The following is a 50,673-nucleotide window of genomic DNA, read 5'->3' as shown; positions in this document are numbered from 1 at the left end:
CCTACCCGTCCGAGTCTGAAACGGAAAAATCTAGAACCCATAAAAGAAAACCTAAACCTCATATTTTTGTGGAAAATAAAATTCATCCCCCGTACCTGACGTGCTTTTCAATTTTCATACCTCATATTCTTTTTTTGAATGAATATGAGTGAAGAAAGAAAAAAAAATAATAGAAACTGAATGTGAGATGTTCGAAAAAATGATTAATAAATTTTTATTATTTTTTAGTTAAAATGTAGGAATTGTGATGGGAGATGGAGTGTGAATGTTCAAAGACTATTTGTTATGGTTGCTTAGAGGGCTCCACTCCTCGGCCATATCAGGGCCTTTTGGGGGAGTTAAAAGGGGTTAAACATCGTTATGCAGGAGCGTTAAGACTGTCCGCTATGGACGCAGTGGATGGGGCGCGGAACATTGCAGAGGGGCACGGTTGAAGCGGGCACGGAAGGGAAGAGCGATGTTGTGACGACCGGCGGGGTGGAAGAGTTCTCCCTCTCATCACTCACATACACACATACTCACATACATACATACATACATATATATATATAGGCTAAGTATAAAATGAAAACCCACTTGAGTTGTGAAAACTCTATAAACTCATTCTCAACCACATGTTTTTAATTAATGTTTAAATCTTATGGTCCACAATTAAAATGAATAAAAAATATAAATATAATTTTTTCTCTCTCCTGAAAACATATATAAAAATTAGTAAAAAAATGTTAAAAAATAGCAAAACATTTTTTTTTTTATGTTTCGATGTTTTGTATTAAATGTTACAACATATATTACATGTAACAAAAAAAACGATGTTATATCGGGTTTTCACAACTCAAATGGGTTTTTATTTTAACCTTACTCTATATATATATATATATATTGGGTGCCCAAGGGGCATTAAACCATAGCGGGGCGGGCTTCGATGCCCCGTTTTCTAGGATGCGATGACGTGACACCGCTGAGGGGCTTCGAAGCCCCCCACCATAGAAAATAGCCTAAAGGCAATGGTGCCAGTCCTTTGGCGGACGTTAAAAAGGAGATATGTTAGCCTTTAAAAACAAGCCATATGGCTATGGTTGCGTCACCCATGCATGGACACGTAGTAAGGAAGATGGCACCCCTTCCTCTCTAAAGGGGTAACTATGCAGATTGTTGCTCGTTTGCCTTCTGTTTTGATGTAATTTAATTGATATATTAATTAAAAAAGGTAAGCCATTCTAAAATCAAGGCTTTTTAAAAAAATGGAATCATTACACATGAGAATTGATTTCTCATATTATAAATAAGATTTTTAAAAGGTACGATCTCAAAACCTAGAATTTGACTGGTTTTTTTGAAAATTGAAAAGAAAACCTTTTCAAGTTTATTGATTCTTTGCTCTTATTATAGCATTCTCAATAGCTTCTTTAAATTATATGAGAGGGTTTTCTATTTTTTAGAACATAGTTGTAACTTATTGTGATTGAATGAGAGAGAAAGTTTTCTTAACGTTGTTCATCTTTTATAATATTTTAATATTTGTTAAAAGTGATTTTAAGTAAATAATAAAAAAAATGTAATGATAAAGGTATACAAGATATTATTTAATTAAAATCATAGAAAAAATTATAGTGACTGTGTAATTGTAGAGATAGATACATAGGTCAGCAAGGAATGCTTTTATAAAACAAAGAAGATCAAAAGAAGTTGAACCCCAAATTACTTACTCACATTCCGTTTAAGAAAATGAAAAAATAATAATAATAATAATAATAATAATAATAATAATAAAAGATAAATAGCAATTTCAATAGATCAACAGTCAAACCCTTAAGATTATGGGCCTGTTAAAACCGAATGTGTTTTATACGAGTATAAAAGTGGGTTGGTTTAAGTTGCCGTTGTGTTTATTTTATTTTTGTATAAACGGAAGAAAATTAATTCAATACTTTTGATCTAAAAACTACAAAAATTTAAAAGGGAAAAGGAAAAATCTCATAAAAGAAAGGTTAAAATATATTAAATAAAAAGTATATGTAATGAAAGATTTGACAGGTGTTAAACTTTTTTGTTTGAAAATTATAGAAATAATTATTTTTGTTTTTTAGTGTCAAGTCATTCTAAAAGGGGACAAAAATAAGAACGATAAGAAGTATTTGCAATCACATAAAAAATCCTTTAAAAAATAATTAAAAAAATATAACTCAAAATTTAATAAAAAAAAGTAAAAAACACAAAAATGTTTCCACCGTCTTCTTTGTTCTTAAAAAAACAAAAAAAAAATGTTGAGAGAAAAGATCATTGTGTTTTTTTGTTTATCATTATTTTTGTGTTTATTTTCGTCATTTATTATGTTTTTTCCTTAAGATTGTATCTTTTTTTTATATTGTGCTATATTACTCTACATTGTGTTATATTTTGTTCAGCATTGTGTTATTTTGCGATATATTGTGTCTTTTATTTATTTTCCCCAGTGTGTCTTTTCACTGTTTTTTTTTAACAGGAATGATGGGGGGGACATTTTAGTTTTTTTAAATTTTTTTGGTTTCTATTTATATTTTGAGTAATGATTTTTTTGTATTTTTTGAATTTTTTTTGGAGTTTTTTGCTTGGTCAGAAATTTTTCTCACACTTCTCATTTTTGTATCCTTATGTATTTTAACTTTTCCCTTTTTTGAACGGTAACTAAAATTACATGATGTCAAAATAATTTTTTAATGACAAAAACTCTCACGTGTGAACCTATTCTTTCGGGGCTATGTTCAAGGTCGACTCCTCGACCGTCGTGAAACTATACCCTCTAATGTGCAGGAATCAGATGGAATCCGTAAGCCCTTTCCCGTTGTTAGTTTCAAACCCGGGATTAAAGCCCCGATTCGTTCATTCATCAAGATATCCTTCGAACTGACTCAAGTGAAGGTTGAATATACGTCTCCTCTAAAGATGGACAGACCTTCTACCACTGTATCAACTCCTTATGACGTCAAAATAACTAAAAGCTTAATCTTTCTTTGTATCATTATGGTACTTTTCTTAATAAATAGATAAAATAATAATTTAGATGATTTTTCTTTCACAACCACTAACCCACCAAAAAGTGAGCCAATTGAATGAATCCAACCTAATGCAAACAAAATTAATAATAATAATAATAATAATAATAATAATAATAATAATAATAATAATAATAATACAGTAATAATAAATTCTCAAAATACTCATTTTCATAAATGAGTTTCGAGTTTTACCCAACATTTTTACGCAACATTTGCAAACTATTTTCTAACTACTTATCACAAGTAACTCGGAACGATTAGATTCTTAGAGTCAACAAAACTGGCCGGGGCGACTATGTTAGGCTAAAAAAGGTGTCGTGACGATTATTTTGAAGCACTAAACTGGCCGGGATGACTATTTTAGGTAAAAAGTAATCATGACGAGTTTTTTATGAAATGTTTGGCACTTTTCTGTAATGTTTTCAGACCAGGACCGGACATCGACCCAGACCCTTTACCGGGTCACAGGTCGGACCAGCCTGGGAAGTCGGACCGGTCATTGCTCCAATGACTTCATAATAATTTATATATATATATATATATATATATATATATATAATATTTTTTATATATAAAAAAAGAATACTAATTTAAATTTACTTTTATGGGTTAATTTCCTTTCGTTGAACATAGAGTCCAAAAAGTAGTTTAGCCAAGAGCATTTTCAACCCATCCTATAAAAGTATGTAATGAAAGTTTGCATATTATATAGTGGGTTGTGAGTGTAAATTATAAGATGGAGATAGAAAAGGTAGCGATTTTTTATAAATTTAGGGAAACTTGTTTGCCCCTATTTATTTTTTAATATTTGTTGAATTGGTTGTGAGTAAATTAAAGAGAAAACTGTAATTATAAAGATATAAAAAAATATTATTTAATTGAACATTAGAGAGAAATGTCGTGTTATTTATTGTAATTATAGAGATGTGTATGAGGGACGGCTTGAGAATGCTTTTAAAGAGATGAAATAAGAGCATTCTCATCCCACCCCTATCTCCAAACAAAAAATTATACTAAAACTCACTTTATTTTCTCTCTCTATTTCAATTAAATGATACATTTTATATCTTTTATCATTAAATTTTCTTTTTCTTTCACTCACAACACTTTCAAAATATATTAAAAAATTATAGGGGATGAACAGTAACTTTTCAAATATACAGAAAAATCACTATTTTTTCTAAAATATAAAAACTCTTCACTCACAACACCTTGAATCACTCTCCAAATTATAAAAACACCCCTCACATAATATAAGAGATTGGATAAGAATGCTCTGAGCATTCTCATCTAACCCCTCATTTAATGTGAGGGGTGTTTTTATATTTTAGAGAGTGATTCAGGATATTGTGAGTGAAGAGTTTTTATATTTTAAAAAAAGTAGTGAGTTTTCTGTATATTTGAAAAGTTACTGTTCATTCCCTATAATTTTTTAATATATTTTAAAAGTGGTTGTGAGTGAAGGAAAGAGAAAATATAATGATAAAAGGTATAAAAAGTATTATTTACCTGAAATGAAGAGAAAAAATAAAATGAGTTTTAGTGTAATTTTTAATTTAAATATAGGGGGTGGGATGAGAATGCTCTAAGTATGCTGCTTCGCTACATCCATCCAACTGCCTTCAATCCAATTTTCACATTTAATGTAATTTTTCAATATATATGATTTATTTTTCAACCAATTACACATAAAAGAGTTCGATTGGTTGGCTTTTGAGAGTCCTTTAGACTCCTTTTATTTACAACCCAATCCAACTCAACTTTTTAATAAAAAATTAATTTCTCTCTTTTCCACCTACACAACCTAACCTAACCCAACCCAACCCAACTTTTCACTTTTATTCACAACCCAACTTAACCCAAATCAATTAGTTTAATACATATATGTTATTAGCTTTTAATTTATTCTATAAAATTTAGCAAAATTAATAAAAATATTTATTTTTTAAACAATATTAGTTGAAGTATAAAAATCATTAGAAAAGATAATATCGTAATTCTATTAAAAAAACCTTGAATTTTTACGACTATTGAAAAAACAAAATTTTATATATAATAATATTAAAAAATACATATTTTTAAAAGTCATCCATTTCTAATAAAATTGATATCGAAATATTTATAAAAATAAACTAAACACGACTATGCTTTTAGATTTTTGAAATAAGTCAAATAATATAAATTATTAAATAAAACTCAAATTATATAAACAACAAATTGTTTGAAAGAAAAAAAAAACAAAAGAATATTTAATTAAAAAGTGGGTTGTGACCTAGGTTTGGGTTGCAACCCGAGTTATAGTGTGAAAAGGATTTAATCTTTTTATTTATTTTTTAAATAGTGTCATGACCTCATAGGAGGTCACCAATAAAAGTAGTCTAAGAATTTCATCTCGGTTGATCACCTCGGTTCGGCTCCTGGTTCATCAATAGACCTGGCAGTTCCGGTTTGCCGGTTCAACCGCTGGTTCATCAGTTCCGGTCGAACCGCTAACCAATAGACCTGGCAGGGTTGTTAGAAAAGGGGTATATGGTGTGAACCGGCCCGGAATTTATAGCAGGTCCCTGTTGAACTGGTCCGACCGTCCGCTCCGGTCCGGGTTTCAAAACATTGCTTTTCTGAATATTATATTATTATATTTAATTTTACTCATAATTAGTTTTTTTCTTTTATAACTTTTAAAATATAAAGTTTTACCAAATTCCGAATACACCGTTGAGACATGTTTTTTTAATCAACGTGTCGACATAAATTTTATTCAAAATCGAGCAGGTCAAAAAACTTCGATATTAATTTGACCACCTACATAAATTCTAATGATACCAAGGTGCTAAAATGAAAATATAAATTAAAAAGAACACCGACTAAAAGGAAAATTAGTTGGGGCGAAAGAACGTTACCTGGCTTCGGTAATGTCATGATCAGGGAGGTTAGTTAGATTACAAGCTTGGATTAATTTGCTTTAGACACGTTGAAGAAAAGGTTATGTTTTATGCTTCTGCACGTCAGAATTTATTTAAATATGATAACTATTATGAAAGTTAAGCCATAACTCACTTGACGTGATGCTGGGTTTTGTATGTATATCAGGTTAGCTAGGTGAGAAATCAAGAAAGGAATAAGGCAAGACTAGAGCATTATGGGCTATCCAAGCACAAAGTGGGGTCCAGTATATCAAATTTGACATGTTTAATTATTCAGACTTTTATTCATGTTTTCTAAAGACAAAGTTGTAATGATTTTCTGTTGTGTTACGTTTAATTCAAAGTTAAGAGCTATAATGCATGACTAAACCCCACTTTCAACACTCCCTGGATTCATGGCCTTTCAAGGTCATTGAAGTCCATACGGGTTCATGTTTTTGAGAATTTAGAATCAATTGTATTTGGAATTATAGATATTTAGTGTTAAATTAGGAAATTGCTTACGTAGGAAATCTATGTGGACATTCTAGTTTAGGCCAGGTATCAACAACATGTTTTTCTTTATATAGTAGTTGGATTAGATAATAGACAAGTCTCCAAAATGCACTTTAATATGTATCAGTCTATCTATATAAATGTCTATCCAAAAATTCTATGTGTCACTCTTTGATTGCTCCTCACCCTTTTTCAAGCCATTAGATTACTGGATTTGTTATTTGAGACTTCTCATGCGCTTGGCCTAAATTCGCAGGTATGGGTCTCACCAAACCCGGATAGTCCTTAAATGAGTTATAAGATTTCATTCATTTGTGAAACTCTTTCATAATCAAAAAATAATTTCCGCAGGTCATAGGTCTTACCAACCTGGATAGCACTTAAACGGGTTACAACATCTCATTTATTTGTGAAATAACTCATTAATCATCAAACAATAATTTTTGCGGGTTATGGGTCTAACTAAACTCGAATAGCCCTTAAACGGGTTATAAGATCTCATTTATTTGTGAAACTCTTTCATCATCAAAGCTTAACTTAATTGATCTCCTTTACATATTCTTCATTGGTGGTCTATTCTATCCATCACCAATTAAATTCTGATTACCACCCACCATCATCAATCCCCTCTCTCATGCATCAACCACCATCGTCATATAAATCAACCGCCTTTTTTTTATAAGACAAATATATGTGTTCATGTTTGTTCGTTTAAAAAAAATTAACATGTTCGTGTTCATTTATGTCCGTTGAGAGTCCAAACGTTAAAAAAATAAAACGAGCGCAACAAACTAATATAAACGTATTATATCAAAATAAAAATACGTTAAAAAATATAAACAAAAAATAAAACATTAAAACAATTAAAAACAAAACCTAAAAAGCCCCCGTAATGCAAGGGGGCTCAAACTAGTGTGTCTCTCTATATATATATAAAGGATCTGATACATTAAACCTTTATCATACAATAGGTACGCGACACCCTTAACCCTTGATTCCAAAACACGATAACCCTAAAATCATAACTACGCGATCCGTTCATCGTCCACCGCCTCTGTTGTCCCGTCAAAGTCCATCGTCACGACCATCATCTACCGTCGTGAGCACCGTCCTCTTCCGTCACCATCGATCGTTGTTCACAGGTCAGTTAATCAATTTTCCAATTGAAATTGATGAAACTAATTGATCAATTGACCTTCAACTTGATCTAATTAATTATCAATTTGAAGCTTCAATCGATCAATTTTAAGTTTTAAGTGATGGGTTTTAACTTTAAATGTAACAGGATTTAAGCTTGAATATTTTAGGTTTTAAGCCTGAACGTTTTAGATTTTGTAATGTGGCTTGAACGTTTTTGTTCTTTTAACAATGAACGTATTTCGCGTACGTAATGTACGTTAAGAAATTATTGTATGTTAACTCAACCCTATATATATACACACACACACATATATATACTAGTAGGGGTGCCCGTGCGTTGTGGCGGGAACGCAACAGGAATTTAGTCGATAGTTGTTCGGTTCGTTATGGTACCCTTATTTGCTATAGTTACATTTAGATTCGACGCAGTTTACAATTTGTGACTGAGGTAGTTGACGCGGAAATGCATAGATACACACGATTATATATCATTAGAAAAAAATGAATTAAACACAATTATATATTTAAGCTTTTTTTTTAAATCAACGAACGTCACTGAGGTAGTTGACGCAAAAATGCATAGATACACAAGATTGTATTGATGAATCAAATACAAAGGTGTTCATGTTTCGGGTCAACCCAACTAAAATCAGTATAAAAAGTTTTCCCTTTTAACTCATGACTCAAATCTTAGCTCGGTTAGTCATCCCATTTCTTCAATCTTCTTGTTGTTTCTTGTTTTAATGACATCCTTGAGTAATTGAGAAATATTATGTTTCCTTAAATAAAGTTTTCATCTGCAGCATGCATTACATTAAGTCAACCAAAAGTCAATAATTGAAGACAATAAGCCAATCAAAAACATAAAAAAAAATCAGAAAACCTATTTGTAAATTTCACAAGTTATATCTCCTTTCTTAACTGCAACCAACAAATTCAAATTCACAATCAAAATACTAATTTGATTATAAATTATGATTTTCATTTAACAAGCAAAGGGCAATGGGGAAGATCAAGTGAGCCAAAATAACCCTTTTCTGAATAGATCTTATGAACCATTTTGACCAGAATTGTATGAACTGTAGCCCGAACTCGCCCGACCTGACTTCAACATTTTCAGTAACCACTAATTGAAAATGCACAAGAAAGTGTTGGCGCATACCATTGGTTTCACATCAGGATGTGGCTTAACACTTTTAAAAAATAAGATAATTTAGGAAAATATAATAAGCATTGTTAAATGGTCAAAAAAGAAGAAAAAAAAACTAACTACAACTGAACATGTGACAGTTTTGTGCTCCAAAGTTGCTCCAAACTCCAAAGTTAAGGCTTGTAATCGGAAAAGAAGCATCTTTGTTTCCCATCCACTACACCCATTATAACCATGCTAGTTACTGTGTCTATCCAAAGAAGTAAAAGTATAACATTACCTCTTCACCCTAAAACATTTTTTAGTATAATATTAAATTTTAGTTTTGGTTTTTCCCTAAATTTAGTTCATTAGCAACTGCAACACAGATACACAATAGCATTCAATGTTTGCTAAAGCAAATCATAAAGCTTTTTTTAAAAATCGTAAATGCTACCATTATCGGAAAATGATACAAACAAACCATGAAAGCAAAGTTTCGATAGAAAAAGAATACATGATACTCACTAACCCTAAAAAAAACAACAAAAAATAAAAAAAAAATAACTTGCATCTCTTTTAAAATAGACTCATAATTGTTTATTAAGACTTGTTGTCTTTAACACACCATAAAAAACTCAAAATTTTCAAATGTGTCCCCACCAAATTGAATGTACACAGAAAACTCACTAAACCGTCTCCTTATTTTAAGTTCATTTATATTTGTTCGTTCATGTTATTTAATGTTCATTTACAGGGAACACAATTTAATTCGTTCAAATTGGTCGAGATCATGTTTGGTTAAAGTTGAATGAAGAAACACGAATGCCAAACACGAACCATTTAGGTAAACGGTTTCGTTCGTGGCTAAATGCGAAACCGAACGAAACCCACTTATACAAAACTTAACCAGCTTCGTGTTGTATAATAAATTCACACATGAAGTTGTAATAAAGTTGTAAAACTAACCTTTCCAGCATCAAGAAAGTGTGTAGCATAAAAAGATCTTCCAAGTTGTTCTGGTATTTGACCATGAACAAAAATATTAAAATAAATAAATAAAAAGTTTAAAAAATGTAGCACAAATATAAATTAACAGACTTTATCAAAAAAATGTTAAAAAACCTGAAGAGAGGAGTCAATAATGTAAGATGTCCAGTATTGAATCGCTTCAATGCAAAAAAACAACCCTGAGTGTACAAGACAAACAGAAATAAAGAAATTACCCAAAGTTAGCGTAATATGAGTGATGCTGAATGGCCATGATCTAAAGTTGATGCGAGGGAGATCATTATCTCTGAAGTCGGCATACATGATCATTGGTTCCTGTACATCAAATACAATTATAATTTCTTCTTCACATTTATAACATTATGTCAAAACAAACATCATATAATAAAATAAAAAAAGGTAAAAAAAAATTATCTCAGTTGCATTTAAATTCAAACAACAATGAAAATAATTCAACATAATAATCCTTCTCATCACAATCCATGAACAATCAATCAAGGAACTTCTGGCTATTGAACCCTAACGATTTACATCACATTGAAATTCATCAATCAATCTATTAACAACTACATCAGGTCAAATAGAATAAGGTTAAAATGAAAGTAAAATAGACTTGATAATGAAGATTAGGTCGCTCTAATTCTCATCAAAGTATGAAGGAAACAATGAAAACCTAAGAAAATTAAAGATAATCCCCCACCAATTAGCCACAATTAAAGCCAGTTTAAAAGTGAATTTCTTAACATGTTTCAAAACAGAATCAAATCAGGAGAGTAATGAATATGAATAATATAAAGCTTGAATACCTAGATTATTAAAACTGCAACAATACCCAGATTATAATCAAATTTCCATTAACCTAATTTATGTGTTGGAGATATGTTGTCTTTAGCCCAACCCATTAATGGGATAGCCAGAATAAGAGAAAAGGCAGAAACGGGTCTGGCCAGCCCTAATAGCCCAAGCCCAGTTTGTTAGTTTTCCTATTTGGCAAGATTAGCAAAGGGTTAAACCCTAATTAGCTAGCCTATATATAATCTCTTGTACTTGTAACAGATTATCACTCAATAAAATATAAACCCTAGTTGCACCTGTGGACGTAGGTTACACACCGTAACCAAACCACGTAAATCTCGTGTCTTTTATTGCTTTCGTGTGTGCTCTAGAACCTAACAACTGGTATCAAGAGCTAGGTTCTTGATCAAGAACACACACTAGCCGCCAGTCTCCAGCCGCCTTCAGTAGCCTTGCCGGAACTGCAGAACCGCTACCGCCACTCAAAACAAAAGTTTCTGCACTGGTTTTTTGCTGCTGCGATTTTCAGGTTCCACGTTCTCTGGTCAGTTTCCATTATTCAGCAAGCAAAGATATCTGATGATGGAAAAGTTAGAATTGAGAAGTTTGACGGGAAGAATTTCGGATGGTGGAAGATGCAAATCAAGGATTTGCTTATACAAAAGGATATGGATGCAGCCTTAGAGCCTCCTCCTACACCCGCAACGGAAGAATAGACGGCAATCGATAAGAAGGCTATGTCAACTATCAGGCTCACTCTTTCTATGAATGTTGGTTACAATATTTCTGAACAAACCTCAGCACGAGGAATCATAGAGGCTTTGTCAAATATGTATAAGAAGCTATCTTCTGCCAACAAGGTGTTTCTGATACGGGAGTTAGTCAACACCCGCATGAAAGAGGGAGGTTCTGTTATTGAGCATATTAATTTGTTTAATTCTCACTTGTCTCGTTTGAATTCAGTAAACTTCAAGATAGATGATGAACTACAAGCATGCTTGCTTTTATCCTCATTACCTGACAGTTGGTCAGGAACTATTACTGCAGTTAGTGGGGCAGTTGAGACCCTCACTTTTATTAAAGTTCGTGACTTGATATTGAATGAGGACTCGAGAAGGAGGAATTCGGGAGAGTCAAGTTCATTGCTCAGTACTGAGGGGAGAGGGAGAAGTAATAATAGAGGTGGAAATAGATGAAGGTTAAAGTCAAAACGAAGAAGCAAATCAAGATCAGCAAAACCAAGAAAAGACATAGTTTGCTGGAATTGTGATGAAACCGGGCACTTCAGAAGTCAATGCACCAACCCACCTAAAGATAAGAAAGAGGTGAATGCTGCCACAACATCAGATGATTCAGATGATGCTCTTATTTGTTGTGTCAAAAATACAGTTGAAGATTGGATTATGGATTCGGGAGCATCGTTTCATGCTACCTCTAGCACGAAGAAGATGAAGAATCTACGAACAGGTAACTTTGGTAAAGTTCGTTTGGCTAATAATCACAGTCTTGATATTACAGAAATTGGAGATATAGACTTAAAAACACCATTGGGAACCATATGGACCTTGAAGAACGTTCGGGTCGTTCCTGGTTTGAAAAGGATGTTGATATCCATTGGGCAGCTTGATGATCAGGGATACGATGACCACTTTGGTGGAGGACAATGAAAAGTAGTGAAAGGCAGTATGGTGATTGCTAGAGGTAAGAAGAGGGGTACTTTATATATGGTTGAAGTACCAACTGAAGGCGTTAATGTAGTGACTAGTGGGCTGAGTCAATCAAATTTATGGCATCAACGACTCGGTCACATGAGTGAAAACGGGATGAAAATGCTTGTGGCCAGGGGAAAGCTTCCAGAATTGAAAAGGGTCGAGCCTGAGTTTTGTGAACCGTGTGTCTTCGGCAAGAAAAAGAAGGTTAGTTTTGCTAAGACAGGTAGAGTACCAAAAGCTCGGAAATTAGAGCTAGTTCACTCGGATGTATATGGACCGACATCGGTTGCTTCAATTGGAGGATCTCGCTACTATGTTACTTTCATCGATGATTCAACACGCAAGGTATGGGTTTACTTTCTTAAACACAAATATGAAGTTTTTGGTATTTTTAAGAAACGGAAATCTGCTGTTGAACTTGAAACTGATTTGAAGGTTAAGTGCTTGAAGTTTGACAACGGTGGAGAAAACATCAGCAAAGAATTTATTGATTATTGTGCTGAAAGAGGGATCAAGATGATAAATACAGTTCCAGGAACTCCGCAACAGAATGGCGTTGCAGAGAGGATGAACAAAACATTATGTGAGAGAGCCAAAAGTATGAGATTGAATGTGGGGCTCCCAAAAATGTTCCGAGCTGATGCGGTTAACACCGCGGCCTATCTTATCAATCGTGGGCCCTCGGTACCAATGGGATTCAAGATTCCTCAAAAAGAATGGAAGGGCAAAGCGGTAAAGTATGATCACCTAAGAATATTCGGGTGTAGTGCTTATGACATCTATCCAGAAGGTGACAAGTTAGATGCTAAAGCAAAGAAGTACACGCTTATTGGTTTCGGGTCAGAAAAGATGGGCTACAAGCTTTGGGATTTTGAAAGCAGAAAGGTAGTTAGAAGCAAGCACGCTGAATTCAATGAAGCAGAGCTGTACAAAGACAAGAATTTAGAAAAGTCAGAGGTTCAGAAAGAAGTTGTTGAGTTTGACGCCGGTAGTCAAAAGGATAAACCGGTTGGAGAACCTGAATCAAATTCTGAAGATGACGCAAGACCAGAATTTGATGAAGGTGGATATAGTGAGACAGGAGAAGTCTCTGACAGTGGGAGCTCAGATCATGAAGTTGAGCAGCCTCTACAACAACCTGAACCGTCTGAGAATTGGGTCAGGAGATCCACCAGAGTTAGTAAGCCTCCTAATAAATACAATCCTTCAGTTAATTATATTCTCTTGACAGGAAATGGTGAACCGGAAAGCTACTCTGAAGCGGTCAAGACGAAAGATTTTTTCCAGTGGGAGCATGCAATGAAGGATGAGATGAGCTCTTTAGATAAAAACAAGACTTGGGTCTTAGTCAAGCTTCTGTCAGATAAAAGAGCTCTACAGAACAAATGGGTCTTCAGGGTCAAAGAAGAACATGATGGGTCTAAACGGTATAAAGCCCGTTTAGTAGTCAAGGGGTTTCAGCAGAAGAAGGGAATTGATTATGATGAGATTTTCTCTCCAGTGGTGAAGATGACTACCATCAGGTTGGTTCTTAGTATTGTAGCTGCGGAAAAGTTGTATCTAGAGCAGCTAGATGTGAAAACATCTTGTCTGCATGGTGACTTAGATGAGGACATTTATACGGCACAACCTGAGGGATTCAAGGTTGTTGGAAAAGAAATTGGGTCTGCAAATTGAAGAAGAGCTTGTATGGTCTCAAATAGGCACCTAGACAGTGGTACATGAAGTTTGATAGCTTCATGGAGAGGTCGGGATTCAAGAGATGCCAGATGGATCATTGTTGTTATCTGAAAAATTCAGCAGCTCTTATATCATATTGTTACTTTATGTTGATGATATATTGATTGCAAGATTTGATGTGAAAAAGATATGCAAGTTGAAAAAGCAAATGTCTAAAGAATTCGAGATGAAGGATTTGGGTCTAGCCAAACAGATACTTGGGATGAGTATCACTAGAAACAAGGATGGTTCTCTAACACTATCCCAGAAGAAATACATAGGGAAAGTGTTGGAGAGATTCAAGATGAATGACGAAAAGAGCAAGCCTAGAAATACTCCATTAGGAAGTCATTTGAAGCTTACCAAAGATCAGTCTCCTAAATCTTAAGAAGAAAGATCAGAGATGTCCAAGGTTCCATATGCATCAGTGGTCGGTAGCCTCATGTATGCCATGGTCTACACTCGACCAGATATTGCTCATGCTGTTGGGGTGGTTAGTCGATTTATGTCAGATCCAGGAAGAGAACATTGGGCAGCCGTTAAATGGGTGCTCAGATACTTGAAGGGTACACTGTTGGTGCATAATGCCAGTAGTTCATAGTCTAGTGTCTGTAATCGAGTCTGTAATGTTTAATTATGTTTTGTATGTTTAAGCGAAGTTACTGACAAGTTCGCTTAACAGGCGAACTTGTTAGTCAAGCGAAGTTATGGACAACTTCTCCTGAACATGCTAGGCGAAGTTGTCGTGTATTTATATACCTAGCTTACGGCTTGGTGCTTAGTACCAGTTCGTTGTTTAAGTTCGTGTCAGTTGTTCAAGTTCATTGTAACGTGAGGACGAGAGTCTGTAACAGTGATATTACATCACGTGTTTGAGTTATAATATATAACGTGTGTTCGTTTCGTGTGTTCGTGTGATTCGTGTTCTATACTCGTAACGATCTAGGCAGGGATTCCGCACCTGAGTAGACCAAGATATCTCGTGAGATCCGTCCAGGGAACCTACAATTGGTATCAGAGCTTTTGCTCGATTGTGAGGTTCGGGATATTCACGCGGGTGTAGAAATCGTCCCGTTTCGACTATTCGCGGGACGTGTTTTCTGTGTTTTTGAGTCAATCTTACCTCCTACCATCGTATTCTTGCACCGTCAAAAATCTCGTAAAATCCAGATTTCAGATATGCAAAAACGTCCGTGTTCATCAGGCGAAGTTGCCGTCAGGATACGTAGGGTTTCGGCGAAGATATAAGGTTAAGCGAAGTTATCCACAATTTCGCCTACCTTCTCAAGTTCGCCTAACTCAGCGAAGTTCTCTACAACTCCGCCTACCTCCTAAGTTCGCTTACCTTAAGCGAAGTTAATCATCAGCGAAGTTCTTCAGCGAAGTTAATCAGAGGCGAAGTTAAGGCTTAAGCGAAGTTATCCGTAACTTCGCCTACAGTACTTTTCAGAAAATTTTTTGATTTTTTTTCGGGTTTCTTACTTTTCGGGAAAGATGTCGTCGATTAACATCTCTGAGTTAGTGAAGATGGAAGTTGAAGCAGGGTCAGCTACTAAGGCCCCAAGATTGCTGAAGGGAACCGATTTCGTTGCATGGAAGGATCGGTTCATACAATACGTCAAATACCAGGATGCGAAGATGTGGGTATGCATCCAGGATGGTTATATTCCACCAGTTATGGAGTATGAAGGTCGTGATCAAATCAAAAAGTATAGCAAAATGGAAGAAGAAGAAGAAGAAGAGAAAAAGATGTATGAGGCCGAGAGCAAGGCTCATGCTGCTATTACTATGGCTCTTCCACAAGAGATCCTTCATACGTTTAGAAAGTATACGTCAGTAAGAGAGCTTTGGGAAGCTCTTGAGAACAGATTTGAAGGGAATGTAGGAATCCGTGCTTCCAAGATAAAATTGCTCAAAACCCAGTTCTCAGTCTTCAAGTATTTGAAGAATGAATCCTTAGATGATATTATCACTCGATATTACCATCTGATGACTGAATTGAGCAACTATTCTATTTCCTACCGAGAAGAAGAAATAGTTGAGAAGCTTCTAGATGCTCTCCCACCAAAATGGGAGATGTACACTGTGCTGATGAGGGAAGACAAAGACTTTCCCACATATGATCTAGAAACGGCAGTCAACAAGCTCAGAACCTTTGAGCTTAACATGGTTAGAAAGGAGACACCTACGGATCAGGTACAAGATCCAGGTATGTATGGAGCTAAAGTCAACACTAGCTCAGGATCGAAGACTGAATCTGCTGCCTACTACTCGAAGGGAGAGTCGGGCGCAAACTCATCACATGAGGGTCATGTGTCAGTCAACACAAATGGTGATGTTTGCTATGTAGCAGGTGGATCGAGTGGTTCTCAACCCCAGGTAAGCAAGAGTAGTTGCTCTCCAAGTATTCCCAGCAACAACTACTCCAAGATGCCTATGAGTGTCAAGTCTGCTGAAGAGCAGTTTGGTCTCTATGCTTCTTTTATTGCTTCCTATGAGAACTACATTCAAGGGAAGGTTGTTGATCCAGCTATGTTGGATGAAGACTATGACCAGATTGATGCTGATGATCTGGAGGAAATGGATCTGCAATGGCAGATGGCCATGATTGTAAGAAGAGTGAAGCGGTTTATGAGAAAGACCGGAAGAAAGTTTGTCGGTGGAAAGCCAGGGTTCGACAAGACGAAGGTAAGATGCTACAATTGTCAGCAAAACGGTCACTTTGCAAAGGAATGCAGGAATGAGCGTGTAGAACGAAGTCAGGGCAGGTCTACACAGCAAAGTGGAGGTTCTAAAGATTATAGTGCCATGATGTCCAGAGAAGCTGGTGAATACAACTGGAACCTGCAGTCTAAAGAAACTTTTGAGCAGGCAAATTTGGCAAAGGTTGAAACTGAAGAAAGTGAGAAGGTTACCGGAGAAGAAAAAGCTTTCATGGCAGATGTTAAAGACCAGCTCTCCGAGGTATGTTCTAAACCTACATGTTCTAAATGTGAAAACTTTTCTGAGCAATTAGCAACTATAACTGATCAGTATGTTAGGTTGGATGCTGAATTTAAAACCCTAAAAGAAGATCATCATTTTACAAAAGCAAGAGAAAATAGCTATAAAGTCAAAATAAAAGCTTGTGAAAAAGATGTTAAAAGTCTAAAAACAAAACTTGCTGAAAAAATTGAAGTGATTGATTTAAGCTATGAAGTTTTGGAAGAAAAAACCAAACTAATTGCTGATAGAGAAAAACAGATTGCTGATCACCAGGTAAAAGTGGTGGAACTGAATAGAAAACTAGAGCAGTTCAGAAATTCCTCTGCTATTCTTGATCACCTTGTTAGTGATCAAGGTTCCTCTGTTAAGAGAGGAGGAATTGGTTATCATGAGGTTCCACCACCGTATAATCACAATTACACTTTTAACCCTAGTGTTCAGAAATCTGTTGACTTTGAGGTTGCTCAGACAGTACCAGTTAAAGTAACTTGTAAAGAACCAAATGTTAGTGGAGGCGAAACAAGTTCGCCTGTTTCAAGTGTTAAAATTTCTGATCCAAGTCCAGTCTCATCGGATTCGGATAAGTCATCCGAGTCTGGTAAGGCAAAAGAGGAGGTGGTATTACCCAATGATGGAGAGAAACATAAGACGAATAAAAAGAGTACTCCACTAAACCCGTACGTCCCACCATATGTGAGACGAACGGGCGGTAATAAAGCCTCGACATCTAAAACACCGGTTGATAAAAAAGTTGAGCATAGGTGTTGTTTTAGGTGTAATCAATTAGGACATCTTGTTGCAGATTGCCCTCTGAAGCAGCGATTCAGAGGTGTGAGGCCTACTAAAACTAAGAATAAACCTAATGGTAATCATAATACTGGTAAAAATGAAAACCATTCAAAATTTAGAAATGTGACTAATTCAGGTTTTCATAGAAACAAATCTCAGTTTTACACTGCTAATAACCAAACCACAAGCTATAATTCTTTCAATTCACAAAGGTTTGGAAGGCCTCACAATCAATCTTCAAGGAGATATCCTAATAGGACTTACAGGAATTATCCAGATACTAACTTTGGAAAGCCAAAGTTTGGGATGTATAGATCCAAGACCAATTGGTCTTGGGTCCCTAAATTCTAATCTTTTGCTTTATTGTGCAGGAACAGTTGAACAGGGCTGCCAACAATCTTTGGGTTGTAGATAGCGGCTGTTCCCGGCACATGACGGGTAACAAAAACTTGTTACACGATTTGAAACCTGTTCAAGGAGGGAGAGTGAGCTTTGACGGTGAAAGTGGTGGCAAGATTACAAGAATGGGAACGGTGTCGAACGGAAAGATGACATTGGAGAAAGTTAACTTTGTAGAAGAATTGAAGCACAATCTGCTGAGTGTGTCGCAGATCTGTGATAAGGAGTACACCGTTCATTTTACAAAGAATGAGGCGATTGTGTTGCAACCTGGTTTTCAGATACCAGAGGAGTGGATTGTGATGAAGGCTCCACGTGAAAGAAATACGTATATTATGGATATGAGGTCAACTGAAATGGCCACGGAAGAATCATGCCTTATGACAAAAGCGAGCGAATCGGAGTCCGAATTGTGGCATAGGAGAATGGGGCACATTCATCTTCGGAAGATGAACAACATTGTCAAGAATGGACTTGTGCTGGGCGTTCCCTTGAAGAATTTCAATTTTGAAGATAAATGTATAGCGTGCAAGAAGGGAAAGCAGCACAAGAAATCCCATCACACCAAGAAGGTCAATTCTATTGTCAGTACTCTAGAGTTGCTTCACATGGATCTCTTCGGTCCCGTGAATGCAAAAAGTCTAGGAGGTACTTCTTATTGCTTGGTGATCACTGATGACTACTCACGATATTCGTGGGTATATTTCCTGAAATCAAAAGACGAAACGGCTCAGATGGTGAAGAATTTGATTACCAAAGTTGAGAACGTTATGGATAAAAGGGTTAAGTTCATCAGGAGTGACAATGGAACGGAGTTCAAGAATTTTGAGATGGAGATCTTCTGCCTTCAGAAAGGGAATGAACACCAATACAGCGCTCCGTATACACCGCAACAGAATGGAGTGGCTGAAAGGAAGAACAGAACATTAATTGAAGGAGCCAGAATAATGCTGGCTGATTCGAAGCTTCCTGTGGTGTTTTGGGCTGAAGCTGTTGCTACAGCCTGTTATGTTCTGAATAGAGTCTTAACTGTTAAAAGACTTGGTAAAACGTGTTATGAGCTTATGCATGGGAGAAAGCCCAACTTGAGTGGTCTTGAACCATTCGGGTCCCCTTGTTCGATTTTAAAGACAAATTCTAAATTTGGTGAAGTAGCCGATGAAGGAATCTTAGTCGGTTATGTTGTTGGGACTCCCAACAGACGTGTCTTTAATACATCGACCAGCAAGGTTGAGGTGGTGTGTAACACCGATATCACAAGTTACCAACCGCCAAAACCAAGCAACGGACCTGCTGAGTTTTTCGACTATGTTAAACTTTTTAAGTCTTTTAACATACCGTATTTGGATATTCCTGAAGAAGAAGAGAGAGTTGCTACGAAGATGATCCTTGATGAGGAAGAAAACCTATTGCAAAGACAGCTGATCGATAAATGTCAACCTTCCTCATCAAATGCTGTCGATACCCCTGCTGCCTCGACTGAAGAAGAATTTTTCAATCCATTTCACTCTCAGCATGAAACAACCATTGACGAGCTCTCTTCTAACTTGGAAGACAATTTGCATGTTGGTTCTGTTCCGACCACGAGAATTCATAAAGATCACCCTTTGGAGAATGTGATTGGTGATGTGTCCTCCGGTGTACAAACAAGACGTAGCTTGAATGAGCACACCTGTGTTTACACAAGCATCAAGGAGACAGGCATAATCAACGATTGCTTGTACACCTGCTTTATCAGCCAGATTGAACCGAAGAATTATCAAATGGCTCTCAAGGACAGCTCGTGGGTCGAAGCTATGCAAGAAGAGTTGGCTCAATTCAAGAAAATGGAAGTTTGGACTTTGGTTGAAAAACCGAAGCATGTGCATGCGATAGGCACAAAATGGGTGTTTAAGTGCAAGAGAGATGAGAAAGGGATTATCATAAGAAACAAGGCGAGGCTAGTCGTTAAAGGTTTTAATCAACAAGAGGGGATTGATTATAATGAAGTGTTCGCTCCTGTCGCAAGGTTGGAAGCCATTAGATTGTTTTTGGCGTTCGCTGCTTATAAGAAGATGAAGGTATTTCAGTTGGATGTGAAGAGTGCGTTTCTGAATGGGAAAGTTGATGAGGTAGTGTATGTTGAGCAACCTCCGGGTTTTCCTGACCCAGACTTTCCTGATCACGTGTACAAGTTAAGCAAGGCATTGTATGGACTACATCAGGCACCTCGTGCCTGGTATTCAACTTTATCAGATTACTTGCTTGAAAATGGGTTTGAAAGAGAGAAGATAGATAGCACGCTGTTCTTCAAGAGAGATGGAAGCGACTTCCTGCTGGTGCAAGTCTAAGTGGATGACATTATCTTTGCTGCATCAAAAATCTCCATGTGTCAAGATTTTGAGGCCGTCATGAAAAAGAGGTTTGAAATGAGTGCTATGGGTGAACTAACTTTCTTTTTAGGATTGCAGGTTGATTAGAAGAAGGATGGGATGTTCATTCATCAGACCAAGTATGTCCATGATGTGCTCAAACGCTTCAAGATGGAGGACAGCACTCCATTCGACACTCCAATCTGCGTCAATCACAAATTGGGTGCTGAGTCAGACGGTGATACAGATGTGGACCCAACTCAATATCGGGCTATTATAGGTTCTTTAATGTACTTAACTGCTTCTAGGCCTGATATAATGTTTGCTGTTTGTCTTTGTGCATGCTTTCAGGCAAACCCAAAAGAATCTCATCTGAAGGGTGTGAAGAGGATACTGAGGTATCTCAAGGGCAAACCGAAGCTGGGGTTGTGGTACTCGAGAGGAGGAGACTTGGAGCTAGTCGCTTACACAGATTCTGATTATGGAAGGTGCAATCAGAGTCGGAAGTCAACAACTGGAGGATGTCAGTTTCTTGGTGGCAGATTGGTGTCGTGGCAATGCAAGAAACAGACTTCGGTCGCAATTTCAACCTGTGAAGCAGAATACATGGCAGCATCCAACTGTTGCTCCCAGGTTCTTTGGATTCAACAACAGTTGCGCGACTATGGTCTGAATTTCTTACTTACTCCTATTTGCATTGATAACACAGCTGCTATCTCAGTAACTAACAATCCTGTGAAGCACAGTAAAACTAAACATATTGACATACGTCATCATTTTATACGGGATTGTGCTGAGAAGAAACTGATTGTGCTTGAAAAGGTGGATACGCTTGATAATTTCGCTGATCTTTATACTAAAGCGTTTGACAAAACAAGATTTCAAAACCTTATCGAGCTGAATGGGATGATCAATCCCCAGTAACCATGCTTTTCATGTTATATTTAAAAAAAAAAAAAAGTCACTATCGCTTAAAAATATGTCGGTTGCCTCAGTTTGAAGGACTTGTCTTCGGATATGTTTTGGTCCTTATTTTCTACTTGTAGAATTTGAGGATAGCCATTAACCAAAGGACTGAAAGTGACCGGGGCGGTTTATGAAGAGTTTTCATTCTTTCGCTTAAAATTAGTCGATCATACTTAGTTAGAAGGACACATACTTGTATGTGGTCGGTCCAGCTGATCCATTGGATCTTCGGGATAGCCGTTTACATGAAGACTTTGTTTTGGTCGGGGCGATTAATGTTAAAATTTTTTTTAGGGAAATGAAATTATTTTTCAAGTCTGCTACTTCGTAAGAAGTTCGTTTGCTATGTTTAACAGAAAATTGATCCAACCTTGGAAAATGATAAATATACTGATTCTGTGTGCTTAACTAGTGAAGTTATTAGGCTTAAAAGGCTTTAGGACAGTTATTGTATGTCATGGTAGCTTTTTATGGTGCGTAAAAGTAGATGTGATACAAACTAAATCTACTTGATTTTACGTGGAAACTCCCTACGAGTTTTGCATGTCTCCATATATATCTTTCCGAATGATAGGCAGAAAAGCGATTACACAGTCATACACGAGCCCGTACGTGTTCTGATTCCCGTAAAGATAGTGTGTGAAGAAACTGCAGTGATCCAGATTCGGGACTTGCAGTTGTTTACTACTCTGAAGTCTATGTAAATGTTTATCATAAAAAAAAAATTATGAGTTATGAAAACATTCTAGAGCTGAAAATGTCAAGACTTCTCAATCATGGAGTAAGAAAGAGAACGGGAACCAGATGAAGAGTACTTACAAACTTAATCAGACACTATGGGTCGAGGTCAATTCGGGGTGACTTGGGGAAAGCCAAATACGCTTTGAGAATAGATAGGAGGCATCATAATCTCTGAGTTGTTGCCCACTTAAATTTTGAGGCATAATTGAACCTAACTCGTATCACAGAAACGATGAAAACCATCTTAAGTTATTTACCTGCTTACAACCTGTCTCTTTATGTCATAATACAGCTAAACACGGATCTATGTGACAGTCACGTAATTAGTATGATTCCTGTTCGGATCTTTTCTAAAACGTAGTAGTCCCTATCGAGACTGAAATTTGATCCCTTATACTTTAATTGTTAAAAGTTTTCTTTTTATGTAGTTGTATGCTTTTATAAATGGTTACTTGGACTTGATCGTGTCATTCAATTCTTAAAGGGAAGTTTTAAAACTTAAATGCAAAATGTTCGAATTATAAGGGTTGATTTTGTAAATATAGGCGAAGTTGTTAAACAGGCGAACTTGTGAATAACTTCGCCTAGGCGAAGTTAACCGTAACTTCGCCTGTATAACATCGTCCCTATATAAGGATTTTCAAAGGTCAAACTGTTCATATTTTTCAAATTCAGCGAACTTGTCTGCAAAACCCTAAGCGAACTTCTCGATAACTTCGCGAAGTTATCTGTCGATTCATCTTTGCTATCATTCTTCGATTTCAAACAGATTTATAGGTTTGTTGGGTCATCATATCGTATAATCAATGTTCATTGATGTTAATCTGAGGTCGTTTCGACTTGTTTCGTGACCTCGGTCGATCGACCTTTATTACGGATTTTCATAACTTGTTTTTTACGTGTTCATAATCATTCTGATCGTCTACATATCCTTAAAATCTTGTGTTTTAGAGTCCTCAATCGCCAATCTAACCAAAACATCAGATTTTCCGACTTAGATTCTGCTTACTGTTGTCGTTTCAGATTCAGGCGAACTTAAGGTTTGGGCGAAGTTATCCGTAACTTCGCCTGAGTCTAAACTTCGCCTGAGGCGATGTTGTGGTGAGGCGAAGTTAACATTAACTTCGCCTAGACCTTTTTAACTTTTCAGTTATTAGACGAACTTAAAGTTGAAGCGAAGTTGTTCCCAACTTCGCCCCAACTTTAACTTCGCCGATACATATTTTATCACAACTTCGCACATGGTAACAAGCGAACTTGTGTTATACCTTAACGTTTATCTAACTTGCTTCGTTTGTTGCAGATATGGCTGCTGTTGCCGGTGCTGGAGGTGCTGGAGGAGATGACGGAGATAATCAGAGGCAATTCTTCCCGGGTCACAATATGTTTATCACCTTAGACCCGGAAGCGAGTGGTGTGGAGGATTACCGCGAGATAATCACATTCCTCCTTCGCTCGAGGATATTCCACGCAATCACTACGACTCTGCCGATTTCCTTACCCAATATTGAGGATTTCTGGCAGACAGTGGAATACTATTGCCGCGTTGAGCCCCCGGTTATGCGAGCAACCGTCAACAATCAAGAAGTTCAGTTCTCTTCTGAACAAATACGGGTGGCTTTACGTTTTGGAGAGGAGACTAGGAATGACCCTACAGAGTTTGTTGCTCCGTTCCGCGATGGAGCATTTCTACGAATGGGCTATTCTGGTCCATTGGGCGATACACAACGGAGGAAGGGTTTCCTACTTGATCAGTGGCGCTTCCTCATGCACGTAATGATTGTCTGCATGTCTGGGAGGAAGGCGGGCACTGATGGTATGGGTGCGACCATGCAGTCAGCAATGACTGCTCTGACTTATAACAAACGTTATAGCTTTAGTCAGATGGTCTTTTACGAGATCGATAGACAGAGAAGAGCGATGGCTCGTGAAAGGTTCATCATGTATCCAAGATTCATTCAGATGATCTTGAATCATGTTGCTCCCACGTTGCCTCAACGACGTCCAATAAGATACGTGGAGAGTGTGAGCAAACGTATCTTCGCTCAATGCCGAACATCCAGCGCGAGGAGCAAGCCTGAACTGCGTCCAAGGCATACTCCACTCTTTGGGTACTTAATAAACCCGGGGTATGTGCCAGCTCGTGGGGATGAGTTCAGAGACCCGGCACCACAACAGGCATGAGCATCTCAAGCTATACCTGCTGCTCCTGTTGTGTCACCGGAGGAGGAAGTGGACCTTGATGCAGAATTCGGAGGTCAAGGATTCTTCGATATGGATCGGGTGGATCCAGAGGAGAACGTTCAGATCCCAGTTGAACGTGTCTCGACTGTGCGTGTTACTAGAGCAGCTACGACGGTGGCTGACTCAGATCTTGATGATGTTATGGATGAGGCGAGAAGGATGTTGGTGACTCGAGAGAGGACGTTAGGGAAGAGAAAGAGGACAGTTGATGATAGTGAGTCAGAAGAAGAAGAAGAAGATATTCACAAACTGATCAGACGTTCGAGACGGGAAAGGACAGGTGTAGGTATGGGAGCTAGAGAGACTTCAAGAGTTGTACGTTTCGCTCCATCTGCACTGTCAGGTATGTCGATTGTTCCTACATCTGTACAGGTTACAAGTTTAAGCGCCGCGGATGTTCCCGTGGTGGCTACATCAGCTTTCGGCATCCCATCCATCACACTACAGATGACGACTCCAGAGATTGTATCGTTGCCGCCTCCAACGCTTACTCCGTCGGAGGTTGTTGCACGATTTATTGAGTCTACAGTCGTTGCAACTGCAGGGTTGTCGGTCACGTTACCACCTGCGGTTACGTCCACAGCTGCTTCTGATGTCCCGGTTTCATTCGAAATCCCTGCTGAGTATACTCAGGACACATCTCACATGAGGTTTGATTTCGATGCAACCCTCTCAGACTCGGAGAGAATAGCTGCACTTGAGCGGGTCGTGGCAGAACAATCAAGGGTGAATCTTGTCCAGACCCAGGCTATTCAACGCCTAGTAGCAGAAAATCAACTACAGTCGTCCCTCCTGGTTGAACATGGGAGAATTATAGATGCTATGAAGGAGTTCTTGGCATCTCAGGGGGAGATAAGCTGTAATGGCGACGAGTTAAGGACAAAGAAGAGAAATGATGGAGACGATGATCCCAATGCATCGAAAGGTGCAGGTGGTGAGTTGCCAAGAACTACTCAAGCTCTTGGGACTTCCACAGCTCAGGGGGAGTCTACAGGTGCGGCTGGCGGTTCTGGTGGTGATGAGGTGGTGATGGTTGATGATGAAGAAATGGGAGATGATGTGATTGATGCTTTGAAAGAATTAGATGATGATATGTTTAGTGATGATGTGTTGTTTGATGATGATATGCTGCCAATTGAGGAGATTGAAAAGATTGGTGCTGAAATAGTAATTGAAGATGATGTTGAAGAGGGTGAAATAGTTGAGGAGAATGTTGAACACGAGATCCCTGAAGTTGAAAAGTTAGATGTATGTCAAGACACAGCAGGTGATGATACAGAATGGGAGGAGCAGCCTAGATGGAAGGAAGGCTATGCTCATTGGTTTATCAAAACTAAGAAGCCTGCTGTTCCAACCATGTTCAAGAAAAGTTATAATATCAAAGGCTATGCTGAATCAAAGAAAGGAATTATCTGTTGGCTATATGATGAACAGTTAAAAGTGTTCGTGGTGAAAAGATATGATGGGATCCAATACTTTAAGAGGACGTTGAGATCTCTCAATACATTGCCTGAATGTGAGGTGAAGGATTTGGCTAGATTGGGGTTGATTAATAGAAGTGACGACAACATGGCCAGAGTTATTGGGAAGATCGTGTGGAAAGAAAGTATTAAAGAAAAGAAGTTTGAGTTATTAAAGCCATGGAAGGGAAAGCTAGTGGAAGATAAAGAAAAGGGAATGAGAGCAGATGGCAAGCCTTGGATGGTAATGAAGTACAAACCGATTCGGTGTCTTAAAGATGTGCCGATGAAGACAATGCCCAAGGATGTGTTAAGGAACCTTAAATGGTGGTATGTTGATTGCCAGACTGCTGAAGCCGTGATGGAAGACGAAGACGAACAAGAAGTGCTAAGAGTGTATGTTCCGATGCATCTTGTTAATTTATCGAAAGCTGATCTGCAGGTGTTAAATGAAAAGAAGATATTTTATATTCCTGCTTGGAAAGACGAAGCGAGGAAATATCAGCGAGTAGTCACGGTATGTGTGAGAGAAGGAGTACATGCATGAAGACAAAGAGATTGAAGGTTACAAGACACGTGCTTGAAGATCAAGACATGAAGCTACTGCCAAGGGGGAGTCTGTTGGTGCATAATGCCAGTAGTTCATAGTCTAGTGTCTGTAATCGAGTCTGTAATGTTTAATTATGTTTTGTATGTTTAAGCGAAGTTACTGACAAGTTCGCTTAACAGGCGAACTTGTTAGTCAAGCGAAGTTATGGACAACTTCGCCTGAACATGCCAGGCGAAGTTGTCGTGTATTTATATACCTAGCTTACGGCTTGGTGCTTAGTACCAGTTCGCTGTTTAAGTTCGTGTCAGTTGTTCAAGTTCATTGTAACGTAAGGACGAGAGTCTGTAACAGTGATATTACATCACGTGTTTGAGTTATAATATATAACGTGTGTTCGTTTCGTGTGTTCGTGTGATTCGTGTTCTATACTCGTAACGATCTACACAGGGATTCCGCACCTGAGTAGACCGAGATATCTCGTGAGATCCGTCCAGGGAACCTACATACACAAAAAAATGGGGTTATGTTTCGGAGGAAAGGATGCTATTCTAAGAGGTTTTACAGATGCTGATTTGGGTGGATGTAAAGAGACATTTAAGAGCACTACAGGGTATGTTTTTACAGTGGGAGGAACAGTAGTGAGCTGGATGTCCAGACTTCAGAAAAGCGTAGCTCTATCAACAACAGAAGCCGAGTACATGGCTGTTGCTGAAGCAAGTAAAGAGTTAGTATGGTTGAAGACTTTTCTTGAAGAGTTGGGTAAACAACAATCTGATTACTCATTGTATTGTGACAATAAGAGTGCGGTGAAATTTTCCATGAATCCAGTCTATCATGGGAAGACGAAGCATATCGGGATGAGGTATCACTTCGTGAGAGGATTGATCAGTGATGGAACAATCAGCTTGAAGAACATCTCAGGTGCTAAGAATCCAGCAGATATGTTTACCAAAGTTATGGTACTGGATAAGCAGAAGCTATGCACAGCTTCTGCTGGCCTTTAGGAATAAAGATGAGAAGGTGGGGTAACTAGGGAGTTTTGAAGATCAGGGGGATTTTTCGTTTTACGGAAGTATAGAAGAGATGGTGCAGTTCAAGGTCCGAAGACACCAAGTGGAAGATTGTTGGAGATATGTTGTCTTCAGCCCAGCCCATTAATGGGATAGCCAGAATAAGAGAAAAGGCAGAAACGGGTCTAGCCAGCCCTAATAGCCCAAGCCCAGTTTGTTAGTTTTCCTGTTTAGCAAGATTAGCAAATGGTTAAACCCTAATTAGCTAGCCTATATATAATCTCTTGTACTTGTAACAAATTATCACTCAATAAAATATAAACCCTAGTTGCCCCCGTGGACGTAGTTTACACACCGTAACCGAACCACGTAAATCTCGTGTATTTTATTGCTTTAGTGTGTGCTCTAGAACCTAACATTGTTTATTAATAACGAAACAATACAATCGATTGAGACTAACCAAACACAATATTCAATAAAATTGAGAATAAAACAAATACCTATAAAAAATTAATGGGATTCTCACTGCAAACAACAGGAAGTGCAGAGTCTGGTGATGAAGAATTTCGTGTTGCTGCTTTTATAGCGTAGAAAGTAACCATTCGAATGACTATAATACATAGAAACTGACATCAATTAAAAGAAATTGATTGAGGATAAAGGCTCTAACGTATTGAGAGCAGGTATGGAGAGGAATTAAAAGAAAGAATTGAAGTCGACGGTAGCATTGAAGTGGCCGGCCGGATGGTTTTATCGGAGTTGAAAGTCGGAAGTCAGGGCATTTAATATTACGGCGTCTGAAGGATAGTGGGTATAGGAAGGTGAAAAGTCGCCTATCTGTTTTATAATGTAACTAGATTTTATCCCCCGTATTACGAGAGTTGTTTTACATTATTCGTTTTCAATATTTATATATGTATATTTGAATTTTAATTTTATTTATTATAACAAAGTTAATAATTAATATACTTTAGGTTTGATGATGAAATGGTTTCACAAATAAATGATATGTTATAATCTGGTTTAAAAGTTATCTGGGTTTGGTGATACCCATTAACCGTTTATTTTCTTTATTATAAAATTGTTTCTTAATTTTAAATAATACATTTTATTAAATAAAATAATATATTATTTTTAGTATATCCCTATTTTATAGGATTTTCATATCAAATATTTGATTAGATTAATTTTTAATAAAATGAGATGTTATAACCTGTTTAAGAACTATGTGGGTTTGGTGAGACCTTTACCCATGAATTCGGGTTAAATGCGTGAGAAGCCTTCATTTACAAATAAAGCAATATGATGGTTTGAGAGAATGGCTGTTTTACATTTTTCGTTTTTAATATTTATTTTTTGAATTTTAATATTTTTATTGTAAGAAAGTTAATAATATACTTAAGGTTTGATGATGAAAAGGTTTCGTAAATAAATGATATGTTATAACCCGTTTAAAAGTTATCTGGATTTAGTTACCCATGACCAGCTTGTGTTTTTTACTATAAAATTGTTTATTAATTATAAATAATATCTTTTTCTTTTTAAATTGGATATTAAATTTTAGTATATCCATATTTTATATGATTTTCATATCAAATAATTGGTAAGATTAATTTTTAATTTAGTGAGATGTTATAACTCATTTAAGAGTTATCTGGTTTTGGTAAGACCTATACCCATGAATTTGGCTTAAATCAATGAGAGGCCTCCGTGTAAAAATTAAGTAATCTGGTGGCTTCCATAAAAGGGGAGTGACCACATCACGAAATGTAGGATTTTAGGGTTTTCGTTTATATATATTATAGATATATATACACATAGGGGAAGTATAGAATGAAAACCCACTTGTGAAAACCCGTGAAAACCCTATGTAACATCATTTTTTTTTGTAACACACGTAATATATGTTGTAAAATTTAATACAAAACATCGAAAACTAAAAAAAAATTGTTTTGCTATTTTTTAACATTTTTTTACTAATTTTATATATGTTTTCAGAAGAGAGAAAAAGTTATATTTATCTTTACATTTTTTATTCATTTTAATTGTGGACCACAAGATATAAATTTTAATTAAAAACATGTGGTTGATAATGAGTTTATAGAGTTTTCACAACTTAAGTGGGTTTTTATTTTAACCTTAACCTACATATATATATATATGGGAGGGTTCAAATGAAAACCATAGTTTTCTTGAGAACGACCTAAGTAAATCTTGACCGTTGAACTATTAGATCAATGGTCATTCTTAATTTATTATAATGGCATTCTTGTAATAGTTTAATGTTGAAGAATATTATATTAAAGTAAAAAGGACAAAGTTGGAATAAAAATTGCCAATGTTGAAAGCACGGATCAAAATTAATTCCTACTTTTACTCCTCTCTCATCTCTTCTCTCTCTCTCTCTCTTCTCTCTCTTATATTATGGTTTAAAAATACTTTTTTTTATAATCTTCATCATATAACCAGCATTTTAAGTTGAAGAACTTTATTAAATCACCCTAAAACATGGGCGGATCTACGGTAGTAACGGGTGGTTCCGCGGTTTCGAAATTATAGTGTATTTATATATAGAAAATAATAAAGGAACCACCCTATAAATTATACAGGAACCATCTTAAAAACATATAAAGTGCATGCCCGGCTGGTAGTTTGTGGGTTTTGTAACCCGGAGGTCGCAAGTTCTATTCCCGTTTTTAATAGTTTTTTTTTTTACTAAGTTACCCTAAGTCCCTAACTGATGTTAGCTTGTTAGGGTTTTTTATAACATAAGCAAAGCAGCTCAGCAGCTGCAGAGTCTCTTCGCAAATCGCAAACACTGACCACCGTCCACCGCCGTCCGCTGCCCACTGCCCACTGCCCCACTGACCACCGTCCACCCTCAGCCACTCCCGCTGCCCACTGACCACCGTCCACTGCCCACTGACCACCGTCCACCGCCGTCCCTATCAGTCTCGAATCCTCCCGGCTCCCACTTTGAAGGTAATAATTTATGTGAAATTAACTTACATCTAAGTTGGATTGGATCTTTGCATTTGCCTCAGGAGCTGGAATTGCCCAGCTCTAGGTTTTTTTATTTCCATCAGAAGCTTAAGATTTTGAACTTACATCTATGTTTTTTATTACACCTATTCAGAATTATAAATAATAAAGAAAAAACATAACAACCTCTGCAAGCAAATGGATGAACATTTTGGTATAATTGTAAATGGCATATCTATTATCTAATGATAACCATCTGCTGATCTGCATTCACCAACACTAAATAAACTTATGTGAATAAAACAAATAAAGCTCAATCAAACAACACACATTGGCAGTTACAATAAAGCCTTAATGATTATTGGTTTTAATTTGTTAATTTGTTAGTTTTTGTTAGTTTCTTAGTTTTAAATTTGTTAGTTTGAAATTGTTGATTTGTAGGTATTTTGAATATGAAGAAATATTATCAAAGTGAACCATCGAACCTTGGATCATCATCTTCAAGTAGTAAACCATTAAAAATAAATTTGGATGATCTACCATGGGATCCTTCCGAAAGGCAACCAATTTCATCTTATCACCCAAGTCAAAAAGATGAAATTAGACGGGCATATCTACTTAGAGGTCCATGTCAACCAACCGGGCATGATTGTCCTCTAACAAATTTTAGTGGTAAATTAAGACGCTTTAATGAGGAATGGTACACTAGTGAATTTGGAAATTGGTTGGAATATAGTGTCAAAGCGGATAAAGTGTATTGTTTGCATTGTTACTTGTTTAAGGAAAGTGGACAAAATGATGCATTTCTAAGTGAAGGATTGCGATGTTGGAATAGGTGTCGGGAGAAATTTAGCAATCATGTTGGAAAAATCAATAGTTTTCACAACAAAGCACGTAAAAAGGGGAAAGACTTACTTAACCAAGCTCAGTCTATACCTGTGGCCATTGATAAGGGAACAGATCTACATAAAAAACAATATAGAATCCAATTACATGCTTCGGCTAGACTTACCAAAGCATTGTTGAATGGTTCATTAGCTTTTCGTGGTCATGATGAGTCTGAAGAATCTCTTTACAGGGGAAATTTTATTGAGTTCTTAAAAGTGTTTGGAGAACTAAGTGAAGAAATTGGTATGGTTATATTGGGTAATGCTCCCGGGAATAATCAAATGACGTCTCCATCAATCCAGAAAGAACTTTGTAATTGTTTTGCAGAAGAAGTATTAAAAAGGATATTTGAAGAACTTAATGATGATGTCTTTTCCGTATTAGTTGATGAATCGAGAGATATTTCTAAAAAAGAACAAATGGCCGTGGTTTTAAGATATGTTGATAAATTAGGATTTGTGAAGGAGCGATTTATTGGCCTTGTTCATGTTATGGAAACAACCGCGTTATCTCTTAAAGCTGCAATTGATGACCTATTTGCTCGCCACAACTTGAGTATTGGTAGAGTAAGAGGCCAAGGATATGACGGTGCAAGCAACATGTCCGGTGAGTTTAATGGTTTGAAAGCTTTAATTTTGAAAGAAAATTCTTCGGCATATTATGTTCATTGTTTTGCTCACCAACTTCAACTTGTTATTGTGGGCCTTGCAACCAAACATTATGAGATTTACAGACTTTATAAAGAATTATCAAATTTAGTAAATGTTGTTGGTGGATCTTGTAAAAGAATAGATTTGTTAAGAGAAAGTCAAAGAGAAAGTTTGGGATTGAATTCGGAAGTTGAAACCGGAAGTGGAAAGAATCAAGAGTTGTCACTTGCAAGAGCTGGGGATACACGTTGGAGTTCTCATGAAAAAACAATTCTCCGTTTGCTTACTTTATATCCTTGTGTTATTGACGTGCTTGAATATATAGAAAAATCGGGAGAGTTTTCAAATTACCAAAATGAATCACGTGGGCTTCAAGAATTCATAAAAACTTTTAATTTTGTATTTTATTTACATTTGATGAAATACATCTTGGGTGTTACTAACACATTGTGTCAAGCGCTTCAAAGAAAAGATCAAGATATGTTGAATGCAGTTAAGCTAGTTAAGTTAACTGATGAAGGCCTAAAAAGGTATCGACTTGAAGGTTTTGACTCACTTTTGGAAGATGTCACATCCTTTTGTGAAAAATATGAAATTGAAGTGGTTGATATGGAAGCCGAGTATGTTGACCCGAGATTTAAAAGAAAGAAGACCGGTATCACCAATCGTCATCATTATGTGGTTAATAATTTCAACACGGTTCTCGATATGCAAATTCAAGAGCTTGGAAGCCGCTTTAATGAGGTAACCACTAAATTGCTTACTAATATGAGTTCTTTGAGCCCGTCTTGTAATTTTAGTGCCTTTAGTAAAGTAAACTTGATAAACTTGGCCGAGATGTATCCATGTGATTTTGATTTTGATGAAAAGGAGAAGCTTGTATATGAACTTGGCCACTACATTACTAACGTAAAAGAAGATAAGCGGTTTGCCAACTTGAGTGGCTTAGGCGATCTTGCTAAAATGATGGTGAAAACAAGATTACACATTGATTATCCGTTAGTGTATCGTTTAATAAAGTTATCATTGGTTTTGCCGGTTGCAACGACAAGTGTTGAAAGATGTTTTTCTTCAATGAAGAATGTGAAAACGGATTTGCGTAATAGGATGGGTGATGAATACATGAACGATTCTTGCATTTGTTATGTTGAAAGGGAATTCCTCCAACAAGTTTCGGTTGAAGAAGTAATGCAACGATTTCAAAAGATGAAGACTCGTAGGGAACAACTATAATAATTTTTTTAATTCATAAAGACTATTGTATTGATATTATGTGTTTTTTAATTTCTATTGACGGTGTCTCTTTTATTATTTTATCGTATTTTTATTATGTAATGAACTTTTCCCGAACCATCGAACCGACCCGAACCTCAAACCGACCCGGAATTTTATATACCCGACTCGGTGAAATTGAAACATATAAAAGTAGTGCACCACCCAAAAAAAATTCCTGGATCCGCCACTGCCCTAAAAAGACAAGAATTTTCGAAGAAACAACTTAGATACATATATGTAATCGGAAACTTCAACTGAGTAAGGTACATATGTGTAGCAATAGACAAAACAAATTATATAAGACAAGACACGTACAAATCATATTATCTAGTTGCATATGGTATCAAAGATTGAAGAAACCAATTATTTTACACAATTATGTACTTTACCAGGGTACATATATGTATCTTACAAGTACATACATATATGCATCTCATACATATACGTAATAGTACATATGCGTAGTGGGCAAGTAACACATATGCAGGTTGCGAGCTACCTATATGTAACTTTAATATCAAACGTAAATGATATAATGATTGATAACATAATAGTTTGGTTGTATGTAATACAAAGGAGAGAAAACAGAGAACTAAAAATGGAAGACACACAAGCATAAGTGGTTGTTACATATACGTAGCTTTGATTGGTTTCGTATTTTTCTTCATGTTCATCTGTTTGATCCTATCTTATTTATGTAATCTTTAATATTCAATTTAGTTCTTTAATAAACGTCAATAAACAATGGCATACCAGTTTGCATCAGATAAACTAGATTCTATCTATAAACATCGATCTGTTAGTAGAAAACAAACAATTAATTTTTTACACATAGATTAAAACAATAAACAATTGCTAATGAAGACAAATATTTGTAAAGAACCAGCTATATGATATTTTTGGGACTTGTGATGAATGAAAGCCAATAGGATTCTTTCATTATTAGCATGCATGCTTTCTTCCTTGATATAATTCTTAATTGCAACACCAATTATTGTAGCACGCATATTCCCCCCATCGATCCTGATGAGTTCTCTAGTGATTCATTTAGTGAAGTTGTTCAAAATTGTTGAAGGGATCTTTTTGTATTGTTGCAAATGCGTTGTTCTTGTAACAGTTGTAAGGAATCACAAACGACCAAAGTAGAATTAGGGCTTAAGGTTAAACGAAGAATGACGGTGATATTACTAAACAAATAGGTTTTAAGTTCTAGAGAGAGAGAGTGAAGCATTCCAGTAATTCCAATAATATAGGATATATTACAAATTACATATGAGCCCTCTATTAATAAAAAAGAAAAACAAAAAACATAAATTTATGATTGGTTAATGGTAGTTTTCATAGTTTTTAAGTTAGAGAGTGGTTTTCATTTGAACACTCCCCTATATAAATATATACTAGATTTTATCCTCGTATTACGTGGGTTGTTATATATTATTCGTTTTTAATATTTACATATGTATATTTTGATTTTAATTTTATTTATTGTAAGAAAGTTAATAATTAATATACTTGAGGTTTGATGATGAAATGGTTTCACAAATATATAATATGTTATAATCCGGTTTAAAAGCTATCTGGGTTTGGTGAACCCATTACCCGTTTATTTTCTTTATTATAAAATTATTTCTTAAGTAAAAATAATATCTTTTTTTAAATAAAATAGGATATTAATTTTTAGTATATTCCTATTTTATATGATTTTCATATCAAATAATTGATGAGATTGTTTTTTAATATAAAGAGATGTTATAACTGTTTAAGAGCTATCTGGGTTTGGTGAAACCTTTACCCGTGAATTCGAGTCAAATGCGTGAGAAGCCTTTATTTACAAATAAAGCAATATGATGGCTTGAGATAATGGTTGTTTTACATTTTTCGTTTTTAATATTTATTTTTTGGATTTTAATTTTCTTTATTGTAAGAAATTTAATAATATACTTAGGATTTGATGATGAAAGAGTTTCATAAATAAATTATATGTTATAACCCATTTAAAAACTATCTGGATTTGGTGACCCATGACCCGCTTATGTTTTTTACTGTAAAATTGTTTATTAATTATAAATAATATATTTTTCTTTTTAAATTGGATATTAAATTTTAGTATATCCCTATTTTATAGGATTTTCATATCAAATAATTGGTAAGATTAATTTTTAATTTAATGAGATGTTATAACCCGTTTAAGAGCCATCTGGTTTTGGTAAGACCCATACCCATAAATTTGGATTAAATCAATGAGAGACCTCTATTTAAAAATCAAGCAGTCTGTTGGCTTCCATAAAAGGGGGAGCGACCACATCGCGACACATAGGATTTTAGGGTTTCGTTTATATATATATATATATATATATATAGGATTTGGTTCATTTCAGAAATACTTTTATAGCGAGAAGTGCGAGAAATAAATTCAACCAATCACAATTTATCTTTTGTTTTATCATTTATTTAATGGCAGGGGTATAATAGTAAACAAATATATTTTATATATATGGTAAGCCACATTGTCGGGTGAGTTACAAATAATAATTAATTTCATAAATATATATAAATAATAGAAATTTTGTTTATTTTTCATTAATTTGAATCTCATGTTATATCCGGTACATAATGTGATCTCAAATTTAATGTTTAATATTTTTGATGGAGTTACAAATAACAACCATGATTCTGTTTTGAATGAAGTATATATATATAATAATATATATAAACGAAAACCCAAAAATCCTAGGTGTCGCGATGTGGTCGATCCCCCCTTTTATGGAAGCCACCAGATTTCTTAATTTTTAAATGGAGGCCTCTCATTGATTTAACCCAAATTCATGGGTATGAGTCTTACCAAAACCAGATAACTTATAAACGGGCTATAATATCCCATTAAATTAAAAATTAATCTTACCAATTATTTGATATGAAAATCCTACAAAATAGGAATATACTAAAATTTAATATCCAATTTAAAAAGAAAAAGATATTATTTATAATTAATAAACAATTTTATAGTAAAAAACATAAGCGGGTCATGGATCACCAAATCCAAATAGCTTTTAAATGGGTTATAACATATCATTTATTTATAAAACTCTTTCATCATCAAACCCTAAGTATATTATTAACTTTCTTACAATAAAGAAAATTGAAATCCAAAAAATAAATATTAAAAAACGAAAACTGTAAAACAACCATTCTCTCAAGCCATCAATCAATCAATCAATCTCTCAAGCCATCAGATTACTTTATTTATAAATGAAGGCTTCTCACGCATTTGACCCGAATTCACGGGTAAATGTCTCACCAAACCCAGATAGCTCTTAAACGGGTTATAACATCTCATTATATTAAAAAATAATCTCATCAAATATTTGATATGAAAATCCTATAAAATAGAAATATACTAAAAATTAATATCCTATTTTATTTTAAAAAAAAAGATATTATTTATAATTAAGAAACAATTTTATAATAAAAAAAATAAACGGGTAATAGGTATCACCAAACCCAGATAGCTTTTAAAACGGATTATAACATATCATTTATTTGTAAAACCATTTCAACATCAAACCGTATATTAATTATTAACTTTTTTACAATAAATAAAATTAAAATCCAAATACACATATATAAATATTAATAACGAATAATGTAAAACAACCCCGTAATACAGGAAATAAAATCTAGTATCCTACATAATTATTGATAAAAGCCTACATAATCAACTACTACCTCAAATACCATAAAATTGCCAAAAATATTTAACTTACTACACATATTTTTACCCAACATAATCAATGTCATTTTTTTCAATAATGTTTGGTTTCCTACACAATTATGTTTAAAATTTAAAATAATTTAAAACGTCTAAGTCTATTAACTTGAAAGAACTAAAAGTTATTCCTAGTATTCTACACACCCAATATACAGATAGCATGCCAGCATGGTATCATTCATGGTGTCCCACACACGAAATATACCAAACGGATTGCATCCAACACAACAAAATAGAAAGTACAACATAATTTCACACATACCATTATCAACTCCTACACTAGTCATATGTTATTTTGATTCACAACACAACAGAGTTGCATGTTAAAGCATACCAGTATATTGTAAAAAAAAATTCACAACCTACACAAAGAAAGTTTGAAAACAATATGAAAATAAACCTACACAAAATGAACTATAACTACACCCAGAATGATATGTACCTACACCAAAAGATCTATACCTACACACTTATATTCAATAGTATTAGCATTATACATGTATAATTGTACGTAGAAGTGGAATTCCGTATTGCTCGTATTTTGACATTCTCTTAGCTTTCTTTTTCTTTGAGTTTAAAACCAGCAACATAATTAACCACAACTTCAGGTTTTTTTGCACAAAATCATAGTCAAGGTCCATGAGTTGTCTTGAATTTCCCGTGTTGTTTTCAAGCATCCCTACGCTTTCAAAAACAAAAAAACAAAAAAAAAACCAATTATTAAAAGCCAAATAAATGTATAGAAATATTTTAATAAAATGTGGCAAACATTGTAGCATTCACTATAATCCTATTGTTTTGATGTTGGGCATAATCCATCTTTGCACACTTAACAAAACTTAATAGCAAATTTAAAACAAAACATGTGAAAATATTTATTTAACTTATTTCTTAAATCATCCACTTTATGTACCATTTTCAATTGCTGCATGCATACTTTAAACTTAATTTATCATACAAAGTAAAGATACTTGCACACCCTATGCATGTAGAAAACTAATTTATATAAGTAAACATATTTTTTTCAATAGACCCTACATTGTAAACATTATTTATCCTACATATCAATTGACATACACAGTCCATACAAAGTAAACATATCTATCCTACATAGCCTACACATTAAATCGTTAACAATGGTATCCTAGACACCCAACAGTGTAAAGATTTTATCCAACATACTCGTAGACTAAATTATCATACACACCCTACACAACAAAGGTTTTATCCTATATAATGAGTACTACATACAGTACATGATAAACAAAAGTATCCTACACACCCTACTCAATAAAGATTTTATCCTACATACCCTACACTGTGAACAAAATTATCCTACACGCGCTCCATAGTAAATGATTTTATACTACACACCCTACATTGTAAACAAAATTACGATACACATCCTACTCAATAATCAAATTTACCAAAAAAAAAATTTGCATGTTCTTGTTTATTGAAGCATCCAACAAAAAAAAATAACCACTAGAACACAACTTATGGCCTTCCATAAAATTCATCATCCATATGTATTTGTGCAGAATAGTGTCGATGTTTGATGATCATTACAAATCGATCCAACTCAAAAAGATAATAATAATAATAATAATAATAATAATAATAATAATAATAATAATAATAATAAACATGCTTTTTTTAATCGAATGCTCTTAAGGAAAAGTGAAAAGTCCCATATGTAGGCATCTAAATTTAATATTGTAGATTGTACGAAAGATGATTGAAACGGAATTCATAAATTAAATAAAATACCTTGATTCCTTGAGTTTGTTGGAAGCTTACGGTGACCGACGCTTGGCAAATCAAACAAAATACCTTCACTAAAATCCCAATTAATGCTTGACATGAACATCGCGCTAAACACGAATGGACGATTCTTATACACTCTTTACAAAATTCATCTTGTTAAGGTTAGGATTTTGTGTATCAAGTTCTTCAAGCAAATCGATTCTCGCTAGGTGATTGATTGTGAGTTGATTAGGCTTAAATTGGGGGATTGCATATAAACCGATCCGTTTTTTATTATATGCCTACACACATTTGACATTTTTGCCCTTTCCCATATATAATCACTATATCACATACATTTGATAATTACAAAAATACTATTTCTGATTTAAACCACTGATTACAACTCATCAACGGCTAAGATTCACTTCTCGCTACAATTTAACTTCTCGCATGATCCATCCTCTATATATATATATATAAAGGATAAAATACAATAATCCTTTATCGTACATTACGTACGCGACACTTCCAACCGTTTGATTTTCAAAACCCAAAATCACAATTACACTCATATGCTCGTCCATCTCCCTCATTCCGTCTCTACCACCAGTCGCCGACATCAGCACACCTCCTTCACCTCCGCTCGCCGGCGCCATCAACACTCTTCGTCACCATCATCGTCGTCGACAACGAACTCATCGAAGAAACGCAAAACTCGTCACAGGTTTGTTTAGTTGAATTGAAATTGAAGCCAATTGATCGGTTAATCTTTGAAATCGATTCAATTAATCATCAATTTGAAGCTTCAATCGATCAATTTTGAGTTCTGGATGATGGGTTTTTGACATTGAACGTTTAAAGCTAAAAACGTTTTAGCTGAACGTTTAAAGGTTTAAAGATTTAAAGCGTATTAACAGAACGTATTAGCTTTAAACCTTTAAACGTTCTGTTAATACGTTTTAAACCTTTAAAGGTTCTATTAATACATTATAGGTTGAAATGTTTTATTTGGGATTCTTCCTTATTTGTTTTAAACCTTTATACGTTTTATTTTCCACCCAAGATTCAAATAGTAAAGGTCATATACGTTTTATTTTCCACCCAACCCAAAACTCTTCGTCACCTTTATACGTTTTATTTTCACCATCACTCTTCGTCACCTTTATACGTTTTATTTGTGATTCTAGGTTGAAAAACTCTGGCTTAAATTGTGATTCTTCTTATACGTTTTGATAAAACGTTTTGTTTTATTTGCAGGTAACGAACCTTTTTAGGGATTAACTCAATTAGTTTGATATCGATCTGCAAATTAGACGGTTGAATTATATTGATATGGATAGACGCTCGATGAATCAATTGATGAATTATATCATAGAATTAAATTTAAGTTATTTACAATTATGCCACCGCGTGAAATTAAAATCGACGTTCAAAAAGATCGCGTACCTAATGTACGATAACCTTCCCACATATATATATATATATATATATATATATATATAGTAATAGCAATAATTATAATAAATAATAATAGCAATAATGAAATCTTTTTTTATAAATGCATGATGCCAATCCCCCACTTGTGTCATGGTGGTAGGAGCCTTGGGTTCTCCGGTGGAGACCTAAGTTCGAATCCCCCTCTTTGTCATTTTTGGGTGGATATTGGCAATAAAGGATTTGAGCTAGGCATTGTGCAAAGGTTGTCAGTTCAAACTCAAAGCCTATTCGGGTTTTCGTCCCACCGTGTGTTACGCCAGATTGTTCTGCTCTTGTGGTGGCACAACAACTGTCAAGTGGCAGTCGATGATATGGTTTCCCGGGGGAACGACCAAGCCAAATTGTTGAAGTCAGCGTGGGTCTGGTTAAGACAATATAGTCTGGCCAGAGTGGGGCATCGGGCTCTCTAAATTTAATAAGTGAGGATTCTTAAATACAAAAAAGTCTGCTGTTTAAAAAAAGATTTTCATGATTTTAGTAAAATCCACAACATTGTTGGCTATCAATGTTTGTCGTGGATTTATAGACAGTAACCTTAATTTATGGTTGCTTGTTGGTGCCGGTTTAATGTTGAGAGTACTTCAACCAAAAAGTAACTGATTCAAATATATTATATTTTTTAAAATTTATATTATATAATCGAAGAACGTGATAATAAAACTTGTTTCACCAGGCCCTCCCTACGTTTAATGTATGAAAGAGAGAGCATCACATTTACGTCATGAATTTAATAAGCTTTCAAATTTTATATTATTTTTTCATAAATTCGCCGCTTCTAAATTTACATTATTTTTGTTTACAATGAGCTAATTGTGACGGACACCACCTTTTCAACACTTTAACGCCATTTGAACCACATGTTTTCGCATTTGCTACCGAAAATGGTTACACCATTTTGAGCCTCACTACCCTAGTCTAGCACCGTTTGACAATGAAAGATAATGAAAATTTTGCCTACATATAAGTGCATATGAAGAATCTAGGGGTATAACCAGAATCTAGGGGTATAACCTCTCAGACCATACTCGTTTTCACTTTCTCTCTAATTATTCTTTCATACTCTTTAGTTATCTTTAACTTACGTTGGATTATGGTCACACTGAGACATTTATTATTGTTGTGAGACTAACATTCTGCTTTGCAATTGAAGGATCATGCAAAAGCGCACAAAAGTCTATTACCCGAAATTGTAGTCGAATCTCACCAACGGCTAATTTCTAATTTATATGTGAGGTTAATTATAGGGTCCTACTAATAAGACACCCACCTTCAAAATTCGGACACCATCTATACGACTTGTATAGGCTTACCGTACACTAACAACCACCAGTTTCTTGGAAAAGGTGTTTAACTAAATTCTTAAACGAGTCGTATGACTTATACGGGATAGTGTTGGTATTTATACGAGTTGTATGGCCTATACTACTCATATAATGCCCATACACCCTCTATATGACTAGTATAGCCCATACGAGTTGTATGTGGTATGCTATGTTATGTGGTATTATCACTTCTATTATTATGTGATTTGTATGCGTAATTATAGATTCAAAATAATATAGTTAAACATGATAGCATTACATAAATTACTAATAAGTATAAAAGACAAGTTTGGTTCCGTAAAGTCCCTATTGGGCCTCTTTACGACGCCTTATTGGTCCGTGACATTTTTCTGGTACAGGTATCATAATGAACATAAGAAAAACCGACTGAATTCACGTCGATTTACCACATTCACTCTCAGGACTAATAACTATCAAGTATTGCCACTGGCCATGTTTCAACAACATGGCCCGGACATACCGGGTAACACTAGTAGTTGATTTTAAAAATATTCAACCATTTCATAATAACCATATGAATTCAAGAGAACATTAAGACTAAAAAGTGTTAATGCAATAAAGTAAAAGGATTACATTAGTTGAAGAAAAAAAGTGGAAGATGACTGAAAAATAAATGTGGGAGATCTCTCTTTATATATATTAGATAAATAGTAAATGACGATGGCACAAAATATTTTTATTGTTTATTTTTGTTATTTTAAATAAGGCTACTTTACAATAGATTAACAAAAATCAATCTATCATAGTGGCTCTTCTATGTTTTGCATTGATTGTTTCACATGATGCGTTGACTTGAATCCCTGTTGATTCAATTTTTTGTTTTCCATTTTTTAGTTTCTCATTTTTGCAAATAAAAATTTTTGTAATTACTTTGCATGTGCTCCGGCATAAAGTTGTTATGTCACAAGAAAATTCAAATTCATCTCGTATAGCTCATACAACTCGTATGGGGGGTTACTCGTATAGCCCTTCTCGTATTAAAGGGTCAACGGGTTATGACATAAAGCTGACTTCTATACGACTAGTATAAGCTATACGAGTCGTATAGATAGGGAAGGGTGTCCAAACAGCAAAATGAGTGTCGGAATAGAGAAAGCCTAATTATACGACCATTAATGACCAATGTGGATTAAATAGTTGAACAAATTTAGGTGTAAAGTGTGAAGGATTAAAGCTCGGGGACTAACTATTAAAAAGTATATAAGTTGGAGGGCTTAAGTATATCTTGAAGGTTTTGACTGTTGACATGGACACATTAAAACTTAAAACCTCGTGATGTGTCAATTTGAAGTAGGCCCACCTCTAATCAATTGTTCGTCTCAGTGTTTTGAAACCCGGCCGGGCCGGGCCCAACCGGTCGGACCGGTTCGACCAGGACCCGGTCCCTATACCGGGTGGCGGTCGGCTCGGACGTTTCTAAAAAACCCGGCCGGGTTTTACGGGTGGCGGTTGGCTCGGACCGGTTGACCCGGCGGGTGGACCGGTCCATTTTTTATAAAATCCAAAATGAAATGTGCATGTCAGGATTCAAACTTGGGTCATTTCAAAGATAGAAGCTTTAATAATTACCTCATAAGCCAACCAACCAAGCTTCATTAATGTCTTTATTGATCAAACATAAATCACATATATTTAAAAACAATGTATAAAACATAAATAAACATTAAAGTTTGTTATTATTATTATTTTTGGGTATTATTATTTTTTATATGTATATGAATTATATATATATGTAAATATATATTTAAATTATTTATGATGTCATCCGGGTCAAACACTGGTCCGTCCTCCCGTGTCGATCCGACCTTTGACCCGGTAAGGAGTCCGGATCGACATCCGGGCCGGGTCTGAAAACATTGGTTCGTTTCGTTGCTATAGAATATCATAGAAGTTTTGACATAGGACGCATTATAGTCTTTCCTGTCCTATATAGATAACATAATCTACAAAATGACCAATCGAATATGTTACACGAACAAATCAAACAATAAACTAATTTATTTCAATTTTGTTTTAAATTTCAGAAATAAGTAATGAGAAAAGTTAAATATCATCATTATATTTGTTTTATTTTTTAACTTGTAAAAACAAATAGCTTATTTGTTTGACATGTTCTCCCGTTAGGGACTCGAATTTCAAATACTTAAATTAATCTAATCAAAGTATTTGAATTTTAAAAGTTTTAAGCTGGATTCAAATTAGATTAACCAAATTGAAATTAAATTTTAATCTAATCCGAAATTTTATAGTTGGATTTTGAATTCGATTACTGAACTCTAATCGAATTTTTGAGTTTTTGGTGTCCGAATCGAATAGTGAACACCCCTGATTGATCGTAACTAGTCTTATTACAACGAATCAAATTTAGACGTTACATGGTACAATAAACTAGTCTCTGATCTCCGATGATCGTAACTAGTCGTCTGAAAAGTATTATGGTGACTATATCTTAGTTCTTTAGTTTCTTCTAAAGAAATTGGATAGACTTCTTGAAGTGCTAAAAGTAGTTTAATATTATTAACTAAAATTACGCTAATCTAGAAACTAAGTAATAAATTTTAGACTCTTAAACTTAACTAAACTACTAACCGGCAAGTGAACCGGTCGACTCTAGTACAACTAAGTAAGTCCGGATATCGAACCCACGAGATTCTTTTAATTACGTAAACTAGTTAAATTAGACTCAACTACAGACACGACTATTTATTTATTATTTGTTTAAGGGGGGTTTTACTAATAAACTAATTTAAACTACTTAAGAAAACTAAAGACGACTAAACTTAGAACTTGGACTTAATTCAGATGATGACAAACAACCACCTAGGCTAGAATCCCCTAAGTTTCAGTTATTAATTAACCGGAAAATATTTACTTATGGAACTAGGATCGTAAAACAAACGCTTAAGAGAAAACCCGAACAGCACCCCTGACCTTTCTCAAGAGACACCTATGGATTTCTAATAAGTTTTAACGCACACCAGTATTAACAATCAAGTTTCCTTACGGTCACCTAATCAATTACAAACTAGTTCCTTTATACGAAATCCTACCTTACAGCGCGGAAATCAAAGGCAGCCTAATATATTCAATTGACTCGATAGACAAAGTTAATCAATCAAACCTAGACGGACTCCTTACAAAGAACTAAATCTCGCAATCCTGATCAACAAAGACCTATCAATAGCCTAGCACTTTACATATTTAGGTTAGCAGTACACTTAGGTTTATTTAATTAATAATTATTATTATTCCTATGATCTTATTGTAAATCAATCATAAAATAATCAAGAACACAAAGTAATTGACCTAATAGTAACCTATCATAATGACAAACAATAATCAATGCAACTATGGAATAATAACAACCAATCAAACAATCCTAAATATCCATATGCATCAATTTAATATAATTAAACCTTTTACTAGTTCATAAAATCATAATGATAAATAAATCCCAAGTCAAAATCAAACATCAACAAAGGTTCATCATAAGCATAGGCAGCCTATAATGTTTAGCCTAGCATGGTAAAATCAAACATAACAATAATAAACGAAATCATGGTGGAAATTAAAAGAAATGAAAGATTAAAGGCGATAAAACCCGGGGTCTTCGTTCTTGATCAATATGCACGCCAACGTATGATTCCAAGCCTCCAAAACCTCCAAAAGATCACTTCTATGGCTCCCAAATTTGTCCTGGCCGGCTAGGTATTCAGGTTATCTTTAAGGTTGAGTTTAGGGGTCTTTAAATAGGAAAATACATGCCCAAACCCAAAAATACATTGGAATGTTCTGGAATGGTAGTGGCCGCGCCGCGCGACGGGCTCTCTCTCCTTGGCCGCGCGGCGCTCCGGCTAGGGGGGTGGCCTGGTCCGGTTCAGTCTGGTTCACTCCTGGTTCGGTCCGGTTCATTTCCTGATGCTCCGGTTCGCCGGTTTGGCTTGTTTTTTATCGTTTTTCGCCCTCTTTAACCACGAACAAGTCTCGGGACCTACATTTATTCAAATAAGCTAGTAGTATACAAATCCTAATAAAAACCGAACATAAGCTAATAAAATATTAAATAAAATGTACAAGGGATTTATATATATTTAACGTTATATCACTTCTCTTATTAAATATCGTTTTCTTATTTCAACTCAAATAGAAAAAATCAACATGACAACTCAAAATCATCATAAGTTTAAGCGATCTATTGTGAGAAGTGTGAGAGGGGCGTAGTGCCCCTCCACGTCATCAAAGTGGATGCAGAACACCTCGTCAGGGGCATGGAGATGGAGGGGCACAACCAGAGCAACTGCAAACTACATAACATGTGTGATGGGGAGATTTTGGAACGGTGGGAGGTTGGGTTTTGTCCCAAACATCTATTTCAACTGTTACAAATACCAACTCGTCTAACTTTGAACAACCTTCTTCCAGTATTTATAAAAGCTTTGATATTTTATACACTTTCTTCCAATCTTCATACAATGAATCCATTCACTCATGATAATGTTATCGCCCCCAATTTGACACCGACCCAAACGATGCCAATGGTTTCGGCGATTGGCACATACCGACCCAAACACTCGAATGGATTCCCGAAACACAACCCGCACCAACACCCACGCCAACACCTGCAAAAAAATGATCACAAGCGATGTATTCCCTCTCAAAGGCTCAGTACGCAAAACCTAATGGTAGACGATATATGAGGAAGTAGCGTTGGCTCATTCTTGGTTGAGTGTGTCGTGAACCCAACGATTGGTAATGTTTATTTTTTACTTTTTTGTAGAGTTTATTTTATTTTCTAGCGGCTTTTATGTATTTTATTTTTATTTTTTCTGTAAATTAAATGTTTTTTTTAGTATCGTTTATTTTTGTTTTTATTCATTATTGGGAAAAATCAAAATCAATTGATTTTTAAACGCGTTTGAGAAACTTTCAAATTAGAATGGGCAAGAGAGTACCATTCCGATAACATAATATTAAGAAAATGGATGGAGATTCGTCTAATGGCTGACAAGTTTAGTAACTTCTACAACAAAAATTAGATAACTAGTTGAAGAAACGTGGATCGACTTACTAGTAGACGATCAACTTTCCTCGGGTATGAGTATGCTATATCACCGATGGTTTTCCGGAGTATGAATTCTTCCACCTACAAAACGAGCAGCACCGTGAACTTACCCCTCAGAAAGGGACAGAGGGGTCCTCTTTGGGGTAACCATCCGGTGTGAGAATAAGAGATTGTAGGAGAAGATAATAATAATCTGAAAGTGAGTAAGGATTTAGAGTATATTTTCTTGCTTACCTCCCCTTGTGGAGGTGGTGTGGTATTTATAGTGTTAGGGTTTCCAATTATTGGGCTCAGATCCCATTAGGGCCTTTTTGGCCTCCTCCTATTGCTTCGCGCCACATGTCCTTAGGACACCTGGTGCTTTTTCATTGATTATTCTCTGACCAAGGTATTTCACCTGACCCATGTGCAATCACGTGGTAGCACATGGGTTTTGCTGAGTTGTCCACCTTTCATTGGCAGCTGTCAACATCAGCATATTCTTTATTCCTTAAAGGATACCTTCTGGAAGGTTGTCTGATGAGCACAATCAGGGTTGTCCTTATCCTGATTTGGATAAGGACGAGGTTGATTATGTGCATGTGTGATATGCGCCTATCCTGGGGATGCGCGAGGTCTTCTCTTTATTCTCACGCGCAGATGTTTCATGCGCAGATGTGATATGCGCAAGCATATGTAATATGCGTGAGCATATGTGATATGCGCCACGCGCAGATGCGACACGCAGATGTGATATGCGTGAGCATATATGATGCGTGAGCATATGTGATATGCGCCACGCGCAGATGCGCCACGCGCAGATGTGATATGCGTGAGCATATATGGTGCGTGAGCATGTGATACGCGTAAGCATATGTGATGCGTGAGCATATGTGATATGTGCCATGCGCATAGGTTTTGGCTTTGTGCCTTCATGACATCTTGATTTCAAGCCTCTTGTCTATATCTTGTGGGTTGACCCGCCCCGCTCGATGTTAAGGCGGGTGCATACCTCTTCAAGCCCCCCCAGTCTAATGTGTGTCTTGTCTCGCGCGAGCGAGGTAAGATAGATATTAGACTTAATAGTTTGCTCTTTTAATAGGGTTTGTCTTTTCTTTTTTCATTTCTCATATGTGCGTTGAGCGAAATTCTATCCTTTTGGTTGAAATGAATCGTCCATGTACGTGGTTGGTTGGTACTGACATGCGTCAGAGATGGAGACGTTGTGTCAGACTTTTCGTGTGCTCGAGGTGCTAAAGTGGCCTTTCATGTCTCCTTACACAGTGTCAGGAACACGTGTCGCGCTCATGTTGGCCTGCACCTGCGAGTGGGGGCGCGTAAACTCTGATCAATAGCTGTTTCTTTCTCTCTCCTGGGCCTATAAAAGCAAGCCTTTTGAGTGGTTTTTCTTCATCTTCATTGTTATTTCAGAGCTTTTTCTTTCCTTCAATTTTCATTCCGATTAAGAGCCTGTCTTTTGCTTCCAGATTTCCGTGCTTAAAGTAACCGCTGTTTGATTCACCATTGTATGTCTGATAACCCAGACACCACAATTTCCCCCAGCAAACGCCGTGTAAAATCATTAATTATGTCCACTTTGAAGAAGACCGGCAAGGGTAAACGGGCTGCCGAGGCCTCGTCGGAGGAGGTGGGGAAGAGCAAAACAGTGAAGAGATGGGATGAGATTCCCTGCAATTGAAACAGCCTGATTTCGACAACCTCGTCGCCTCTCAGGGTTTTCTCCCTGAGTACGGCTGTCTGCTCCCGGCGGCCGGGCAAACGGCGGCAGATCCGCCCACCGGCTATATCTCTTTTTACTCCCACTTTTTCACTCACTGTAACCTTCGTCTCCCGATGACAAGGTTTATGGGTGCGCTCCTTCAGTTTTATGGGATTCACATATCCCAAGTCCATCCTTGTGGACTAGTGCGCATGACTCATTTTGAGTTCATGTGCAAAGCTCAGCGCGATGAGCCCACCCCTCGGCGCTTTCAATATTTTTACAAGCCAAAAATCCAAGATTCTTGGTTCTCATTCATACCGCGCAGTCAGAAGGTTAAGTGCTGCACTGTTTCCTTCAAAAGCCTTCATGACTGGTCTGAAAATTTTTTTTATATTAAGGCTGGTGTGATTCCCATCCGCATGACCATGCGCGCGATCACTTCTGCGCCCGCGGATGAGAATGTTCTTAAAAACCCAACTTGCACATGGATTAACAAGTTGACTGCTGAACCATCCCCCGCCAAGAATATTTGTGAAGAGGGGCTGGTGGGGGTTGGTATGAGCAAGAGGTGGACCGACAGCGCGACTGAGCCTGTCATCCAAGTTGATGGCTTAGGTAAGTTATTAGCTCACTGCATTATTTCTGCGCGAATATAATTCGTTTTGTTGATATCATTTGTCTTGTATTATGCAGTAAGCAAGGAATACGTCCACGCCGCCTATGATGAGCATATGGAGGTTGGCTCTGTCGCGCTGGGCGCTGGGGAAGTTGCTTTCCCCGATCGCTTCGATGATATGTTCATCCCTGTTGATTTGGGATTTTGCTTTGACAGCGATGCGCCTGGTAAGCCTTTGTACTTATGCTTATGCCTTTAGAATACCAAATTTGGTTAACATTTCTGTTGCACGTATTGTAGATGCGCTCGAGAACTATGAGCTGGAGCTCGCGGAAGAAGAGGTGGAGGAAGAAGCTGAGGCGCCACAACTCAAGCGCAAAGCTAAAGGCAAAACTGGCGCAGGGGCCAGTAAAAAACAGAAGAAAAATGATGCCCTGTTGCCCAGGATCCTCCTACCCAAGCGAAGGGACTTGAGAAAACCAAGGTGTTTACCTCCAAGTTTTCCTCGTCTTCTTTGCTTCGAGGTGTGGGCAACCCTCCTGTCCACACGAGGTATGGTGCTGCCACCTCATCTCTTCGCGCGGCGGACAAGGGAAGCGGCGCTGCGCCTGCTGTTTCATCTTCTCCAACAGGTATACTTTGTTTATATTTTGTGGGTTTATGAGCGTGATTCCGATAGAGTTATTAATGAATCTTTGCTCACTCAAATGTTTGTAGAGCAGGCGACCTTGGTGGCTCAACCTCAGGCACAGCAAGGTACCGAGGCTGCGCCGAAGGTTGCTTTGAAGTCCCCTGTTTTACCCTCGAAAAGGGGGGAAAATGGACTTCATGGCGATGCTCAATTCGCGGACGGCGGTGCGCCAAGGTATTTATTGCGCTTTGATTTTCTGACTTTTTTTTTTCTTTTAGATCAAGTCATGAATCATTTCTCTTTGGTTTTTTCATAGGAATTATAGCTGGCACACAAGCTACTGGCGGCACTGCTGGCGCCGGCGCCGGAGCTGTTAGTTCTGCTCCTGCTCCAACAAGCACTGAATCTCCTCTCATTGGGATTACTAAGGAGCAGGAGACTATTTTACGCGCTGATCTAGCGGCGTCGAGACCTCCCTCACCTCCTCCTGCGCGCAGCCTTCCTCGCGAGACTGTTTTTGATTTTTCCAAGTCGCAGGAGAAAAGACCTGTTACAGAGGATGAGGAGGTCAATTTTAAAGATTCCGATGGCGGGCCGCGCAAGCCCTGTAGCGCCACAAGATTTCGTGGCGCAGCCTTCTCGTGGGGCTGGCGCTGACTTTTCTGCTGGCTCTCCGCAGGTATAAGTTTGTTTTGCTCCGCTGTGCGGACTTCCATATTAGTGTTTAGATGACTAAAACGTTGCTTTTGCGTTGCTTTGTGTTTGCAGGAAGCCGATCACATATACCGCCCGAGATGGAATATTACTGAGGATAGCTCATTTCAATCCATGGGCGTGTGTGAAGACTTCTGGGCTCACTCTGTGCCTCCGGCTGAAAGGAGGTTTCAGGAAGACCGCGCTCGCGTGGACTTGCTCAACGACCACCTTTTTTGCTGGGTCTGCGTTCTTTGCTGCCTCCCAAGAGCTTCGCAATGATTATATAAAAGTGCGCGATGCCCTTGCGGAGGCCAAGCAAGAGGCTAAGATTTCTGCTTGGAATCTTTCTGACGCT

The 50,673-nt window shown here is 36.4% G+C and overlaps 1 protein-coding gene across 1 annotated transcript; it reads left to right on the top strand.

The window, feature by feature from the left end:
- The first annotated feature begins 27,971 nt into the window (after positions 1–27,971).
- On the top strand, positions 27,972–33,211 carry LOC143605841 (uncharacterized). The gene is made up of 4 exons (XM_077081815.1): positions 27,972–28,045; positions 28,142–28,205; positions 31,223–31,934; positions 32,088–33,211. The coding sequence occupies exons 1-4, from the start codon at positions 27,972–27,974 to the stop codon at positions 33,209–33,211; spliced, it is 1,974 nt and encodes a 657-aa protein (XP_076937930.1).
- Positions 33,212–50,673: the final 17,462 nt, after the last annotated feature.

The sequence above is a fragment of the Bidens hawaiensis genome, unplaced genomic scaffold (assembly GCF_021521415.1).
Source record: "Bidens hawaiensis isolate Kalapana, Puna unplaced genomic scaffold, B.hawaiensis_p1.1 tig00071656_1, whole genome shotgun sequence".
In the NCBI taxonomy this organism is placed as follows: Eukaryota; Viridiplantae; Streptophyta; class Magnoliopsida; order Asterales; family Asteraceae; genus Bidens; species Bidens hawaiensis.
The sequence above is the reverse complement of the archived record's forward strand: the minus strand, read 5'-3'. Positions and strand labels throughout refer to the sequence as shown.

Excerpts from the sequence above, each read along its gene's own strand:
- LOC143605841 (XM_077081815.1), top strand. The coding sequence starts at position 27,972 with ATGGGATTCTCACTGCAAACAACAGGAAGTGCAGAGTCTGGTGATGAA. Across the intron at positions 28,046-28,141 it reads CGTGTTGCTGCTTTTATAGC|GTATGGAGAGGAATTAAAAG; the intron begins GTAGAAAGTAAC and ends TATTGAGAGCAG. Across the intron at positions 31,935-32,087 it reads CGGTGCAAGCAACATGTCCG|TAAATGTTGTTGGTGGATCT; the intron begins GTGAGTTTAATG and ends TATCAAATTTAG.